The 70,125-nt window shown below is 35.0% G+C and overlaps 1 protein-coding gene across 4 annotated transcripts; it reads left to right on the plus strand.

Annotated features, from left to right (window-relative positions):
* The first annotated feature begins 30,113 nt into the window (after positions 1–30,113).
* LOC105443208 (hyalin-like) lies at positions 30,114–60,640 on the plus strand. Of its 4 annotated transcripts, none has more exons than XM_030977218.1 (12): positions 30,114–30,221; positions 33,593–33,614; positions 35,595–35,659; positions 41,031–41,086; positions 42,741–46,411; positions 47,223–47,330; positions 54,952–55,208; positions 55,798–56,052; positions 57,013–57,264; positions 57,995–58,091; positions 58,520–58,624; positions 59,516–60,640. In XM_030977218.1, exons 5-9 carry the CDS (start codon positions 46,392–46,394, stop codon positions 57,162–57,164), a joined length of 792 nt encoding a protein of 263 aa, XP_030833078.1. In that variant the 5' UTR covers positions 30,114–30,221; positions 33,593–33,614; positions 35,595–35,659; positions 41,031–41,086; positions 42,741–46,391; the 3' UTR covers positions 57,165–57,264; positions 57,995–58,091; positions 58,520–58,624; positions 59,516–60,640. The 4 variants fall into 4 exon arrangements, with proteins under 4 accessions (XP_030833078.1, XP_030833084.1, XP_030833072.1 ...); XM_030977224.1 differs by having other exon boundaries at positions 54,955–55,208; XM_030977212.1 differs by lacking the exons at positions 54,952–55,208; positions 55,798–56,052; positions 57,013–57,264; ... (1 more) ...; positions 58,520–58,624; positions 59,516–60,640 and adding an exon at positions 54,323–54,937.
* Positions 60,641–70,125: the final 9,485 nt, after the last annotated feature.

Raw genomic sequence — 70,125 nt, forward strand, 5'->3', positions numbered from 1 at the left:
ATTGACCCTGTACAGTAACCAGTTACACCCTTGACTCTAATTTACATCATGAAGAACGCATTTGGACGATTTTATCTCATTCAAAGAAATGAAAATGTAATTGATAAGTGAATAGTGTATGATGTCACGATGTCCCGGCGTAAATAAAAAGTCAAAATAAATGTGGGAATACATTAGCAATTATTTTTTAGTTGTCGACGTGACATTAGCTAGTTGCTTTATAATAAAATATTTAAATATCGGATGGATATATACTGTCACTGTATAAGGAATGTAAATTAGACCAGAGTTGAATTAACAGGAAATAATGTAAGAAAGAAAAAAAAATGAGAGGCAGGGAGTGTTGAATTTTTTTTAAAGTAATGCATGGAACTGTAGATAGCTGAAGATATTATTCGGAAAGGAGAGGAGCTTATCAATCATCGAGGCCAGGATGGTAAAAAAAGAGACGAAAATGGAAGTTTGATTTTGACCCATCGTCTTTGACCACAATTTCCTTCATGATTCCGTCATCAAGAAAGAAAATAAGTTGTATTAGGAACTTAGATCATAACCTCAGCTACTACATATTAGAATTTAGGAGAGATTCTAATAAAGATAAATGATATATGGTTAAAAGTGCATTGTCGTTGATTACGAAATCAATTAAAATTGATTGAAATTAAATGATTTAACTTTAACGAGCAATATGATGATGTCGGAAAATCCGATTAGCCAAAAAGATGTAGAAAATAATATCTACAACTCATACTCTATCCACATATCATTTTGAGATATTATGGCTAATTAAACATAGGCATGTTTTTTTTTAATTTCTTGGAAATGTGCGCACGCGCGTGTTGTTATCTTTGACGCACGCATATTACATCAATTTGAGTCAAAACTGACTGAAATTTACAGGGATTGTTAATGAAATTATCGTTAATCCAAAACGAGCAAAAAGAACGGAGAAATTCGATCCGCGTGCGATACAAACGCAAATACGCGCGCGCTGACCGGCACGCGCGGAAATTTTTGAAACGCTCAAAATCGGCTGAAACGTATGCAAAATTACTTGGTTTGGAGTTTTGAGCATTTTTTTCTTAAATTTCTTTTTGACGCACGTGTACGCGCACGTTAGAGGGGGCAGACAAATTTGCGTGAGCTAAATTTCTGACCCATGACCTGAGCATGATTGATACCAAATTTGAATTGAAATCGATATTGCATGGCTGAGATACGACCATTAATGACATTTTATATAATGACGTCATGATGACGTCACAATGCCCTGGCGTCACTGAAAAGTCACGCAGTTCTAAGTTGGACTAAGATCGATCTTCAAAGAAAGTTTCATGACAATGGCTTTTGCTATTCTTGAGATATCCTGCGAACAAAATTGAGGAAGAATAATAATAATTTCCTCTATACAGACACAAAATAAATACTAGACTTTAATTCGTCACTTAGACGAATTAGGTGATACGTATGATAATGGTTTACATAACGAATAATGCATTACACGATATATTATTTTGTAAAATGCTTCTCCCATTCATATGCTTCTCCCATTATGATCTATTCATATGTCAAGATTAAATTGTGTCTCGATCATCATGGATCTAGGGAAGATAGATTGAAACAATATATGACCTTTGAACCTGTGCAGTAACCAGTTACACATTTGACTCTAATTTACATCATGAAGAACACCTTTTGACGATTTTATCTTATTCAAAGAAATGAAAATGTAATTGATAAATGATTATCATCATTATGATAATGATGATCATGATGATAATGATCATGATCATGAGCGCGATCATGACATCTTATTGAAAAAATGAGGGTCGATTTAGATAGCATATAGTCTCAGCTACAACACACTCAAAAATCGACAAAATCCAAGCAGAAATAACGGCGATATTGCTCGCAAAAGACAGGAATGTACAATCCAGATTTGAGAAAAAATTATCTCCCACAGGGATTACACGCAAAAAGTAATGGATTAGGTGAAAATAGGGAAACACTATAGTAAATAGGGTTGTTTATTACATTATTTGCGATTCTACGTGTTTAAATAATCAAAGGAGATGGTACAGTGAAGGTCAAAAGGAAAAAAAAAAAAGTGGAGAATTTTTTTTTGGAGACAACCGGACTCGAACCCGGGATCTCAAGGTCGGAAGTCAAGTGCGTTACCGATATACCAAAACATTTCCCATAGCGATTACACGTAAACGATAATGGAATTCTAAAATCCCACTCTGCAAGTAAAATATGAGCATGATCCCGGCATATGATCGAAAAATGAAGTACACATTGGAGATAGCGCATTGTCTCAGCTACAACATATCCAAAGCTCACGGAAAACAAAGTTAAAAAAACGGAGATGTTGCTCGCGAAAGACGGAAATGTAGAATGCAGTTTTGAGAAATAGTCATGTCCCATAGACAATACACGCAAAATGTAAAAAATTGACATGCCTCCTTTAATCGCAAAAATACGCCATGATTCCTTTGTCAAACTGAACAATTATGTACACTGCATTTGTAGAAAATTGTCTCAGCTAGAACATATCAAAATTTGGAAGAAAAAAAATCAATATTTACAGAGATACAATCAATTTTCCAAAAATATGCATCCGTCATAATATGCAAATTTAAATTTCGAGTTCGGAGGCCATTATGATGACATTATGAGTTAATTGAGAGTCAAATGAGACATGAAATCATATTTCCATTTCATAATCTATCTACATATGAAAGAATATTGGGAGTTTCTATCTATTCTGAAGAGTTAAAAAGATTTTTGTATAGGCATGTTTTTGTTCATGTATTGTGGATAAAGATAACGCAGGTCCGCGCGCGCTGTCAACTTTGACGGACGCTCATTGCGTTATTAAAGGGTTAACAAGTTATCAAAATGCTTGGAAAAATGTGCCAAATATGATGATAGAGAAATTTCGGCGATTCTAGTTTGCAAAACGCTAGTACGCGCAAAAAACGCGCGCGCATGCGCGTGAGCATATTTTTTTGTCAAATGCTCCATATGGCCTGAAACGTATGCAAAACAAATTTGGGATGATTTAGAGTATTTTTAATTTTTGCGCGCGCGTAAACGCGCGGACAAACGTGCACGCGCGCATTTGCGCACGTTAATTGACCTGAAATTGACCCGACGGATATTGATCTTAATCGTGATAATTATGAATGAGAAATACTTTTCCGTTATGAAGATATGATCATTAGTTGATTTTCACAAAATGGCGCCTGGATGACGTCACGATGAGTTTGAGTTTTTGAAAAGTCACGCAGTTCTAAGTTAGGCTAAGATCTATCATCATGGCAAGTTTCATGATAATGGCTTTATCCATTCTTGAGATATCCTGCGAACAAAATTGAGGAAGAATATTAATAATTTCTTCTATACAGACACAAAATAAATACTAGACTTTAATTCGTCACTTAGACGAATTAGGTGATACGTATGATAATGGTTTACATAACAAATAATGCAATACACGATATATTAATTTATAAAATGCTTCTCCCATTTATATGCTTCTCCCATTATGATCTATCCATATGTCAAGATTAAATTGTGTCTCCTTGATTATGATGGATCTAGGGAAGATAGATTGAAACAATAAATGACCTTTGACCCTGTGCAGTAACCAGTTACACATTTGACTCTAATTTACATCATGAAGAACACCTTTTGACGATTTTATCTCATTCAAAGAAATGAAAATGTAATTGATAAATGATTATCATCATTATGATAATGATGATCATGATGATAATGATCATGATCATGATCATGAGCGCGATCCTGACATCTTATTGAAAAAATAAGGATTGCTTTAGATAGCATATAGTCTAAGCTACAACATACTCAAAAATCAACAAAATCCAAGCAGAACTAACGGCGATATTGCTCGCAAAAGACAGGAATGTAGAATCCAGATTTTAGAAAAAGTCATTTCCCATAGGGATTACACGCAAAAAGTAATGGATTAAGTGATAATAGGGTAATAATGAAGTAAAAAGGGTTGTTTATGACATTATTTGCGATTCTATGTGTTTAAATAATCAAAGGAGATGGTACAGTGAAAGGTCAAAAGGAAAAAAAAGTTAAGAAAAAAATTGTTGGAGACACCCGGACTCGAACCAGGGATCTCGAGGTTGGAAGTCAAGTGCGTTACTGATATACCAAAACATCTCCCATAGCGATAACACGTAAACGGGAAATGGAATTCTAAAGTCCTACATTGCAAGTGAAATATGAGCATGATCCCGGCATATGATCGAAAAATAAAGTGAACACTGGAGATAGCCTTTCGTCTCAGCTACAACATACCCGAAGCTCAGCAAAAACAAAGCTAAAACAACGGAGATATTGCTCGCGAAAGAGGGAAATGTAGAATCCAGTTTTGAGAAATAGTCATGTGCCATAGACAATACACGCAAAATGAGAAAAATTGACATGCCTCCTTTAATCGCAAAAATACGACATGATACCTTTGTCAAACTGGAAAATTGTGGACATTGCATTTGTTGAAAATTATCTCAGCTAGAACATATCAAATTTGCAAGAAAAAAAATCAATATTTACAGAGATACAATCAATTGTCCAAAAATATGCAAACGTCATACTATCAAAATTTAAATTTTGAGTTCGGAGGCCATTATGATGACGTCATGAGTTAATTAAGGGTCAAATGACACATGAAATCATATTTCCGACCCATAATCTATCTAAATATGAAAAAAAATTGGGAGTTCCTATCTATTCAGAAGAGTTACAAAGAATTTTGTATAGGCATGTTTTTGCTCATGTATTGTGGATAAAGAAAACGCAGGTCCGCGCGCGCTGTCAACTTTGACGGACGCTTATTGCGTTATAAAAAGGTTAACAAGTTATCAAAATGCTTGGAAAAATGTGCCAAATATGATGATAAAGAAAATTCGGCGATTCTATGTTGCAAAATGCTAGAACGCGCAAAAAACGCGCTCGCATGCGCGTGAGCATAATTTTTTGTCAAATGCTCCATATGGCCTAAAACGTATGCAAAAAAAATTTAGGATGATTTAGAGCATTTTAAATTTTTACGCGCGCGTAAACGCGCGGATGAACGCGCACGCGCGCATTTGCGCACGTTTATTGACCTGGTATTGACCGGTAGGATATTGATCTTAATCATGATAATTATGAATGAGAAATACTTTTCCGTTATGAAGATATGATCATAAGTTGATTTTCACAAAATGGCGCCTGGATGACGTCACGATGACTTTGAGTTTTTGAAAAGTCACGCAGTTCTAAGTTAGACTAAGATCTATCATCATGGCAAGTTTCATGATAATGGCTTTAGCCATTCTTGAGATATCCTGCGAACAAAATTGAGGAAGAATAATAATAATTTCTTCTATACAGACACAAAATAAATACTAGACTTTATTTCGTCACTTAGACGAATTAGGTGATACGTATGATAATGGTCTACATAACGAATAATGCATTACACGATATATTATTTTGTAAAATGCTTCTCCCATTCATATGCTTCTCCCATTATGATCTATTCATATGTCAAGATTAAATTGTGTCTCCTTGATCATCATGGATCTAGGGAAGAATGATTGAAACAATATATGACTTTTGACCCTGCGCAGTAACCAGTTACACATTTGACTCATGAAGAACACCTTTTGACGATTTTTATCTTATTCAAAGAAATGAAAATGTAATTGATAAATGATTATCATCATTATGATAATGATGATCATGATGATCATGATCATGATCATGAGCGCGATCATGACATCTGATTGAAAAAATGAGGGTTGATTTAGATAGCATATAGTCTCAGCTACAACATACTCAATAATCAACAAAATCCAAGCCGAAATAACGGCGATATTGCTCGCAAAAGACAGGAATGTAGACTCCAGATTTTAGAAAAAGTCATCTCCCATAGGGATTACACGCAAAAAGTAATGGATTAAGTGAAAATAGGGTAATAAAAAAGTAAAAAGGGTTATTTATGACATTATTTGCGAATCTACGTGTGTAAATAATCAAAGGAGATGGTACAGTGAAGGTCAAAAGGACAAAAAAGTGGAAAAAAAATTGTTGGAGACACGCGGACTCGAACCAGGGATCTCGAGGTTGGAAGTCAAGTGCGTTACCGATATACCAAAACATCTCCCATAGCGATTACACGTAAACGGAAACTGGGATTCTCAAATCCCAGTTTGCAAGTGCAATATGAGCATGATCCCGGCATCTGATCAAAAAATAAAAGGCACAATTGAGATAGCTTATTGTGTCAGCTACAACATAGTCGAAGCTCAGCGAAAACTAAGCTAAAACAACGGAGATTTTGCTCGCAAAAGACAGGAGTGTAGAATCCAGTTTTTAGAAAAAGTCATGTCCCATAGAGAATACACGCAAAATGTGAAAAATTGACATGCCTCCTTTAATCGCAAAAATACGCCATGATGCCTTTGTCAAAATGATATATTGTGCACACTATATTTGTAGATAATTGTCTCAGCTAGAACATATTAAAATTTAAAAGAAAATCGATCAATATGTACAGAGATACAATCAGTTTTCCAAAAATATGCTGACGTGATAATATGCAAATTCAAATTTTGAGTTTGGAGGCCATTATGATAACGTCATGAGTTAATTGAGGATCAAATGAGACATGAAATCATATTTCCAACTCATAATCTATCAAAATATGACAAAATATTGGGAGTTCCTATCTATTCTGAAGATTTACAAAGAATTTTGTATAGGCATGTTTTTGCTCATGTATTGTGGATACAAATAACGCAGGTCCGCGCGCGCTGTCAACTTTGACGGACGCTCATTGCGTTATTAAAAGATGAACAAGTTATCAAAATGCTTGGAAAAATGTGCCAAATATGATGACAGAGAAAATTCGGCGATTCTATGTTGTAAAATGCTAGTACGCGCAAAAAACGCGCGCGCATGCGCGTGAGCGCGATTTTTTGTCAAATGCTTTATATGGCCTGAAACGTATGCAAAAAAAATTTGGGATGATTTAGAGCTTTTTAATTTTTTGCGCGCGCGTAAACGCGCGGACGAAGGCGCACGCGCGCATTTGCGCACGTTTATTGACCTGAAATTGACCGGACGGATATTGATCTTAATCATGATGAATATGAATGAGAAATACTTTTCCGTTATGAAGATATGATCATAAGTTGATTTTTACAAAATGGCGCCTGGATGACGTCACGATGACCTTGACTCTCTGGAAAGTCACACAGTTCTAAGTTAGACTAAGATCTATCATCATTGAAAGTTTCATGATAATGGCTTCATTCAGTCTTGAGATATCCTGCGAACAAATTCGAGGAAGAATAAAAAGAAATAATAATAATAATAATAATAAAGAAAATCTTGACGAAATCAATAGGTGATACGTAGACTTCGTTACGTATCACCTAACTAGACTTTAATTCGTCACTGAGACGAATTAGGTGATACGTATGATAATGGTTTACATAACGAATAATGCATTACACGATATATTATTCTGTAAAATGCTTCTCCCATTTATATGCTTCTCCCATTATGATCTATTCATATGTCAAGATTAAGTTGTGTCTCCTTGATCATCATGGATCTAGGGAAGATAGATTGAAACAATATATGACCTTTGACCCTGTGCAGTAACCAGTTACACATTTGACTCTAATTTACATCATGAAGAACACCTTTTGACGATTTTATCTTATTCAAAGAAATGAAAATGTAATTGATAAATGATTAGCATCATTATGATAATGATGATCATGATGATAATGATCATGATCATGAGCGCGATCCTGACATCTTATTGAAAATATAAGGATTGATTTAAATAGCATATAGTCTAAGCTACAACATACTCAAAAATCAACAAAATCCAAGCAGAACTAACGGCGATATTGCTTGCAAAAGACAGAAATGTAGAATCCAGATTTGAGAAAAAGTCATCTCCCTTAGGGATTACACCCAAAAAGTAATGGATTAAGTGATAATAGGGTAATAATAAAGTAAAAAGGGTTGTTTATGACATTATTTGCGATTCTACGTGTTTAAAAAAATCAAAGGAGATGGTACAGTGAAAGGTCAAAAGGAAAAAAAAAGTGAAGAAAAAAATTGTTGGAGACACCCGGACTCGAACCAGGGATCTCGAGGTTGGAAGTCAGGTGCGTTACTGATATACCAAAACATCTCCCATAGCGATAACACGTAAACGGGAAATGGAATTCTGAAGTCCTACTTTGCAAGTGAAATATGAGCATGATCCCAGCATATGATCGAAAAATAAAGTGCACACTGGAGATAGCCTTTTGTCTCAGCTACAACATACCCGAAGCTCAGCAAAAACAAAGCTAAAACAACGAAGATATTGCTCGCGAAAGAGGGAAATGTAGAATCCAGTTTTGAGAAATAGTCATGTGCCATAGACAATACACGCAAAATGCGAAAAATTGACATGCCTCCTTTAATCGCAAAAATACACCATGATACTTTTGTCAAAAATAAAAATTGTGAATACTACATTTGTAGAAAATTGTCTCAGCTAGAACATATCAAAATCAAAAAGAAAATTGATCAATATTTACAGAGATACAATCAATTTTCCAAAAATATGCTGACGTCATAATATGCAAATTAAAATTTTGAGTTTGGAGGCCATTATGATGACGTCATGAGTTAATTGAGGATAAAATAAGACATGAAATCATATTTCCGACTCATAATCTATCTAAATATGAAAAAATATTAGGAGTTTCTATCTATTCTAAAGAGTTACAATAAATTTTATATAGGCATGTTTTTGCCCATGTATTGTGGATAAAGATAACGCAAATCTGCGCGTGCTGTCAACTTTGACGGACGCTCATTGCGTTAATAAAAGGTGAACAAATTATCAAAATGCTTGGAAAAATGTACCAAATATGATGACAGAAAAAAATTGGCGATTCTATGTTGCAAAATGCCAGTACGCGCGAAAACGCGCGCGCATGCGCGTGTGCGTAATTTTTTTATCAAATGCTCCATATGGCCTGAAACGTATGCAAAAAAAATTTGGGATGATTTAGAGCATTTTAATTTTTTGCGCGCGCGTAAACGCGCGGACGAGCGCGCACGCGCGCATTTGCGCACGTTTATTGACCTGAAACTGACCGGAAGGATATTGATCTTAATCGTGATAATTATGAATGAGAAATACTTTTCCGTTATAAAGATATGATCATAAGTTGATTTTCACAAAATGGCGCCTGGATGACGTCACGATAATTTTGAGTTTTTGAAAAGTCACGCAGTTCTAAGTTAGGCTAAGATCTATAATCATGGCAAGTTTCATGATAATGGCTTTAGCCATTCTTGAGATATCCTGCGAACAAAATTGAGGAAGAATAATAATAAATGCTAGTATATACAGACACAAAATAAATACTAGACTTTAATTCGTCACTTTGACGAATTAGGTGATACGTAATTATGCTCATGTAACATAATGAAGAACGCATTTTCACGATTTCATCTTTTGTTATAAAATACTTCTCCCATTTATGGTCTATCTTTGAGTCAAGTTTCAACTGTGTAGGGCAGAGGGAGACAGAGCAATAGAATAAGAGGGAGGCAAGGCAAGAGAGAGAGAGAGAGGGAGAGGGTGAAAGAGTAGAGAGAGAGGGGCAGAGGGTGAAAGAGTAGAGAGAGATATAGATAGATGCAGAGACAGACCAAAAAAGGGAGCGGGGCAGAACATGAAACCAAGTAACACATTAATCCATTGCAAATTAAGAAACTGAAAAATCTTTAAATTGTTTTCCACCTCACATCCATATTCTGGACCCTTCAGAACATTCAAAGAAGATAAGACGATAGGTTTTTACCTCTTTTCTACAAAAGGAACATACATTTGACTGTGTTAATCCAAAAAGATACAGTTTATCATTACAAAATATGATATTATGTAAAAGTTTATACTGAAATTCCCTGGTGACCATGATTAAGAGTGGTATAGCACCCCCTTCAGGTATTTGATAGAGATTGTAGAATCAGGATTTCAGAAAATAGTCGCCTAACACGCAAACTAAGAAAATTCTGACATGTCCGCTTCAATTGAATTTTTCACTATAATGATGTTATCAAAATGATAAATGATGTTGAACATTCTTGTAGATAATTTTCTTAGCTACACCGTATCAAAATTTGGGAGAACATAGAGCACAAATAAGCTAGATAGTGCTCAAAGATCAACGTCATGTAGATTCATGATGTGAACGAAATTCACCTTACATAGGCATAACACGCAAATTGAGAAAATTCTGACATGTGGCCTTTAATTGAATTTTGTACTATGATGACATCAATGAAATAAAAAGCAATGTGTATTTATTTTGTAGGCAATTGCCGCAGCTACAAGATACCGCAATTCGGAAGAAAATCAGTCAATATTATGAGAAATACACTAAATTGTCCATAAATATAATGACGTCATAATATGCAATTTTGTTTTTTGACTTCGAAGGCCATTGTGATGACGTCAAGATGCATTTAATGGCCAAATGAGATATGAAATCATATCTCTGACTCATACTCTATCTAAATATGAAAAAAACTTGGCAGTCCTTGTTCATCCCAATGGACTTTTTATAGGCATGTTTTTGCCCATATATGCTATGTAATATATGAGCTCGCGCGCACGGATATTTATATTGAACGGACGCTCATTCCGTTATTAATAGTGATAAAGAGATGAACATGGTGTCAAAATGCTTGGAAAAATGTGTCAAACACGATGACAGGGAAATGCGCCGATAATATGTTGCAAAATGCCAGAACGTGCAAAAAACACGCGCGCATGCGCGTTTGAGTGATTTTTTGTCAAATGCTCCATATGGCTTGAAACGTATGCAAAAAAATTAAGGAATGATTTGGAGCATTTTCAATTTTTGCGCGCACGTAAACGCGCGCACAGACGCGTACGCGCGGATTTGCGCACGTTTTTTAATCTTAAATTGACCGGTAGGATATTGATCTTATTCATGATAAATATGAATGAAAAATTACTTTTCGTTATGAAGATATGATCATAAGTTGATTTTCACAAAATGGCGCCTAGATGACGTCACGAAAACGTTGAGTCTTTGAAATGTCATGCAGTTCTAAGTTAGACTAACATCTATCATCATTGAAAGTTTCATGACAATGGCTTTTGCCATTCTTGAGATATCCTGCGAACAAAATTGAGGAAGAATAATAATAATTTCTTCTATACAGACACAAAATAAATACTAGACTTTAATTCGTCACTTTGACGAATTAGGTGATACGTGTGTAACATAATGAAGAACGCATTTTCACGATTTCATCTTTCTTTATTAAATACTACTTCCATTATGGTATATCCATTAGTCAAGTTTCAACTGTGTAGAACAGAGGGAGACAGAGCAATATAATAAGAAGAAGGCAAGGCAAGAGAAAGAGAGAGAGAGAGAGAGAGAGAGAGGGAGAGGATAAAAGTGTAGAGAGGGAAAGAGAGATAGAGAGTGAGAGAGAGATGCAGAGACAGACCAAGTAAAGGAGAGGGGCAGAACATGAGGGGAGAAGGGAAACACAGCAAGAGAGAGGAGAGAGAGAGAGATGCAATTGAGAACAATGCCTTCCATATTTCTAGCATAAATAAGCTCTTTTGAATACTGGTCATGAAAGTGTTGCCGATAATCAAAAAACGATTATGTTCATGAATACGATGATGACGATATTAAAATGATGACCATGATTGAAAGTGGCACAGCGCCCCCTTCATGTTTTCGATTGAGGATCGTTATATATGATAACTGTTAACTATTACCAGGGAGAGTGCCCTGCTATTACTAAACATTGCAGAGATATACTTATACCAATCATTGAAGTGATATTTCGACGCACTAAATACGCAACAATGACGTCAATAGAGCTGATTATGACTAATAAGGACTATATCTTAATTAAGTTTCATGCTGCTTATTGACCGTTCCGTATTGGAAAGAAAGATCTACCGTTTGAATAACGTTTTAACGCACTAAGGATGTGAATGCTTCCGTGTGCCATCTGTCAAGTCTTGAGATAACATGCAAATAAAGTTTTTAAGCCCTTTTTTAATCAATTAAACATGAACACAGTGATTTATTTAGTCCTGATTCAATATAAAATATGAGTAAGATATTTATATTTTACCCATCCATAAACCAACATCTATAAGATGTTAATTCTAGAAATGATTGTTAGTATGCATGGCAGTGAATGGCTAAACGATTGAAATTGCCTCAAATTTCCTTTGATTTGATTTGTATACATGTAATACACTAATAAATGAGACACTGGGATGATGCAGAGAGAAAGGGGGAGACTATACAGAAATAGAGAGGCAGATCGAGACAAAACAAGAGATAAAGAGGAAGGCAGCAAGGCATCTCACCCATCTCCTTTTTTCTCAATTCTCTTTTCCCTCTTTCTTCTTCTACTTTTACTTCTTCTAATAATTCCCCTTTTTTTACAGTTTGGATAAAACATAACCTTTTTCTTGTAGTAGCTATTACCTAGAGGAAAATATAAATGTGTACAATTTGTCATATAAGTATTCGCATAATAACTTCGTCTCTATCATTTGTAATTTGTATAATGTGTAATGCTTGAATATTGATATCGATACCTTAGGATAGTGTTACTATACCCTCTGTCTATCCTCTTACCATCTTACCATCAACTTTTCTTTTCTTTCTTTGCTTTACATCATCATGATCTTCTTCACTTTGTGTATCTCCTTTTTATATCAAATGATTTCGGAAGATCAAAAATGAAATACAAATTTCGAAGTTGAATATTGTTTTTAACAATTTACTCATTCAGGTTCAATTCTTTAATTTCGATGTTATTTAATATGAATGTTTGAATATATTGTATTTTAAATTTGTAAAACATTTCCTAATTCATCCGTTTATGCCGCAATGCATTGTTGTTCTTTTATTTTTATTCTCAATCAAACCATCATCAATTAAACTCAATACTAGGACACTGCTAACGTTAAATTTTCACAAATAGGACATACGTGACTTCATAATCACTGCAAAGTTCTACGGAATTTGCAAATTCGACTTTCAATTGAAAATTGTGACATGATACCATCATCTGATCAAAAAACAAAGTACACCGTTTTTATAGCCCATGGTCTCAGCTATAACATACCCCAATTTGGGAGAAAACAGAGCACACATAAGATAGATAGTGCTCATAGATGAATGCCATGTAGATTCATGATGTGAACGAAATTCACCTTCCATAGACATAACACGCAAATGACGAAAATTCTGACATGTGGCCTTTAACTGAATTTTGTACTATGATGACCTCATTAAAATGAAACTTAGTGAAAAGCGATCTTGTAGAGAATTGCCTTATCTACAACATATCGACATTTCAAAGAGAATCGATGAATATTGAGAGAAATACACTACATTTTCCATAAATACAATGACGTCATAATATGCAATTTTGTATTTTTGACTTCCAAGGCCATTATGATGACGTTAAGATGTACTTAATGGCCAAATGAGATATGAAATCATACCTCCGACTCATACTCTATCTAAATATGAAAAAAAAAATTGGCAATCCCTATTTATCCCAATGGACTTTTCATAGGCATGTTTTTGCCCATATATGCAATGTATTACAAAAATCGCGCGTACGGACGGTTATCTTGAACGGACGCTCATTCCGTTTTTAATAGTGATAAAGAGCTAAACATGGTATCAAATTTTCCGGAAAAATATGAGGAATATTCGGTCAAAAGCTTTTGCGGAGAAATTATTTTTCGTTCGGCCGTGACGAACGAAAACGTGCAAAAATGCGTGTTTTGCGTGATTTTTTATGAAATGCTTATAATGGCCTGAAACGTATGCAAAAAAAATTTAAGACGATTTTGAGCAATTTAAAATTTTACGCGCGCATTGACGCGCGCGCCTACGCGTACGCGCATTTTTGCGCGCATTTATTGACCTCATATTGATCCGACGGATATTGATCTTAATCTTGATAAATATGAATGTAAAATTACTTTCCGTTATGAAGATATGATCATAAGTTGATTTTTACAAAATGGCGCCTGGATGACGTCACGATGACTTTGAGTCTTTGAAAAGTCACGCAGTTCTAAGTTAGACTAAGATCTATCATCAGTGAAAGATTCATAACAATGGCTTTATTGAGTCTTGAGATATCCTGCGAACAAATTCGAGGAAGAATAATAAATAAAAAAAAAAATAAATAAAAATCTTGACGAAATCAAAAGGTGATACGTTGACTTCGTTACGTATCACCTAATGATACGTATACTTTGTACGCATCACCTAATGATTCCTTCAAAATTTGCAATTTCAACTTTCGATTGAAAATTTCGATATGATCCCAACATCTGATCGAAAAACAAAGTACACCGTTTTTATAGCCCATGGTCTCAGCTATAACATACCCCAATTTGGGAGAAAACAGAGCACACATAAGATAGATAGTGCTCATAGATGAATGCCATGCAGATTCATGATGTGAACGAAATTCACCTTCCATAGACATAACACGCAAATGACGAAAATTCTGACATGTGGCCTTTAACTGAATTTTGTACTATGATGACCTCATTAAAATGAAACTTAGTGAAAAGCGATCTTGTAGAGAATTGCCTTATCTACAACATATCGACATTTCAAAGAGAATCGATGAATATTGAGAGAAATACACTACATTTTCCATAAATACAATGACGTCATAATATGCAATTTTGTATTTTTGACTTCCAAGGCCATTATGATGACGTTAAGATGTACTTAATGGCCAAATGAGATATGAAATCATACCTCCGACTCATACTCTATCTAAATATGAAAAAAAAAATTGGCAATCCCTATTTATCCCAATGGACTTTTCATAGGCATGTTTTTGCCCATATATGCAATGTATTACAAAAATCGCGCGTACGGACGGTTATCTTGAACGGACGCTCATTCCGTTTTTAATAGTGATAAAGAGCTAAACATGGTATCAAATTTTCCGGAAAAATATGAGGAATATTCGGTCAAAAGCTTTTGCGGAGAAATTATTTTTCGTTCGGCCGTGACGAACGAAAACGTGCAAAAATGCGTGTTTTGCGTGATTTTTTATGAAATGCTTATAATGGCCTGAAACGTATGCAAAAAAAATTTAAGACGATTTTGAGCAATTTAAAATTTTACGCGCGCATTGACGCGCGCGCCTACGCGTACGCGCATTTTTGCGCGCATTTATTGACCTCATATTGATCCGACGGATATTGATCTTAATCTTGATAAATATGAATGTAAAATTACTTTCCGTTATGAAGATATGATCATAAGTTGATTTTTACAAAATGGCGCCTGGATGACGTCACGATGACTTTGAGTCTTTGAAAAGTCACGCAGTTCTAAGTTAGACTAAGATCTATCATCAGTGAAAGATTCATAACAATGGCTTTATTGAGTCTTGAGATATCCTGCGAACAAATTCGAGGAAGAATAATAAATAAAAAAAAAAATAAATAAAAATCTTGACGAAATCAAAAGGTGATACGTTGACTTCGTTACGTATCACCTAATGATACGTATACTTTGTACGCATCACCTAATTAGGTGATACGTAACGAAGTCTACGTATCACCTTTTGATTTCGTCAAGATTTTTATTTATTTATTATTTATTTATTTATTATTTATTATTCTTCCTCGAATTTGTTCGCAGGATATCTCAAGACTGAATAAAGCCATAATCATGAATCTTTCAATGATGATAGATCTTAGTCTAACTTAGAACTGCGTGACTTTTCAAAGGCTCAGAGTCATCGTGACGTCATCCAGACGCCATTTTGTGAAAATCAACTTATGATCATATCTTCATAACAGAAAGCCATTTCTCATTCATATTTGTCATGATCAAGGTCAATATCTGTCGGGTCAATTTCAGATCAATAAATGCGCGCAAAAATGCGCGTACGCGTAGGTGCGCGCGTTAATGCGCGTGTAAAATTTAAAATTGCTCAAAATCGTCTTAAATTTTTTTTGCATACGTTTCAGGTCATTATAAGCATTCATAAAAAATCGCGCAAAACACGCATTTTTGCGCGTTTTCGTTCGTCACGGCCGAACGAAAAATAATTCCTCCGCTAAAACTTTTAACAGGATATTCCTCATAATTTTCCGAACAATTTGATACCAAGTTTATCTCTTTATCACTATTAATAACGGAATGAGCGTCCGTTCAAGATAACCGTCCGTACGCGCGATTTTTGTATTACATAGCATATATGGGCAAAAACATTCCCATAAAATGTCCATTGAGATGAATAAGGAGTGCCTATTTTTTGTCCATATTTAGATAGAGTATGAGTCGGAGATATGATTTCATATCTCATTTGGACTTTAAGTCCATCTTGACGTCATCATAATGGCCTTGGAAGTCAAAAATACAAAATTGCATATTATGACGTCATTATATTTATGGAAAATGTAGTGTATTTCTCTCAATATTCATCGATTCTCTTTGAAATGTCGATATGTTGTAGATAAGGCAATTCTCTACAAGATCACTTTTCACTAAGTTTCATTTTAATGAGGTCATCATAGTACAAAATTCAATTAAAGGCCACATGTCAGAATTTTCGTCATTTGCGTGTTATGTCTATGGAAGGTGAATTTCGTTCACATCATGAATCTACATGGCATTCATCTATGAGCACTATCTATCTTATGTGTGCTCTGTTTTCTCCCAAATTGGGGTATGTTATAGCTGAGACCATGGGCTATGAAAACGGTGTACTTTGTTTTTTAATCAGATGTTGGGATCATGTTGAAATTTTCGATCGAAAGTTGAAATTGCAAATTTTGAAGGAATCATTAGGTGATACGTAACGAAGTCTACGTATCACCTTTTGATTTCGTCAAGATTTTTATTTATTTATTATTTATTTATTAGGTGATACGTAACGAAGTCAACGTATCACCTTTTGATTTCGTCAAGATTGTTATTTATTTATTATTATTATTATTTATTATTATTCTTCCTCGAATTTGTTCGCAGGATATCTCAAGACTGAATGAAGCCATTGTTATGAATCTTTCAATGATAATAGATCTTAGTCTAACTTAGAACTGCGTGACTTTTCAAAGACTCAAAGTCATCGTGACGTCATCCAGGCGCCATTTTGTAAAAATCAACTTATGATCATATCTTCATAACGTAAAGTAATTTTTGATTCATATTTATCATGATTAAGATCAATATCCGTCTGGTCAATTTCAGGTAAAAAAATGCGCGCAAAAATGCGCGTACGCTTTTGTCCGCGCGTTTACGCGCGCGAAATTTTTTAAAATGCTCCAAATCATCCCAAATTTTTTTTGCATACGTTTCAAGCCATTATAAGCATTTCATAAAAAATCACGCAAAACACGCATTTTTGCACGTTTTCGTTCGTCACGGCCGAACGAAAAATAATTTCTCCGCAAAAGCTTTTGACCGAATATTCCTCATGTTTTTTCGGAAAATTTGATACCATGTTTAGCTCTTTATCACTATTAAAAACGGAATGAGCGTCCGTTCAAGATAACCGTCCGTACGCGCGATTTTTGTAATACATTGCATATATGGGCAAAAACATGCCTATGAAAAGTCCATTGGGATGAATAGGGATTGCCCATTTTTTTTTTCATATTTAGATAGAGTATGAGTCGGAGGTATGATTTCATATCTCATTTGGCCATTAAGTACATCTTAACGTCATCATAATGGCCTTGGAAGTCAAAAATACAAAATTGCATATTATGACGTCATTGTATTTATCGAAAATGTAGTGTATTTCTCTCAATATTCATCGATTCTCTTTGAAATGTCGATATGTTGTAGATAAGGCAATTCTCTACAAGATCACTTTTCACTAAGTTTCATTTTAATGAGGTCATCATAGTACAAAATTCAATTAAAGGCCACATGTCAGAATTTTCGTCATTTGCGTGTTATGTCTATGGAAGGTGAATTTCGTTCACATCAGGAATCTACATGGCATTCATCTATGAGCACTATCTATCTTATGTGTGCTCTGTTTTATCCCAAATTGGGGTATGTTATAGCTGAGACCATGGGCTATAAAAAAGGGTGACTTTGTTTTTTAATCAGATGTTGGGATCATGTTAAAATTTTCGATCGAAAGTTGAAATTGCAAATTTTGAAGGGATCATTAGGTGATACGTAACGAAGTCAACGTATCACCTTTTGATTTCGTCAAGATTGTTATTTATTTATTATTATTATTATTTATTATTATTCTTCCTCGAATTTGTTCGCAGGATATCTCAAGACTGAATGAAGCCATTGTTATGAATCTTTCAATGATAATAGATCTTAGTCTAACTTAGAACTGCGTGACTTTTCAAAGACTCAAAGTCATCGTGACGTCATCCAGGCGCCATTTTGTAAAAATCAACTTATGATCATATCTTCATAACGTAAAGTAATTTTTGATTCATATTTATCATGATTAAGATCAATATCCGTCTGGTCAATTTCAGGTAAAAAAATGCGCGTACGCTTTTGTCCGCGCGTTTACGCGCGCGAAATTTTTTAAAATGCTCCAAATCATCCCAAATTTTTTTTGCATACGTTTCAAGCCATTATAAGCATTTCATAAAAAATCACGCAAAACACGCATTTTTGCACGTTTTCGTTCGTCACGGCCGAACGAAAAATAATTTCTCCGCAAAAGCTTTTGACCGAATATTCCTCATGTTTTTTCGGAAAATTTGATACCATGTTTAGCTCTTTATCACTATTAAAAACGGAATGAGCGTCCGTTCAAGATAACCGTCCGTACGCGCGATTTTTGTAATACATTGCATATATGGGCAAAAACATGCCTATGAAAAGTCCATTGGGATGAATAGGGATTGCCCATTTTTTTTTTCATATTTAGATAGAGTATGAGTCGGAGGTATGATTTCATATCTCATTTGGCCATTAAGTACATCTTAACGTCATCATAATGGCCTTGGAAGTCAAAAATACAAAATTGCATATTATGACGTCATTGTATTTATCGAAAATGTAGTGTATTTCTCTCAATATTCATCGATTCTCTTTGAAATGTCGATATGTTGTAGATAAGGCAATTCTCTACAAGATCACTTTTCACTAAGTTTCATTTTAATGAGGTCATCATAGTACAAAATTCAATTAAAGGCCACATGTCAGAATTTTCGTCATTTGCGTGTTATGTCTATGGAAGGTGAATTTCGTTCACATCAGGAATCTACATGGCATTCATCTATGAGCACTATCTATCTTATGTGTGCTCTGTTTTATCCCAAATTGGGGTATGTTATAGCTGAGACCATGGGCTATAAAAAAGGGTGACTTTGTTTTTTAATCAGATGTTGGGATCATGTTAAAATTTTCGATCGAAAGTTGAAATTGCAAATTTTGAAGGAATCATTAGGTGATACGTAACGAAGTCAACGTATCACCTTTTGATTTCGTCAAGATTGTTATTTATTAGGTGATACGTAACGAAGTCAACGTATCACCTTTTGATTTCGTCAAGATTGTTATTTATTTATTATTATTATTATTTATTATTATTCTTCCTCGAATTTGTTCGCAGGATATCTCAAGACTGAATGAAGCCATTGTTATGAATCTTTCAATGATAATAGATCTTAGTCTAACTTAGAACTGCGTGACTTTTCAAAGACTCAAAGTCATCGTGACGTCATCCAGGCGCCATTTTGTAAAAATCAACTTATGATCATATCTTCATAACGTAAAGTAATTTTTGATTCATATTTATCATGATTAAGATCAATATCCGTCTGGTCAATTTCAGGTAAAAAAATGCGCGCAAAAATGCGCGTACGCTTTTGTCCGCGCGTTTACGCGCGCGAAATTTTTTAAAATGCTCCAAATCATCCCAAATTTTTTTTGCATACGTTTCAAGCCATTATAAGCATTTCATAAAAAATCACGCAAAACACGCATTTTTGCACGTTTTCGTTCGTCACGGCCGAACGAAAAATAATTTCTCCGCAAAAGCTTTTGACCGAATATTCCTCATGTTTTTTCGGAAAATTTGATACCATGTTTAGCTCTTTATCACTATTAAAAACGGAATGAGCGTCCGTTCAAGATAACCGTCCGTACGCGCGATTTTTGTAATACATTGCATATATGGGCAAAAACATGCCTATGAAAAGTCCATTGGGATGAATAGGGATTGCCCATTTTTTTTTTCATATTTAGATAGAGTATGAGTCGGAGGTATGATTTCATATCTCATTTGGCCATTAAGTACATCTTAACGTCATCATAATGGCCTTGGAAGTCAAAAATACAAAATTGCATATTATGACGTCATTGTATTTATCGAAAATGTAGTGTATTTCTCTCAATATTCATCGATTCTCTTTGAAATGTCGATATGTTGTAGATAAGGCAATTCTCTACAAGATCACTTTTCACTAAGTTTCATTTTAATGAGGTCATCATAGTACAAAATTCAATTAAAGGCCACATGTCAGAATTTTCGTCATTTGCGTGTTATGTCTATGGAAGGTGAATTTCGTTCACATCAGGAATCTACATGGCATTCATCTATGAGCACTATCTATCTTATGTGTGCTCTGTTTTATCCCAAATTGGGGTATGTTATAGCTGAGACCATGGGCTATAAAAAAGGGTGACTTTGTTTTTTAATCAGATGTTGGGATCATGTTAAAATTTTCGATCGAAAGTTGAAATTGCAAATTTTGAAGGAATCATTAGGTGATACGTAACGAAGTCAACGTATCACCTTTTGATTTCGTCAAGATTGTTATTTATTAGGTGATACGTAACGAAGTCAACGTATCACCTTTTGATTTCGTCAAGATTGTTATTTATTTATTATTATTATTATTTATTATTATTCTTCCTCGAATTTGTTCGCAGGATATCTCAAGACTGAATGAAGCCATTGTTATGAATCTTTCAATGATAATAGATCTTAGTCTAACTTAGAACTGCGTGACTTTTCAAAGACTCAAAGTCATCGTGACGTCATCCAGGCGCCATTTTGTAAAAATCAACTTATGATCATATCTTCATAACGTAAAGTAATTTTTGATTCATATTTATCATGATTAAGATCAATATCCGTCTGGTCAATTTCAGGTAAAAAAATGCGCGCAAAAATGCGCGTACGCTTTTGTCCGCGCGTTTACGCGCGCGAAATTTTTTAAAATGCTCCAAATCATCCCAAATTTTTTTTGCATACGTTTCAAGCCATTATAAGCATTTCATAAAAAATCACGCAAAACACGCATTTTTGCACGTTTTCGTTCGTCACGGCCGAACGAAAAATAATTTCTCCGCAAAAGCTTTTGACCGAATATTCCTCATGTTTTTTCGGAAAATTTGATACCATGTTTAGCTCTTTATCACTATTAAAAACGGAATGAGCGTCCGTTCAAGATAACCGTCCGTACGCGCGATTTTTGTAATACATTGCATATATGGGCAAAAACATGCCTATGAAAAGTCCATTGGGATGAATAGGGATTGCCCATTTTTTTTTTCATATTTAGATAGAGTATGAGTCGGAGGTATGATTTCATATCTCATTTGGCCATTAAGTACATCTTAACGTCATCATAATGGCCTTGGAAGTCAAAAATACAAAATTGCATATTATGACGTCATTGTATTTATCGAAAATGTAGTGTATTTCTCTCAATATTCATCGATTCTCTTTGAAATGTCGATATGTTGTAGATACGGCAATTCTCTACAAGATCACTTTTCACTAAGTTTCATTTTAATGAGGTCATCATAGTACAAAATTCAATTAAAGGCCACATGTCAGAATTTTCGTCATTTGCGTGTTATGTCTATGGAAGGTGAATTTCGTTCACATCAGGAATCTACATGGCATTCATCTATGAGCACTATCTATCTTATGTGTGCTCTGTTTTATCCCAAATTGGGGTATGTTATAGCTGAGACCATGGGCTATAAAAAAGGGTGACTTTGTTTTTTAATCAGATGTTGGGATCATGTTAAAATTTTCGATCGAAAGTTGAAATTGCAAATTTTGAAGGGATCATTAGGTGATACGTAACGAAGTCAACGTATCACCTTTTGATTTCGTCAAGATTGTTATTTATTTATTATTATTAGGTGATACGTAACGAAGTCTACGTATCACCTATTGATTTCGTCAAGATTTTTATTATTATTATTCCTATTATTCTTCCTCGATTTTGTTCGCAGGATATATCAAGACTGAATAAAGCCATTGTCATGAAACTTTCAATGATGATAGATCTTAGTCTAACTTAGAACTGCGTGACTTTTCAAAGACTCAAAATTATCGTGACGTCATCTAGACGCCATTTTGTTAAAATCAACTTATGATCATATCTTCATAACGGAAAGCCATTTCTCATTCATATTTGTCATGATCAAGGTCAATATCCGTCCGGTCAATTTGAAGTCAATATATGCGTGTAAAAATGCGCGTACGCGTAGGTGCGCGCGTTTACGCGCGCTCAAAATTTTTAAATGCTCAAAATCATCCCAAATTTTTTTTGCATACGTTTCAGGCCATATAGAGCATTTGACAAAAAATCGTGCTCACGCGCATGCGCGCGCGTTTTTTGCGCGTACTAGCATTTTGCAACATAGAATCGCCGTATTTTCTCCGTCATCGTATTTTGTACATTTTTCCAAGCATTTTGATAATTTGTTCACCTTTTAATAACGCAATGAGCGTCTGTCAAAGTTGACAGCACGCGCGGATTTGCGTGATCTTTATCCACAATACATGGGCAAAAAAATGCCTTTACAAAATTCATTGTAACTCTTCAGAATAGATAGAAACTCCCAATATTCTTTCATATGTGGATAGATTATGAAATGGAAATATGATTTCATGTCTCATTTGACTCTCAATTAACTCATAATGTCATCATAATGGCCTCCGAACTCGAAATTTAAATTTGCATATTATGACGTTTGCATATTTTTGGAAAATTGATTGTATCTCTGTAAATATTGATTTTTTTTCTTCCAAATTTTGATATGTTCTAGCTGAGACAATTTTCTACAAATGCAGTGTACATAATTGTCCAGTTTGACAAAGGTATCATGGCGTATTTTTGCGATTAAAGGAGGCATGTCAATTTTTCACATTTTGCGTGTATTGTCTAGGGGACATGACTTTTTCTCAAAACTGGATTCTACACTCCTGTCTTTCGCGAGCAAAATCTCCGTTGTTTTAGCTTCGTTTTCGCTGAGCTTTGGATATGTTGTAGCTGAGACAATGAGCTATCAAAAGTGTGGCATTTATTTTTCGATTAGATGCCGGGATCATGCTCATATTTCACTTGCAAAGTAGGATTTCTGAATTCCATTTCCCGTTTACGTGTAATCGCTATGGGAGATGTTTTGGTATATCGGTAACGCACTTGACTTCCATCCTCGAGATCCATGGTTCGAGTCCGAGTGTCTGCAATAATATTTGTCTTCATTTTATTGTTTGACCTTTCACTGTACCATCTCCTTTGAGTATTTAAACACGTAGAATCGCAAATAATGTAATAAATAACCCTATTTTCTTTATTATTACCCTATTTTCACTTAATCCATTACTTTTTGCCTGTAATCCCTATTGGAGATGACTTTTTCTCAAATCTGGATACTACATTCCTGTCTTTTGCGAGCAATATCGCCGTTATTTCTGCTTGGATTTTGGTTATTTTTGAGTATATTGTAGCTGAGACTATATGCTTTCTAAATCAACCCTTATTTTAGCAATAAGATGTCAGGATCGCGCTCATGATCATGATCAGGATCATTATCATCATGATCATCATTATCATAATGATGATAATCATTTATCAATTACATTTTCATTTCTTTGAATAAGATAAAATCGTCAAAAGGTGTTCTTCATGATGTAAATTAGAGTCAAATGTGTAACTGGTTACTGCACAGGGTCAAAGGTCATGTATTGTTTCAATCTATCTTCCCTAGATCCATGATGATCAAGGAGACACAATTTAATCTTCACATATTGATAGATCATAATGGGAGAAGCATATAAATGGGAGAAGCATTTTATAAAATAATATATCGTGTAATGCATTATTCGTTATGTAAACCATTATCATACGTATCACCTAATTCGTCTAAGTGACGAATTAAAGTCTAGTGATTCCTTCAAAATTTGCAATTTCAACTTTCGATTGAAAATTTCGATATGATCCCAACATCTGATCGAAAAACAAAGTACACCGTTTTTATAGCCCATGGTCTCAGCTATAACATACCCCAATTTGGGAGAAAACAGAGCACACATAAGATAGATAGTGCTCATAGATGAATGCCATGCAGATTCATGATGTGAACGAAATTCACCTTCCATAGACATAACACGCAAATGACGAAAATTCTGACATGTGGCCTTTAACTGAATTTTGTACTATGATGACCTCATTAAAATGAAACTTAGTGAAAAGCGATCTTGTAGAGAATTGCCTTATCTACAACATATCGACATTTCAAAGAGAATCGATGAATATTGAGAGAAATACACTACATTTTCCATAAATACAATGACGTCATAATATGCAATTTTGTATTTTTGACTTCCAAGGCCATTATGATGACGTTAAGATGTACTTAATGGCCAAATGAGATATGAAATCATACCTCCGACTCATACTCTATCTAAATATGAAAAAAAAAATTGGCAATCCCTATTTATCCCAATGGACTTTTCATAGGCATGTTTTTGCCCATATATGCAATGTATTACAAAAATCGCGCGTACGGACGGTTATCTTGAACGGACGCTCATTCCGTTTTTAATAGTGATAAAGAGCTAAACATGGTATCAAATTTTCCGGAAAAATATGAGGAATATTCGGTCAAAAGCTTTTGCGGAGAAATTATTTTTCGTTCGGCCGTGACGAACGAAAACGTGCAAAAATGCGTGTTTTGCGTGATTTTTTATGAAATGCTTATAATGGCCTGAAACGTATGCAAAAAAAATTTAAGACGATTTTGAGCAATTTAAAATTTTACGCGCGCATTGACGCGCGCGCCTACGCGTACGCGCATTTTTGCGCGCATTTATTGACCTCATATTGATCCGACGGATATTGATCTTAATCTTGATAAATATGAATGTAAAATTACTTTCCGTTATGAAGATATGATCATAAGTTGATTTTTACAAAATGGCGCCTGGATGACGTCACGATGACTTTGAGTCTTTGAAAAGTCACGCAGTTCTAAGTTAGACTAAGATCTATCATCAGTGAAAGATTCATAACAATGGCTTTATTGAGTCTTGAGATATCCTGCGAACAAATTCGAGGAAGAATAATAAATAAAAAAAAAAATAAATAAAAATCTTGACGAAATCAAAAGGTGATACGTTGACTTCGTTACGTATCACCTAATGATACGTATACTTTGTACGCATCACCTAATGATTCCTTCAAAATTTGCAATTTCAACTTTCGATTGAAAATTTCGATATGATCCCAACATCTGATCGAAAAACAAAGTACACCGTTTTTATAGCCCATGGTCTCAGCTATAACATACCCCAATTTGGGAGAAAACAGAGCACACATAAGATAGATAGTGCTCATAGATGAATGCCATGCAGATTCATGATGTGAACGAAATTCACCTTCCATAGACATAACACGCAAATGACGAAAATTCTGACATGTGGCCTTTAACTGAATTTTGTACTATGATGACCTCATTAAAATGAAACTTAGTGAAAAGCGATCTTGTAGAGAATTGCCTTATCTACAACATATCGACATTTCAAAGAGAATCGATGAATATTGAGAGAAATACACTACATTTTCCATAAATACAATGACGTCATAATATGCAATTTTGTATTTTTGACTTCCAAGGCCATTATGATGACGTTAAGATGTACTTAATGGCCAAATGAGATATGAAATCATACCTCCGACTCATACTCTATCTAAATATGAAAAAAAAAATTGGCAATCCCTATTTATCCCAATGGACTTTTCATAGGCATGTTTTTGCCCATATATGCAATGTATTACAAAAATCGCGCGTACGGACGGTTATCTTGAACGGACGCTCATTCCGTTTTTAATAGTGATAAAGAGCTAAACATGGTATCAAATTTTCCGGAAAAATATGAGGAATATTCGGTCAAAAGCTTTTGCGGAGAAATTATTTTTCGTTCGGCCGTGACGAACGAAAACGTGCAAAAATGCGTGTTTTGCGTGATTTTTTATGAAATGCTTATAATGGCCTGAAACGTATGCAAAAAAAATTTAAGACGATTTTGAGCAATTTAAAATTTTACGCGCGCATTGACGCGCGCGCCTACGCGTACGCGCATTTTTGCGCGCATTTATTGACCTCATATTGATCCGACGGATATTGATCTTAATCTTGATAAATATGAATGTAAAATTACTTTCCGTTATGAAGATATGATCATAAGTTGATTTTTACAAAATGGCGCCTGGATGACGTCACGATGACTTTGAGTCTTTGAAAAGTCACGCAGTTCTAAGTTAGACTAAGATCTATCATCAGTGAAAGATTCATAACAATGGCTTTATTGAGTCTTGAGATATCCTGCGAACAAATTCGAGGAAGAATAATAAATAAAAAAAAAAAAAAATAAAAATCTTGACGAAATCAAAAGGTGATACGTTGACTTCGTTACGTATCACCTAATGATACGTATACTTTGTACGCATCACCTAATGATTCCTTCAAAATTTGCAATTTCAACTTTCGATTGAAAATTTCGATATGATCCCAACATCTGATCGAAAAACAAAGTACACCGTTTTTATAGCCCATGGTCTCAGCTATAACATACCCCAATTTGGGAGAAAACAGAGCACACATAAGATAGATAGTGCTCATAGATGAATGCCATGCAGATTCATGATGTGAACGAAATTCACCTTCCATAGACATAACACGCAAATGACGAAAATTCTGACATGTGGCCTTTAACTGAATTTTGTACTATGATGACCTCATTAAAATGAAACTTAGTGAAAAGCGATCTTGTAGAGAATTGCCTTATCTACAACATATCGACATTTCAAAGAGAATCGATGAATATTGAGAGAAATACACTACATTTTCCATAAATACAATGACGTCATAATATGCAATTTTGTATTTTTGACTTCCAAGGCCATTATGATGACGTTAAGATGTACTTAATGGCCAAATGAGATATGAAATCATACCTCCGACTCATACTCTATCTAAATATGAAAAAAAAAATTGGCAATCCCTATTTATCCCAATGGACTTTTCATAGGCATGTTTTTGCCCATATATGCAATGTATTACAAAAATCGCGCGTACGGACGGTTATCTTGAACGGACGCTCATTCCGTTTTTAATAGTGATAAAGAGCTAAACATGGTATCAAATTTTCCGGAAAAATATGAGGAATATTCGGTCAAAAGCTTTTGCGGAGAAATTATTTTTCGTTCGGCCGTGACGAACGAAAACGTGCAAAAATGCGTGTTTTGCGTGATTTTTTATGAAATGCTTATAATGGCCTGAAACGTATGCAAAAAAAATTTAAGACGATTTTGAGCAATTTAAAATTTTACGCGCGCATTGACGCGCGCGCCTACGCGTACGCGCATTTTTGCGCGCATTTATTGACCTCATATTGATCCGACGGATATTGATCTTAATCTTGATAAATATGAATGTAAAATTACTTTCCGTTATGAAGATATGATCATAAGTTGATTTTTACAAAATGGCGCCTGGATGACGTCACGATGACTTTGAGTCTTTGAAAAGTCACGCAGTTCTAAGTTAGACTAAGATCTATCATCAGTGAAAGATTCATAACAATGGCTTTATTGAGTCTTGAGATATCCTGCGAACAAATTCGAGGAAGAATAATAAATAAAAAAAAAAATAAATAAAAATCTTGACGAAATCAAAAGGTGATACGTTGACTTCGTTACGTATCACCTAATGATACGTATACTTTGTACGCATCACCTAATGATTCCTTCAAAATTTGCAATTTCAACTTTCGATTGAAAATTTCGATATGATCCCAACATCTGATCGAAAAACAAAGTACACCGTTTTTATAGCCCATGGTCTCAGCTATAACATACCCCAATTTGGGAGAAAACAGAGCACACATAAGATAGATAGTGCTCATAGATGAATGCCATGCAGATTCATGATGTGAACGAAATTCACCTTCCATAGACATAACACGCAAATGACGAAAATTCTGACATGTGGCCTTTAACTGAATTTTGTACTATGATGACCTCATTAAAATGAAACTTAGTGAAAAGCGATCTTGTAGAGAATTGCCTTATCTACAACATATCGACATTTCAAAGAGAATCGATGAATATTGAGAGAAATACACTACATTTTCCATAAATACAATGACGTCATAATATGCAATTTTGTATTTTTGACTTCCAAGGCCATTATGATGACGTTAAGATGTACTTAATGGCCAAATGAGATATGAAATCATACCTCCGACTCATACTCTATCTAAATATGAAAAAAAAAATTGGCAATCCCTATTTATCCCAATGGACTTTTCATAGGCATGTTTTTGCCCATATATGCAATGTATTACAAAAATCGCGCGTACGGACGGTTATCTTGAACGGACGCTCATTCCGTTTTTAATAGTGATAAAGAGCTAAACATGGTATCAAATTTTCCGGAAAAATATGAGGAATATTCGGTCAAAAGCTTTTGCGGAGAAATTATTTTTCGTTCGGCCGTGACGAACGAAAACGTGCAAAAATGCGTGTTTTGCGTGATTTTTTATGAAATGCTTATAATGGCCTGAAACGTATGCAAAAAAAATTTAAGACGATTTTGAGCAATTTAAAATTTTACGCGCGCATTGACGCGCGCGCCTACGCGTACGCGCATTTTTGCGCGCATTTATTGACCTCATATTGATCCGACGGATATTGATCTTAATCTTGATAAATATGAATGTAAAATTACTTTCCGTTATGAAGATATGATCATAAGTTGATTTTTACAAAATGGCGCCTGGATGACGTCACGATGACTTTGAGTCTTTGAAAAGTCACGCAGTTCTAAGTTAGACTAAGATCTATCATCAGTGAAAGATTCATAACAATGGCTTTATTGAGTCTTGAGATATCCTGCGAACAAATTCGAGGAAGAATAATAAATAAAAAACTAGACTTTAATTCGTCACTTTGACAAATTAGGTGATACGTGCTATTTTTGTATCATAAAAGTGTGCCGATGATGATCTTATGATTATATTCATGAATACGATAATGATGATATTGATGATGATGATTTTTTGGTTTTAAATGACGATGACCATGATTAAAAGTGGTATAGCGCCCCATTCAGGTATTCGATAGAGAATCGTTATATGATTAAACTATTAATTTACTAAACAAGCTCACATTTTAGCCTGATTGCAGAGCCTATAATTCAACTGATATTGCGACGCACTTCATACGCAACATAATGAAAAAGTCTAGACTGGAAGTATCAATCACCTCCCATAGGCATTACACGCATATTAAGCAAAAATCTATTGACGTCATCAAAATGAATAAATATTGGTAATAATCTTGTGAAGAATCGTCTCAGCTACAACCTATCAAAATTTAGAACAAAATTGATAAATATTTGCAGAGATACAATCAGTTTCCGTAAATATGTTGACGTCATAATATGCAAATTCGTATTTGATAATGGTTTATATAAAGAAGAACGCATTATGGTCTATCCATATTCAGGTAGCCTTGATCTTTATGGAACTATGGAAGATAGATTGAGAACAATAACCATTCATTGCCCCTGTTTAATAACCAGTTACACCTTTGACTCAAATTGATTTGTTTTCCTTTTATTATTTGCTCTTTTGAGGATACCGTAACTTGTAGTCGCGAAAGTCTTTAGGCCCAGCGCAGCATGCATGCAATTGGCAACGGCACGCAACAGACGCGTAAGACGCCATTAGAAAATTATCTATGACAGAGCATAGACCTACATTTCATGAGCTGAAGTCACGTCGCTAGACACTAGTACACTGTAAGTTTAACTTTAGTTCTTAACCCTCCTGTTAGTTACATAACGGATTGTGAAAATCTAGCATTCTAGGTTACCTGAAAGTGAAATCTGCCTCTGCAGGCTCTGGATTCGGTGTTTGTTGTGAGTTTTTAAGACGGCAACTTGCCCCAACTTTCTCATCTTACTCTTACCAGCTTACTGTCTTAGACCGAAAATTTCTGTCTCTTTTAGTTTTATTTTGTTCGTTAGCCTCTGCTCGGATTTGGGCACACTGCATAGTACATTAGCTGCATTACTAATAACTATACTAGCTGGCCTGGCTGTTTACTATTATTAAAACATTTCAAAAACCACTGTACAAAACTCAATTGAGTTCACTCGAAATCGATCTAGAGTAGCGGCTCCGGTGTGCGGCCGTCCAGTGGGAATTGCCGATTTTATTTTTTATGCAATTACTCACAGAATGCTTCAATACCGTCAATGGAGAGCTCATATATTTAGTTATTAAATAGAAGGCACAAATAACGTAACTGAACCACAGCGTGGTCAGTAGGCCTACTGTCCACTTTAGAAGACGTAAAAGTTGCCCGGTGGGCGGCCGTGCGTAACCCGGTTTGTGGCACGCGTACGTCACAAAGCTTTATGCGCTACGTCACGATCAAAGCATATACCAAATTACTACGGGTAACCCAAATTCTCATGTTTATCTGTTGCTACGGTAAATTTTTCAAGTTTTAAACAATTTCACCTTTTTACTGAATGGATCATCCCATACGGGGGTACGTACTACTAGAAACTATCGGGTCATAGCGTTACACACATCAGCACACATACCATCATACACGATCCCGCATGTTATGTGTGTATTAACACCCCCCGCCACAAACCAGAAAATCACGTAATTACGTGCCGGTTTGGGGCCACCCCATGCAACTGGCCATGCGGTGGCACAATCAAAATATCTGCGATAGGAGACAGACCACAGCTATCATACTTCCACAAAAACATCAAATTTCACCTCCAATCGGACAAATAGAGCTACAAATACAATATTGATCTAGTCATGCCTCGATCTCTTAACTTAAAAGTAAGCACCTGCTGGAATTTTCATCGCCGACTGGTGCCGTAGATTTCCGACATCGCTGACGGATACTCCGTACCGACAGGAGCATCTGCTACGGCAGCGCAGCGCAGAACTTACCGGGGAATCCATGGTAGATTTTAATGATTATTATCGAGTCATTTTTATTTTATTTTGAAAACTGATACCCCTGGCCGCAAACCGGAGACTCTAGATCTAGATCTAGAGACGAGTCTATTTTAATTTTAAGTGAGATGTGTGTGTGTGTAGATCTAGTTGGGTTTTTACAGATGCGTACCATTTACGTCTGGGGACCACTATGACCATGGGGACCAACCTTTAACGTCACCATCCGAAAGACGTGACTCAGTTTCGAACCTGCGTCCTCGGCTGAATCAGTTTGTAACTTCCATTTTTAGCTGGATTACAGCCTACAGACGCGCACGCCACAAGGCCCTGTTAAGAGAGGAATATCATGATTTTGGTATCAGAGAGAGGGCCCCCACTTATTTGACTTATTTGACTAAGTGCAACTTAGCCCCATCTTCCCCAGGGGGGGGGGGGGGAGGGGGGGCTTTAGAAGTCCCCCCCCCCCCCTCTACATTTTTTAATGCCAAAGAATCTGGCGCTAACATTTTATGACTTTTCTCTTTCGAGTCTTGCACATCTTTTGAAATAAATTTTTCGAAAATTGTACCCACTGTTACAAAAATCATGTGACCTTTTGTCTTTGTATGTCAGCCCGAAAATCGCTCATTTGTTGTGATTTGTGTACAAAACATGGAAATCTCATTTTTCCAAAATAGAGATAAAACATTGGTTATTTGGTCTTGTTTATAGTTTAGGTGTTTATTTTGGAGTTCAAAATAGACTAGTTGAATTATAGTTAGAATTAAAATAAAACAATAAAATACATAAATTAACAAAACTAAGAAATACATTCAAAATTATCAAATCAATATAAAACATGGGCGCCGCCTTTCCGGTGACGGCGTAAACATCGACAGTTTTGATATGATTTTAAAAGTATAAGATCTTATTCAATGAAAATTGGACTATTAGGGTTATCAAGTATCCCCAATCATGTGACAAGAATTTCAGGTCACAACGTCAAGGACAAAGGTCTCTCGATATGCCTCTCGATCAGCACGTAGTACAGTGCTAGAGCCTTGGGTCAATATGCATTAGTATTGACCATCTATGCTTTGCTGGAGTTGATTCGGGTAGGGTTGGATTCTCGGAGCCAAAAGTCCAAATCAGAGGCTAACAAACGAAAGAGACAGAAATTAATTTCGGTCGATAAGTACAACTTTCTGTACTGTTGATAAAAGGTCTGATCAGCTGTATACTGTAGTAGTAGTACAGTACTTTACCCAAGTGCATACAACAAAAATGAGGTTTTATTTGGACTTGTCATCTTTAATCACAAATTTGTATAGACCCAATATCATATTGTCAAAGGTGCTGATGGAGAGACCGTCGGTGTAACAAGGCACTGGCTGTTTTTTTCTCGCACAAATTATATTATTTTTGTATGATTACGGCACCTGTCCAGGACAAGCACCAGCACACAACACATAATCTTCAGGATTGAAGGACACAGATTACTTTGAAGTTTGATTGCCCGATTGGAACAACAAATGTTAAAACCATAATGTTTTTGTTTTTTGATTACCGGTATTCACAAATTGGATACCCATAGAAAACACTTGAATTGTGGTTTACCGGTAATTAATTGAGGGAAAGGTATAAATCTGAACATATGCACTTCAATTACTTACTCCTTGCATGGTGCATGATGGTAAAATACAAAAATTTGCAGTAGTGTGTGCTTCTTAAAAATAACAGCTTGCATGTGAAATGTGCAAGCGGTTGTTTTTAGGGAGTACATGTAGGTGTGCTAAAGTGGGACTTTTCAAAACACAAGTGCTTTGACTTGTATAACATGCAGTCATGCACATATGCAAAATTCAGTGGCATGACCTGGCCCTGGGCGACTGAAAGCTAAGTAAGGAGGCACAATTCATCTTTGAGATCATTATATGAACATTTTGAAGAAAAAAAACAGATACTGGTAATAGAATTCAATGTTTATTTCGGAAATAGTCATTATGATTTGAAAAGGTTTTTGATTAAAAAAATTAAATCAGTTTACTTTAAACTATACATTGGTTTTAATATGTACTGGTGAATAAATTCGATTTGATTCAATAGGGTTTCCTTGCTTTTATGTGTACAGATTGTGTTGTAATTTATAACTTGATGATTGAAAGGTAATCATTGGTCTTTTTCTTTTTTCATTCTTCTGCAGATACAGTATAAAGCCAAGCAAGGTGTGGAGAGCGATTTTGCTTAGTTGAAGCCAGTTGAAGTGAAGATTTGTTTATGTTAAGTTAATTACCAAATGGATTTCATACCTTATCATGATAACCTATTAGTTTGTTAACCCGTTCAAGACATATTGACCATTTAGAGAAGATATTTTGCTTAATTAAAAAAATGCTTTTAACCCTTATAAGTTGGGGTGGGGGGGGGGGCATGAATATCCCCCTCCCCTCAATTAAGTTTGCGAATTCAATGTTTAATTCTGAATTGGTCATTAATGTAATTCTGATTTGAAAAGGTTTTTGATGTAGAAAATTGAAATCAGTTAAAACTTTACATCAGTTTTACTATGCATTGGTGGAATATATTCAATTCAATAGGGTTTCCTTGCTTTTAGTTTTACTGTATGTGTAAAGATTGTGTTGTAATTTATTACTCGATGATTGAAAGAATCATTTGTCTTTTTCTTTTTTCATGGATATCATACCTTATCATGATAACCTATCAGTTTGTTAACCTGTTAAAGACATGTTGACCATTTAGAGAAGATATTTTGCTTAATTAAAAAAGTGCTTTTAACCCTTATAAGTAGGGGTTGGGGGGGGGGGCGGCATGAATATCTCCCTCCTCTCAATTAAGTTCGCGATTATTTTGCATCCGCCTTAACCCTAATAAGGCCGGGGGGGGCATTATGGCCCCCCCCCCCCCTCCAGAATTTTTCTGATTATTCGGGAACGCATATGGATGGCGCCCCGCCACTCGCTGACTTTTTTCTTTCGAGTCTTGCGCATCTTTTGAAATAAAAATTTTGAAAATTTTTGAAAATCGGACTTACCGTTGCAAAGTCACGTGACCTTTTGTCTTTGCATGTCAGCCCGAAAATCGCTCATTTTCGTGATTTGTGTACAAAACATGGAAATCTCATTTTTCCAAAAAATAGATAAAACATTGGTTATTTGGTCTTGTTTATAGTTTGGGTGTTCATTTTGGGGTTCAAAATAGTTGAATTATAGTGAGAATTAAAATAAAACAACAAAAACAATAAAATACATAAATAAAAAAACAAAGAAATACATAAGAAATTATCAAATCAAAATTATAGATAACATTAGGAATATTATTCCAAATGGTCTAAAGAATATATGTAGTGAAAACTAATGTTTAAATATGAATAATATATGATTTATGGGTAAAAATGTGAATTGTATGACCTTATTTGCATAAATTACCATAAATATGGAAATGAATGAATTTTTCAAAAAATTAAATTTACCATAGTAGGCCTATTCTATACACTTCACTTGACATGCGTGCAAATTTTCGCGGCGATCGGCCAAGATCTTGCGGGGGGGCCATAATGGAATAATGGCCCCCCAGCCGTATTAAGACCTCAAATAGCCTGGCCTTATTAGGGTTAAGTTGCGTCATGCCGATCGGTGACTTTTTTCTTTCAAGCGCACCTTTTGACACCATTATTATAAAGAAATCAGATGTACCGTAATTTACATGATGTTAAAAGTTCAAAATAGATATACAAAATAATATTGTTAAAGGTCGATGAAAAAACTCCTAAATTTTCATGTGAAATGCTACTTATTATATTCCTACTACTGTACCAACCCTCTAAAATGCAAAATATTCCTGAACAAATTATCAAACACAACTTTATTTATGGTTTTTTTCAAGGTGCAATGTGTAACCCCCTCTAACAGTAAATTCTCCCAACTGTTCTTGTATATATGACGTAAAACATACTTTTTAAAATCTTCCACCACTCAAATGTTTGGATGGATTAGTTTAAAAGGAAAGTAACAAGAGTTCAAAACCTTGTTTAGTGTTTTTCTTGTTGATGTAAGTGTCAATTGATCGAAATTTTACTACACTTGTGTGTCATATTATCTTTTTAAAGTCATTGTTAGGACATAATGTACATTAGTAGTATTTTATATTTGTTTTATGTATATCTTGTTTCTATTTTGTTTCTGCAGATCGTTGAAGTTGGTTGAAGCAGAGGTGTGAGTGATAGCCAGCAAGAACACAAATAAACAGCAAGGTATTTGTACAGTACATGACCTGGCACTCCAATCTGATTTTTGGTGCAGTACCTTTAAATTAAAGTGTTGGGGCCCCCAAAACTTAATGGCAAATTTCACCTGAAATGTAGGATAATGTTAAAGAGACTGCCATTTAACAGAGAAGTATGTTTGAACATGAAAATTAATGAAAGAATACAATATGTGTGTTCTTAGCATACAACATAAAACCCAATTTTGTATTGTTTCAATAGTATTCACCTTCAAACACATGTTCTTTTTAAATCCTTGCAGAAGTGTGGTTAAATGACATTGTTTCTCACAACCTCATAGAATCTAAGTGAAATTTTGCTATATCAATTTGGGCATATTTTTGGTTCCAAACAATTTAGAGGGGCTTTAACATTTTAGGGACAGAAAATTGTTTTGAGACATTATCTCTAAATGACAGTGAGTACATGACATTTATGTAATATGGGGTTTGAACATTGAACTTATACATGTATATTTTTTGGGGTGCAATTTATAACGTACAAAACTACAAAAGCTACAATACATAGTAGCTGAACGACCAATATGCTCCCCGAAATTGCATCCGGGTGTTTAGTGTCCCTGATTCTCCTCAAGAAAGCACCACTACAACAATCTGCAAGATTGCGCATCACTTTAAAACCGGAAGATATCGACCGATGTCACTGCATTCGATGACGGAAACCACCTCCCCATCCAAGATCACGGCCAAAACCAGCGGCCATCATCGTGAAGCTGACATCATATCAACATCGACAGCGGCTGATCGTCGAATTTGCAAAGGAACGGAATAACCTGCGAGTATCTGACTGATGCCAATCGTACTCTCTTCCATGATGCTTTCATCGCAAGCAAGAAATAGAACAGTGAGATACAGGCAGCATGGTCGATGGACTGACGGATCATCGTCTCTGTGAAGACATCACACGGTAAGAGCGTGAAGAAACAGGTTCATGACAAGAACGAACTAGACAACATATGAACACAAACATTGAAATTGAAGGATCATGATTTCCTTCGGTCCTGCATTTTGTATACTTTTGGTACAGTAATATATTCACTAGACATATTTTTGTATTTTGTATTTATTTGGTTTAAAAACATGAACACGTAAAGTTCAGGAAGTGGAACTCATATTGGTTAAATTAAATAAAATTGAATACTGTAAACAAAATTGAACCAAAATATATACACTTAAGAAAAATTCTGGTTACAATACAATATTCAACGAGTGAAGCCAGGCTGGCTACATGTAACAAGACCAACGTGAGGGATGATGAGGAAATTGAGAAGAAGAGAAATGTTGAGGGAGAGGGTGGACAGAAAAAGGGAGCGGAGAAGGAAAGAAAGAGACGGAAGGGAGAGAGAGAGAAGGAAGAGTGCAAGAGAGCAGGGAGGTGAGACATAGAGGAGTGGGCACTCTGCCCCTAGGGCTTTTCCTACCACTCAGAGTGGGATTATGCGGGATTAGGGGTCCAAGGAAAAACAAAATGACACCTTACGCGACGAGGTCACCCTGATGTTGTGAACTGATAGTCTAGGAATTCAGCTCTCGATGGGTGCAAAGAACAACAACAAGGTGAGTTTAGACATGATTTATTATTGTTGAATTTTTTATTTTTTTCCGTTCCATTTATATTTATATTTCAACGTAATAGTAGTGGTAGACCCAGGTGGAAATCATTTTTTTAGGCAGACAAATTAGATTTTCTTCTTTATTTTGATGTATGACTCCACCGTTTGTTCTCGTTCGTTATATTGCACTGCACGGAAGACTAACAGTATGCTCGCGGTGGTAGAATCCTACTTGACATGTTGGTCCATTACATGAAATGAGATCAATCGTTGATATGCATACAGAAGATAGGCTTTCCTCTTTAGATTCTAGGATCAAACCTTCTTCAATATGTCTGTAAGAAGATCCATATCATCTTCCAAATAATCGTCACGCGAGTATTTAAAAGCTGCCATGTCATGGGATGTAAACATATCCTACAATGCATCGCACATGCAAGCGGCTCCTGTTGATCAACCGACCTTGCACATGCGATATGTGATCTTATTTACGAGGCACCATTAATCCAATTTAGTGGATTGGTCGCTTGGGGAGTGCGGCATCGGGGATGGTTCAAAAGACCCTAAACCAGTTTTCTCTACTCTATGTCTCACCTCCTTGTGGAGAGAAAAGAAGAGCGATGAAAGATAGAAAGGGGGAGAGAGAGAGGGGTACGGATCGAGAGAGAAAGAAAAGATAGGGTCTTTTTACATTTTATCTATTAAAGTTCTTCTATACATTTTGTACATACATGCAGTTGTTTCATTTTTACTACTTTGTTTTAAGTGTAAAATTCATATTCCTTTGATCATTTTTTTTGCATTTTTTTCTTCTTCAAATGTCGTGTCATGCTTGATTTGTATGTCTCACGTCCCTGATTTGTTCAATATCTCAGTGAAAAACATGTATATGCATCAACCTTGACAGAATTTTTGTCACTATCAGGTCCCCAAATTACTAATAACTTCACTCAGTCACATTATACACCAGATAAATTTAATACGTTTGTATCACAGAAATTACCTGATACCGGTAATGATGTCAATAACAAATTATCATTTATTGATATTAATTGTAGAAGACTCCAACATAATGTTGATGCATTGTCTGTACCTATGATGTCATTACGTATGCAAGTTTCAATTATTGGTGTTTTGACAACATGGCTAAGGGATGAAAATTCGCAATATTCTCTGTGTAACTTCGATCATTACGACTTTGTGGGAAATAATAAAAGACGTGGAAGTGGAGGAGGTGTTGGTATTTTTATTCGCAAGGACATTAATTTTAAACGCTGCTCTGAATTGGAAATTAATGAACAATTTTTAGAAAGTATTTTTATTGAAATTGAACATTTTAATTCAAATATTTTAATATGCGTTATGTACAGTATAGGCCACCCAGTCATCCAAAGGATGATTTTTTAATGTTTCGCGTTAATGTTTTAAATGTTGTTAACGTGGAAAAGAAATTATTTTATTTAATGGGCAATTTTAATATTGATTTATTAAATGTGGGAATGTTAAATATTTTTTTAACCACTTTATTGCTACATTCTATGAATCTTTTAATAAACGAATCACCTAATGTTACAGATCTTCATTGTTATTAAATAATATTTTTACAAATGATTCTTGCCATATTTATTCTGGAATATTATTAACTGATCTTTCTGACCATTTCACGGTATATTGTATTTGTGATATTGATATTCACAAAAGTACTGTGAAACTGACTTTTATAGACGTGATTTAAACAAAAATAATATGAGAACGTTTTTGCACTTGAGGTATTCAACTAAATGGTATTTATCTACTGATGTGAATAGTAGTTATGATAGCTTTGTTTTTAAATTCACAAAACTGTATAATTTGTGTTTCCGTGTGAAATTACTTTGTTTGAAATATAAGCGTAAAAATAAACCTTGGATTACAAATAAAATTATGAAGTTGAGTAAGAAAAAATGTACACTACATTGTATATGAATTGTATATTAACAATCCCAATGATTATAGAAATGAAGTATAATGGGAAATTCGTAATAAATTGAATAATAAGACTAAGATTGAAAAATAAGAAATACATCATTCAACGAGTGAAGCCAGGCTGGCTACATGTAGCAAGACCAAAGCGAGAGGTGATGAGGAAATTGAGAAGGAGAGAAATGACGAGGGAGAGAGAGAGAGAAAGAGAGGAACAGAAAAAGGGAGCGGAGAAAGAAAGAGAAGGGAAGATACGGAGGGAGAGGAAGAGAAAAAGAAAGAGATAAGGAAGAGTGAGCGAGAGAGAGGAAGAGCGATGAAGATAGAAAGAAAGAGGAGAGAGATAGGGGAAAGAGAGAAAAGAGAGGGCCCTTTTACATTTTATACATAGTTTTGTTTTTACTACTTTGTTTTGTTTTTAAGTGTAGAATTTATATTCCTCTGATCTTGGAAGGAAACAAAATTATCTTCAAATGTCGATGTGTTCAATGTCTCAATGAAAAACATGTATCTGTATCAACTTTGAGAGAATTTTTGTAACCAACAGATCCTCAAGGTATTAATAACTTCACTCAGTCACATTATACACCAGATGGATTCAATACGTTTGTATCACAGAAATTACTTGATGTCGGTAACAAATTATCATTTATTAATATTGATTGTAGAAGTCTCCAACATAATCTTGATGCATTATCTGTAGTTATGATGTCATTACATATGCAAGTTTCAATTATTGGTGTTTCGGAAACGTGGCTAAGGGATGAAAATTTGCAATATTCTTTGTGCAATTTCGATCATTATGAATTTGTGAGAAATAATAAAAGACTTGGACGTGGATGAGGTGTTTTTTTATTTTTATTGAAATTGTTCATTTAATCCAAATATTTTAATATGTGTAATGTATAGGCCACCCAGTCATCCAAAGAATGATTTGTTAATGTCTCTCGTTAATGTTTTTAATGTTTTAAATGTGGAAAAGAAATTATTCTATTTAATGGGAGATTTTAATATTGATTTATTAAATGTTGGGAATATTAATGATTTTGTAAACATTTTAATGCTACATTCTATGATTCTTTTAATAAATGATCCAACTCTTGTTACTGACAGATCTCCATTGTTATTAGATAATAATTTTACCAATGATTCTTGCCATATTTATTTTGGAATATTAATAACTGACATTTCTGACCACTTCTCTGTATATTGTATTTGTGAAATTGATATTCACAAAAGTACTGTGAAACTGACTTTTATAGACGTGATTTAAACAAAAATATTATATGAGAACGTTTTTGCACTTGAGGTATTCAACTCAATGGTATTTATCTAGGGATGTGAATAGTAGTTATGATAGCTTTGTTTTTAAATTCACAAAACTGTATAATTTGTGTTTCCGTGTGAAATTAGTTTGTTTGAAATATAAGCATAAAAATAAACCTTGGATTACAAATAAATTATAAAGTTCAGTAAGAAAAAATGTAGACTATATAAGTTGTATATTAAAGATCCCAATGATTATAGAAAAGAAGTATATAGGAAAATTTGTACTGAATTGAATAATAAGATTAAGATTGAAAGAGGTATCATTGGTATACGATCTGATTAGATTTCGGAGTATGTAAATCATTGGAAATGAAACATGATAGATTTGATGAGTTTGAGTTGTACATGATCAAGACAGTTATGTGAATAGTGGGTAATTAGTTAACATTATAAACCACAATGTGATCGTGTGGGTATTAATCACTTTTAGTGATAGTTATTTCTTTCTTAATTTTTTGTTTTTGTTTTTTGTTGTTTTTCTTCTTTTCAATGTAGGACGAGTGTTGGATTGTTCTGTGTTGGAGTTACTGGAAGGAGGTAGTGGTGTTTAAGTAAGTATAAGGGGACAGCCTATGGTCATATGGTAGTCACTTTTCAAAAAGGATTAATTATGTTATGCCATGTAGTGGCATTGATTTAATCTGACTTATGTTTTGACTTTAAGGTCAGTTGAGCTGATTCTATAGGAAGGCACAAAATGAACAATTGTCAAAGCAAATACTATGATAATGATTGCACATGCAGCAATTTAAAAAAAAATGAGATTACATTGTGAAATGAGCCTACAATGAGATCAAATAAATCTGTTGGCATATAGGGTGAAAAAGTTTTAAACCATGGGATTGTTTAAGGCCAAAATTTGGATGATAGTCATGCATTGCAAACCTCCATGTTGTGTTGAGATCATGGGTCAATTATGTATTTCAAAGTTTAAATTAGGTCAAATGTTATGGCATACCTGCAAGACTAAAGAATAAAAAAACATTTTACACATTGAAAAACCTTATTTGTCAAACCTGTATTGCACATTCTGTGTATACCTCTGTCCGAATAGGGGAAAGTGGTTAGACTTTTGTGACAATTAATCTTGTATATAGCTTTCATATCCTGTCCAAAATGATTTTTACTATAAGGATTACTTGGTATTCTGCTATTAGCCATAATGGCTGGAATTCACAAAGGGGGTTTAGATTTAGACCACGGTTTATGCTTTTTATGGCTATATTACATTGCGCTGTTTACATTTTTAATGTGCAATAGTACCTGTGTTTTCAAGATCTTCACACTTGGTACAAAAATAAGGAAGAATATTTTTTGGTGTTATTTATCAAGGTTATGTTTACATAGACATTTTCTGCTTGACAAGTCAAATAATTATATTGAGGGCTACGGCAATACTGTGGTTCATGGGAAGAAGGAGGTATACCAGTAGACTGCACACAGTTGAATTAAATGAAACATGTCTCAGCCATCATATTAAGCCCATCAATTGTAGACTCTTCCATTGGGTGTTACCAAAATTTGAATAGAATCCATCAAACATGTAAGGAGTTGGTCAAGATGAAAAAAAAGGGGGGGGGTGGGGGTGTTAAACATATAGTGCAAACATGCACAAATATCTTGATTAAAGGTAAAGACCAGTTATGGTCATGCGATTGCATTGTGAAAGAAACGTGGAATCGATCAGAAAAGGTTGATCATCTAGCATCTGGCATCTGCAAGGTTCTGGAATCATCAAAATGATAAGAAATTTGGCCCATTCTTCGTAAAGTTACAAGCACTATACACAGAAAGATGTATATGGGACTACCCTATATCTCTCACAGTCCATGAGAGAAACAAATTTACCAAATATATGAATTAGTAGGCGGTTTCCCGGCAAATTTTTTATCATTATGTATTAGTCAAAACATATTCTTTCACATGATTGATAATGAGAGCTTCCATTTCATTTTTTTTGAAATTGGGGCGTTTCCAATACTGGTCTTTACCTTTAAAGTCTAATACAATACATATTGTACATGTGACCTTGGATAAGTCAAAACTTGCTAAAGTCGAAGGTCTACACAGAACCCAACCTGTTTTGTCCTATTGTTTTATGACCCACAGTCTCTCAGAAAGCTATTTTATGGATCCCAAGAGATTTGAGTTACTGTATGTAAGGTTGATTATGTATTCAATTTTCTGTCTCTGTTCTTTTGGCAGGTACTGGTTGCTTTGGAAGGCAATTGTGTTTGTGTTGTTATTTGTCAAATCATCTTCATTTTTCAAAACATAACATACCATACCATTCCATCTTCACCCTCGGAACTCGTTATCTTGAGTTTTTGAGAAAAGCAGTACTCATTCAGAAGTTCATTTGAAGTTTCATCCAGAATCCCATTCCCATTCTATCATATTCAAAACATTGCATACCATACCATTCCATCTTCACCCTCGGAACTCGTTATCTTGAGTTTTTGAGAAAAGTAGTACTCATTCAGAAGTTCATTTGAAATTTCATCCAGAATCCCATCCTAAAGTCTGTTTATTGGCAACTCACGACAATAAGCCTCTAGCACTCATAAGCTAGTCGGTGAGTCAAAGAAGAGTTGTGGTAGACAGCAAGAGAAAGTCTGTTTATTGGCAACTCACGACAATAAGCCTCTAGCACTCATACATAAGCTAGTCGGTGAGTCAAAGAAGAGTTGTGATAGATAGCAAGAGAAAGTCTGTTTATTGGCAACTCATGACAATAAGCCACTAGCACTTAAGAAGCTAGTTGGTGAGTTAAAGAAGAGTTGTGATAGATAGCAAGAATCACATTGAACCACAATTATTCTATTGAAACCTGAGAAACCTTGAATCAAGAGCTATTCTTATCACAGAAGTGATTCTTATAACTTTTTTTCTGAATCTATTCTAAGCTGTCTGAACTTTTCTAATTACAGAAGTAATTCCTACAAGACAGAGGTCTTGATCTTTTGCTACAGAAGTAGCCCTACTTTCTTGTGATACTTTATTTCTGAATCTACTCTGTCTTACTGAACTTCACAAATCTTCTCCTATTTTACAAGCTTTCTAAATATATTCTTTATCACAGAAGTGATTCCTACAAGATTTCTGAATCTATTTTATTCTAAGCTGTCTGAACTTTTCTAACCTAGTCCTATTACTGAAAAAAGTGAGCTTGATTGAGTGTAAAGTGACTAAAGCAGAATTGATTGAAGAGAGTTTGGAGCTGAATATATAGAAATAAAAGTAAGATTGATTGATCGTAAAGTGCGTAAGCTGAATTGATTGCAGAGAGAACAGAGTTTGGAGAAATACAGAAATATATGTGAGATTAATTTAATTACAAAGACAAGAGTTGTAAAAATATAAGTGAGCCTAATTGATTGCAGAGAGTATTAAAGACAAAAGCTTTGGTCAGGATATTCCGAGATTGAGACATACAAGTGAGGTTGATTGCAGAGAAAGAAGTTTTGGTCAGGATATTTAGAGATTGAGACATACAAGTGAGGTTGATTGCAGTGAAAGAAATTTTAGTCAGGATATTTAGAGATTGAGACGTACAAGTGAGGTTGATTGCAGAGAAAGAAGTTTTAGTCAGGATATTTAGAGATTGAGACATACAAGTGAGGTCGATCTATTGCAGAGAAAGAAGTTTTGGTCAGGATATTTAGAGATTGAGACATACAAGTGAGATTGATTGCAGAGAAAGAAGTTCCGGTCAGGATATTTAGAGATTGAGACATACAAGTGAGGTTGATTTTTCTTTATTATGGAATTTGAAGGTGATCAATTCAAGGAAGTGATAAAAGAGATTGTAGATATGCTATGGAGTTGTGCATCAGTTCTCGATCCGCAGAATGAAGAATGTTGCGTCTGTAGGAATACAATTGAAGAAAGTGAAAACAAAGCTACTTGTGAGAGCTGCAATGAATATTATCATGTGACGTGTATGGGTTTTTTGTGCCAAGATCGAGTGAATGAGCGGAGATTAATCTGGATTTGTTCATCTTGTGGAAATAACAACATTGCGCATCGACTGTTTGATAAAGTATGTATCCCCTCTCATTTGAATAGATACCAGCCTCTTGAGACAGTAGATGAAGAATTTGATGATCATGTGCCTCTCTTACCCAAGCAAGCTGGCACACAAAAGAAATCCAGATCAAAGAAAAGGTATTTTAAGAAATGCAAGAAAATCAATATAGAGCCAGGAAATCAAAGTGTAAAAGAAATAAAATCAAATGAGTTTGACACACATGAACATGATCCTGGAGTCACTCGAAGAGATTCCCCCAAACAACGTGATAAATTGCATAGTGAAGAAGTAGATAGTAATGAATGGATGAAGGTGAAAACAAAGAAGGCAAGGATGTTGGAAAAGATGCAAGAAAGAATATCGCAATTAACAGCAAAAAGTGACAGTGGAACAGGTCAGAAAAAGAGAACCATAAATGGTGTTGTTCTAGAACCTGGTGTAACGTACATTGGCAAAGCAATGAAATCTTTCTATGAAAGACGGAAAAGTAGAAAATCAAAACGCAAAGTAGACATCAAACTAAACAGAGATGTAGAATGTCAGAAAGTAAAGGATGATAGTGTTCAACTGTACACAGAAACATTGCTAGATGAATATGCAAAGTGTGTGCAATCACCACAGTCGATGATGTACCATGAAACACACCTCTACACACAAAAAAACAAGGAGAAACAATCTTGGGCTGATATAGTAGGCCATGTACAAAATGAAACAACACAGACAAAATCTTTTGTTGGCAGTGTGACATATAGTCATGTTTCTTTGAAACAATCCAAGAGCAAAGAACAGAGCACATTCCGAGTATGTGGTGGTGCAAAACACTCACAAAAAACTGAAGAAGGAAACAAGAAAGTCCGTGTTCTAAAGGGCAACAAAACATCTTGTGGAAAGTCAGTTGATTCTGAAGTATTGAAAATGGAAGTATCGAACGATAAAGGAAAAGCATGTGACGGAAAGACTGAAAGCGTGGGTGAAGTAAAGGTAGATAAATGCAATAGTACTGCTGTAATCAAGGATAAATTGTGTGGCAGTGATAAAGACATGACAGAAATACAGTCCAAAGCAGCAGAAAATGGTCAGGAAATTAATACTTTTGAGGTTGGTAACCAAGTCACTTACAAAACAAGCAGTAAGCATGATGATGAATGTGCAAATGATCAATTTGTCAAGTCACAAAAGTCTATTCTTAAGAAAATGTTTGGAATGGAACATGATAGTAAATTCCATAAACAGTCAGTCAACACCTCTAATGTAAATTTAGAAGAGAAGCAAATCCCAAATGAAAACATATCAAATATGGAACAAAATACACTTGTGAAATGTGTTGCCCTGGGCAATTTTCATCAAGGAAATGCTAGATTTGGATTTTATTCTGGAAAGCAATGTGTGTCTAACAGTTTTGCTGCTATTTTATACAGTAAAATTACAGATGTTACCCAATGGCAAAAACAAGATCTTGACAAGGTATTGAATTATGGTAATGAGTTGTATAAATTTATTCAGCTTAGTTCTGGAATAAATGATAATTTCTTATTGATATCTGAGTTACCTGATCAATTAGAAGCTTTTGATGTCCATTATAAAATGCAATGTTCTCAGAGTGTTATGGGTACAATTTGTGGAAATGAATCTTTTTTGATTAATTTTAATGCAGTAACATTGAAAGATGCTCTCCATCAGGAATTAGATAGACATGATGCATGCTTTTGTACATTTAGTGGCCAAACATTTGCAATCATATCCACACAAAAACAATATTTCATTTTTGATTCACATTCTAGAGACAGGCATGGACTTATGACAGATGATGGAACCAGTGTCGTTCTATGTACATCAAACTGGAAAGGTGTGTACGATCATATCTTGAAATTAGCTGAATCTATGGGTATCAATAAAAACCAGACTGAATTTGAACTTACAGGTATAATTGTGAATCTTATCAATTCAAGCGAGATTACTGTGAGAGAACATGGTGATAATGGTCATGTGGGACAAGATGAACAGGACTATATGAATGTAGTTGAAAGTAATGATGGATTTTTCTTGCCAACAGATAGAACTGACAAAAGTAATAAATGTGTTTCAACAGATATGTCTGATTGTATTGAAATAGATGATGATGAGGATGACTGCATAATAATTGATGCAGAGCATGATACAAATTATTGCAAAGATTTCCCTAGTGGTGCTCCCTCAGATAGGCCTGATTATATCAATATAGATGATGATGATGACTGCATAATAATTGATGCAGAGCATGATACACATTATTGCACCGATTTCCCTAGTGGTGCTCCCTCAGATAGGCCTGATTCTATCAATATAGATGATGTTGATGATGATGACTGCATAATAATTGATGCAGAGCATGATACACATTATTGCAACGATTTCCCTTGTGGTGCTCCCTCAGATAGGCCTGATTCTATCAATATAGATGATGTTGATGATGATGACTGCATGGTAATTGATACAGAGTACATTACAAATAACTACAAATATTTCCCAGTCCATTCAAGTGAAAAGAAAAAAGTGTGTGCTAAATTTAATATTACAGATACTTGTATCAGTTCCAAATCAGATACCGATATGTGCATTAATATTGGTACTCCTGCTATTATTACTAATATTACTGGCGATGGAAATTGTTTTTACAGGTCAATCTCTCTTTGTCTGACGGGGAAGGAAGCTAATCACAACATTCTGAGGCAGACATGTATCCAACATTTGCTGCAAAACTCACATATATTTGCTGGTTGTTTAAGGTATGAATTTTCATCAGTTAAGGACTATGTCAGTAGAAATAAACCACAAATCAATGGTGAATGGGCCACAGAGGTAGAGATTGCTGTGATGGCACATCTGCTTGAAACAGATATATTAATTTACAGTGATACACATCTGAAGTGGAGACTGTATTCATGGGATAACCCTGGACGAATTGTACATGAATCAAATATGAGGGGCATTTATCTATTACATGTTAAAGGTGTACATTTCGATTATGTTGAATCTGTCGAATGTATTGCTCCAAGTATTGACAAAGGAAAAAAAACAAAGGAAAATGAACCATGTTTAATTCATGAAAAGAAAAGAATGGGTGAAACTAAGGGAGTTACATGTACTGAAAAAAGATCTTTTCATAGTGATATGCTTGAAGACAATGAAAGTGAAAGTGATACAATAATAATTGAAGATATTAAATATTCCAATTCATCAGGCTTGAAAAATGGTGTAACTGATGTTATAAATGAAGAAAACATGTTCATTGGAAATGACCATTTAAAGATACTGAATGAAAAAATTGCATTGAAAAAAGTGTCAATTAGACTGATACGATTATCTGAATCTGAATTAAAAAATATTTCATTTGAATACGGATCTTGCGCAACGAAAGATGAAATTGAAGAAACGTTTGTGCCAAGTGTAAGCGAAAAAAGTGAAGACATTTTTATTACCAAAAGAAAGAGAAAAGGTGACACAATTCATGAAAGTGTGAAGTATGCTAAATCAAAAAAGATGTCTTCTCCAAAAATGCATAAATATTGCAAAACAAAACAACCTAAACTGGAAAAAGATGAGAGGGAAAAAAATTCAGCTTCTAGAATTACTAGTTATCCATCAGGAATTGTTTATACTATGAATAGAGGTGTAACTGATGTTTTAAATGATGAAAAAATTGCATTGAAAAAAGTGTCAATTAGACTGATACGATTATCTGAATCTGAATTAAAAAATATTTCATTTGAATACGGATCTTGCGCAACGAAAGATGAAATTGAAGAAACATTTGTGCCAAGTGTAAGCGGAAAAAGTGAAGAAATTTTTATTTCCAAAAGAAAGAGAAAAGGTGACACAATTCATGAAAGTGTGAAGTGTGCTAAATCAAAAAAGATTTCTTCTCCAAAAATGCATAGATATTGCAAAACAAAACAGCCCAAAATGGAAAAAGATGAGAGGGAAAAAAAATCAGCTTCTAGAATTACTAGTTATCCATCAGGAATTGTTCATACTATGAATAGAGGTGTAACTGATGTTTTAAATGATGAACAAATTGTATTGAAAAAAGTGACAATTAGACTTATACGATTATCTGAATCTGAATTAAAGAATCTTTCATTTGATCTTTTGAAAGATATAAAGAAAACACAATCCAGTGCTAACTTACAAGGTACAAATATTCCAGTAAAAGGGTCTACAATTGAATTCCCTAAAAAAAAAATGAAAAATGAAAACAAGAAAAGCAAATGTAAGCAGTCTTTAAGAAAACGACAACAATTAGCTAAAGAAAGGATGAAAGCAAAAAGGAAACAAATTAATGATAATGATGCATACGATAATGTTCAAAATAATGAGAATTACATGGATGGTTGCAAATTCAAAGGAGATTTCAGTGATGTAAAGAAGACAAAAATGAAACAAAAGTATCACTCTAACAAAAGTTTCAGAGATGAAAAGAAGAAAAAGATTGAACAGAAGTATCAGTCTGATGAATCTTTCAGAGATAAACACAAGCAAAAAATAAAGCATAAGTATCAGTCTAATATATTGTTTAGAGATGAACACAAGAAGAAAATAAATTTGAAATATCAGTCTAATACATTGTTTAAAGATGAACACAAGAAAAAAATGAAACAAAAAATAAAACATGACTATCATTCTAATAAATCCTTTAGAGATGAACACAAGAAAAAAATGAAACAAAAAATAAAACATGACTATCAGTCTAATAAATCCTTTAGAGATGAACACAAGAAAAAAATGAAACAAAAAATAAAACATGACTATCAGTCTAATAAATCCTTTAGAGATGAACACAAACAGAAAATAAAATTGAAATATGAGTCTGATACATTATTTAGAGATGAACACAAACAAAAAATAAAACATAAGTATCAGTCTAACCAGCATTATAGGCAGAGACTCGCAGAAAAAAATAAAGAACGTGCTGGACTTAAGAAAATGAGTTTCAAAAAATTAGAAAATGTACTAGGAAATTTCAGAAATGTTATTTCTCATGGACCAGAATATGTCTGTTGTGTATGTCTAAAATTGCTTTTTCAAAGTCAAGTCTTAAAATGCATTAAACAAAATTACCAAAACAAAACGTGTATGAATGAGTCCTATTTACATATTTGCAATTCACACTGTAATGAAAACTGTCAATTGGCATGCTCATCTCGTGGACATTTATGGATATGCTTTACATGCCACAGAAAATTGTTGACGAATAAATTACCAGCTGAGGCTAGTGTTAACAGTTTGCAATTGCATGAGATTCCAGATGAATTGAAGGACTTGAATAATTTAGAGCAACATTTAATTGCACGTAACATAAGTTTTTTCAAATTAATCCGTTTACCTAAGGGAGGTCAAAATGCAGTTCATGGACCAGTTGTTTGTGTGCCTTCGAATACAATGAAAACTGTAAATATGCTACCTCCACCAGAAAGAGAAGATCAATTAATCCGTGTAAAATTGAAAAGGAAAATATCTTATAAGGGCCATCATGAGTATAAATTTGTTAACAAAATAAAGGTGCTAAATGGGTTGCACTATTTGAAGAAAAACAATAAGTGGTATTCTGATATAAGTATCAATGAAAACTGGAGTAATTCGTTGTCAGGAGAAATGTGTAGTGCAGAAACAAATGACAATGACGATTCAATTCAAAACTTTGAAGAACAGGAAAATGATGACCATGAAGCAAGGTTAAATGGAATTCAACTTGATACCTGCTTGCAACCAGTTGATATTGGACAAGAAATCCTTGATCAACATTTTGATGATATTTTCTGTTGTGCTCCATGTGAAGGAAACAATCCCATAGCACTTCTTAGAGATGAAAGCAATGAACCAAAATCGTTTCCTGTATTATTTCCAAAAGGTCAACCAACTTATCATGATGTCAGAAGTGTACGAGTGACCCTTGGAAGATATTTACAAAATAGGCTAATGCACGTAGATAATCGCTTTGCTAAAAATACAGATTTTATTTTTTATGCTCAGTGCATTTATGAAATTCAGCAAGTTTTGTCCGGTGTTTCAATTGCATTGAGAAAAACATCAAGTAAAAGTGATACTGATGCACCAATCACTATCAAAGATTTAAAACAAGTTGACAAAGTTCAGGACATATTAAAATCAGATAGAGGGTTTCGCTTCCTGAAACAGATAAGAGGTTCTCCTCCATATTGGTCTGCCACACAGAAAGATTTATTAGCCATGGTGAGACAGCTTGGTATACCTACATGGTTTGGAAGTTTCTCGGCAGCAGACATGAGATGGCCTGAAGTAATAAATACTTTATTAATGGAAAGAGGTGATAAACGAAAAATCAATGACCTAGATTGGACAGATAAATGTGAACTTTTAAAGTCGAATCCAGTGACTGTTGCAAGAATGTTTGACAAAAGATTTCACACTTTTTTGAAAAATGTTATTTTGTCTGAAGCACATCCCATCGGTCATGTAATAGATTATTTTTATCGTGTTGAATTCCAACAGCGAGGATCTCCACACACACATTGTTTATTCTGGGTAAAGGATGCACCAGAGCATGGATATAGTTCAGATGAGGAAGTGGTTTCCTTTATTGATAAATACATTTCTTGCAAGATACCATCCGAACAAGAAGATCCAGAACTCCATGAAATAATCACTCATGTGCAGCAGCATAGCAAAAAGCATTCAAAATCTTGTAAAAAGAAGGGAAAAACATGTCGGTTCAATTTTCCAAGACCACCATCTGATAGAACATGTGTACTTTATCCCAAAGAGGGTAATCCCGAAGAAATTGATAGTGCAAAACAATTATTAGAATTTATCAAAAACGCTGTAAATCAGGAAAATAATTACACTAATGTCTCAGACCTTTTTAAAGATTGTAACACAACACAGACTGAATTTGAAAATGCAACTAGGTTATTAGCTAAACAAGAAATTTTGATCAAGAAAAGAGACCCCAAAGATATATGGATAAATCAGTACAATCCTTTTCTACTGAGAGCATGGAATGCAAATATGGACTTACAATTTGTTATGGATGTTTATGCATGTGTTAGATATATTGTATCATACATTTCAAAATCAGAGAGAGAAATGGGAATGCTCTTAAGCCATGCTCAATCTGAAATAAATGAGGGAAATCATGATGCAAGAAAAAGTATCAGACAGCTCGGAAATGTCTACATGCAAAATCGAGAAGTATCTGCACAGGAGAGTGTGTATCGTGTATGTTCCCTTCGATTAAAAGAGTGTTCACGAAAAGTAGAATTTATTCCGGTTGGTCCAAATCCTGTTAGAATGAGTTTACCTTTACATGTTATTCAAAGTAGACCTGACGATGATGATGATGATACGAGTCCATGGATGGCAAATAAACTTGATCGATATAAAGCTAGACCTAATGGAAGTGAATTTGACACTATGTGTCTTGCAAAATTTTGCGCATGTTACAGAATACTAACTGCATCGCAAGTGAAAGGCACTAAAACATCACCATATTTATTTGAATTGAAAAATAATTCGGGATACATTCAGAAACGAACAAGGTCTAGTGCTGCTGTCGTAAGATATCCAAGATTTTCTAAAACAGTTTCTCCAGAAAAATATTACCTCAGTATATTGCAACTTTTCCTGCCATTTAGTAATGATGAGCAGTTAAAACCACCACAGTTTCAGACATATCAGGAATTTTATGAAACAGGTAGTGTCAAACTACAGGGAGGCAATTTGGAAAGTGTAAAATCAATAGTAGACAAACATTGTAAAGAGTACGAAAGAAATTCAAGAGCCATTGAACAAGCTGAACTTTTCATGGAAAAATTTGGTCCTCCAGAAGATGCGTGGGCTCTTTTATGTCCTGAAAGTGAAAAAGAAAGACTAGAAAATCCTAAGAACAACGTTGAAATGGATGAACCAGAATGTGAATTGGACATTCCAGATTTCAAACATGAAAAAAAGAATGAAACTTCTAGTGTGGAATTTCGAAGGCATGACATTTCAAAACATGAATCAAATAGTTTGATTCGATGTTTAAACAATGAGCAAAAAGAAATCTTTTACAAAATTAGACAATGGTGCTTAGAGAAAGTGAATGGTACAGAAAGTCAACCTTTTCATGTACTTATTAGTGGTGGTGCAGGAACAGGAAAATCTTATTTAATAAAATGTATATACCACGAAGCTGTACGTATACTTGGTAAAATGATGGTTAATCCTGATGACATTTCAATCTTGAAAGTTGCACCAACTGGCATAGCTGCATTCAATATAGAAGGATCTACAATTCACAGTGCGCTCTCAGTTCCAATCACAGCCAAATTTCCTTATCAACCACTTGGTGAAGAAAAAATTAACACCCTTCGTAATAAGCTTGGACAGTTGCAAATTTTGATCATAGATGAAATTTCCATGGTAGATTCCAAATTGCTGTACTACATACACGGTCGATTAAGACAAATTAAGCAATCACGCACTGATTGTCCATTCGGTAACGTTTCGGTATTGGCAGTTGGAGATTTTTATCAATTACCACCTGTGAAAGGAAAACCCTTGTATAAGGAATCAGTAGAACAATCACTGTGGTCTGAAAATTTCAAAAAGGTAGAACTGGTTGAAATAATGAGACAAAAGGAAGATTTGGCATTTGCTCTACTCTTGAATAGATTGAGAGTTAAGGAAAAGAAAGACACTTTATCAGATGCAGATTTATCAATCCTTACCTCTCGTGAAACTGGTGAAGAATGTGAAGAAGATATGCACATCTATTCAACTAATAAACAAGTAAATGAATGGAATAACAGAATGTTGCACAGTAAATGTGAAGATATTATATGTGTTAAAGCTGAAGACAGAAATAACAGCAAGGATAATGACGAAATATGTACCCAACCATGTAAATCTAGTCAAAGTTCTTTGCCTAGCAATCTGTCAATTGCTTTGAATGCTAGAGTGATGCTTTTAAAAAATATTGATACCAATATAGGTTTGACAAATGGATGTATAGGTACAGTTGCAGAAATAGTAAAACGAAATAACGAATCCAAGCCATACTGCATCGGTGTAAAATTTGATAGCCAGAAAATTGGCATTCAATCAATCAAAATGTATGAAGAATCAATGGGTAAAAATTACACAAGAAAGCAATTTCCTCTCAAACTGGCTTATGCTTGCACGGTTCACAAAGTACAAGGCATGACTTTAAATAAAGTAGTAGTATCACTGAAAAAAATATTTGCATCTGGACATAGCTATGTAGGCCTGAGTCGTGTAACTTCTTTATCTGGACTTACCATTGAAGAGTTTCATCCAAAAGTTATATACTGTGATCCAAAGATTAAAAAACACCTTAGGGATATGAGCAATTTCTTGGAAACTTCTATAGCAGAGGAAACATATGATGATGGTTTATGCATAATGTTGCACAATATTCAAGGATTAAAACAACATTATGTAGACTTACAATGCAATCCAACATTCCTGAATTCTGATATTATTTGTTTGACTGAAACATGGCTATCGGATAAGGATGACGTTTTTGAATTATTCTTAGCTCATTTCAAATTGTATCATCAATCAAGATATAACTCTTATTCTATCACAAGTGATTCAAGGCAACAGTTCAAGGACCAGTCACATGGAGGTGTTGCAGTTTATAGCAAGAATGAATTTTCAAGCAGACTTGATATAAAGATTGATAATCTAGAGTTTATTGCTTTTCTTATAACCTCTCCTGTGTCTGTTGTCATTGCAGTTGTTTATCGCCCTCCGACATACAGAATAAAGGACTTCTGTTTGTGTTTAAATAAGTTATTAGAAGAGCTACATAAAGTGGGTACAAAATGTATTGTAATGGGCGACTTCAATGATAACTTATTGAAACAGTCATCTAGAATACAAGACTTGATGTGTAATCATGGCTATACACAACATGTAAAGCAATCAACCACTGAAGGTGATACTTTGATTGACCATGTATACAGCAAAGGTCTACCGTTGGTTGAAACACAAGTGATTCCTATTTATTATAGTTACCATGAAGCAATTAAAATAAAGCTCTTTCAAATTTGACATTTTTTATTTTTCAATCATTTCGCGAGGTGATCCTTAGCTGTTGATCTTAACTGCTCTAGACTTTATTTTGTTGAAGATTAAGATTAGGGTTGGAATTGGGTTCAAGGTTAGTTCTTTTAACTAAGTGAACATTAGATATAGTATTTGGTCTAAAGCTGTATTCAGGATTTGGTTCATGTAGACAATTTGACCACAGACTTATCATCTTTGGAGCATTTTCACTTTCTCTGATTGAAGCTTTCTCAGACCTAATCTTCATTGCATTAATAAATAAAAATTGAATCTGGATTCGATCTCCACCACAAACAGCAGCGACACTTCCGCCACAGAGATCACGTTCTGTCCCAGTAACATCTTCGTCCAGGCTGCGTTGGGTGCCCGCAGTGCCACGGCCTCCTGGGACGTCCCTACAGCTATGGACGCCTCAGAACCCATCACAACAGTCAGCAACTACTCGCCTGGTGATTCCTTTGATGTTGACACTTATCTGGTCATCTGTTACCTTATCGATAACGCTGGTTTCTACTCAACATGCAGCTTTGAGGTCACTGTCACTTCAAGTGGAGGTTAGTGATTGTCCTTTAATAATTTTAAAGATTTGTTTTGAGGCATTATGGTGAAATCTTACTTTAAAAAAACCTTGCTGGCAAGCGATTTGAAATGACCCATTATGTATAGAGTACCTAATGGTGTGACGTCATTCTAGCTAAGTAGTCAAGGTTGCTGGTTCCAAACTATTTGTGCTAAACCATGATGTGGTGGTCACACCGGCACTAAACACTGACTTTGCCCTGCTCTAGCTTGTTGTTTGAATGATTGTGGAGTGAACCTCATTGACAGGCTCTGTTTAGAACCAGTAACCTGGACGACAAATGAACATGACGTTAACACCTTACTCTATTATAGCAACTGTTTGGTTCAAATTCTTCCTGCATATAAACATGTTGCTATTGTGGCATTCGTCTGTGTTTCGTGAGCAGTTTAGAATTGTAAAAATGTAGGTAGTGAAATGATTCAAATTTGTACAAAATCTGAGGAGATGAATGTACACTGTATCTCTGGATCGAGGAAGCACCTCATATTTCTTGAAAATGGAGGCTGCATGTACATATTCCCTATCTCTGACATCATTTTCATCCGATTTCTTTGTCACAGTGGTCATCGACAGAGAGAACCCTGTCCTGACCAGCTGTCCAACCGACATCATCGCCAATGCCAGCCCTGGTACCTCGAACACGGACGTTTCATGGCTGGCTCCTGTGGCATCAGACAACTCTTACTCCGCTACCCTGACGGTCAACCGACCACCAAGCAGTTCCTTTGCTGTTGGATCTACTGAGGTCACTTACACAGCTACCACTGGGCACTTTGTCACCTGCAGCTTCGACATCATTGTCGTGTTTACCGATGGTACGTCTTATATAGGGACTCCTGTACTTGATTTTTGATGGAGTAATCCCTTTAGCAGCTCACTCAGGAAGCTATACTGGGATGGTAAGTGAGGCCCCCGGCCCCCCCACTCAGTGTTATTTAGGGTACGCATATGCTCGTACCCTTTTTTTGAAAGCACCCCCTATCTGAGGACTGCCAACATTTCCGAACCCCCCTTTCGCAGGCTTTTTGCAGGCTTTTCCTGCCTTGGAGACCCCCCTAAATCAGGAAAAATGCTCAATGTACCCCCCTAAATTCGGAATAATTTCTCAGGATTCCAAAGAGATGAGAGAAAAAAAGAAAAACACCCCCTTTTTAAAGAAATCTTCAAATACACCCCTTTTTTTACAAATCTCGGGCCGGACTTTGTTGCACGAAAAGTACCCCTTTACCGGACATTTTGGCAACACGCATGCGGTCATTCCGACCTCTGAGTGGGGGGGCCGGGGTGAGGCCAGTAGCTGCAAGGAGTGCCATGTAGTGCAGAAATGGTGTGTGGACAAAGCACTTATCAATTTACAGTAAATTGATACCTTAAACTGACTCCACGACACATGCTCCTAGAACAATTCCACCATGTCCAATGTCCTACATTAGTTGGCTTAGCGAAATAGAGAGGCACAAAAAGACGCATCTGCAAGGCAGAAGGCATGATAGGTAACATTAAGCCCAATCAAGATTATTATGCATTTTGCATTCTAGTTGCATCTTTTCTACCTCTACATTTCGCTAAGCTACCTTAACATAATTCTTAACTTCAACTCTGGACCAAAGAAACCTAACACTACACCTAACCAAAATCGCAATCGTCTTTGATTTTCATTTCGTACCTATCGTTTTGTGCAAAATAGCATGTGTGACAAACGAGCGAAGATCGTAACTAAAGTGTTGAAAATAAGCTCTTAATATTATTCTAATAAACTTTTTGATTTTCCTTAGACAGCACAGCCCCAGTCCTGTCGAACTGCCCTTCAAACCACACCATGTTCGCCTCTCAAAACGCCCAAGGCGCTGTAGTTGTTTGGTCAATACTGACTGCTCCTGGTAACTCCGATGACATCGTGTCGATCACAAGTGACTTCAGCTCCTGAACCCTGTTCCCGGTCGGCGTGACCACTGTGACCTTCACTGCTACGGACAGCTCTGGCAACATGGACACTTGCCAGTTCTCTACTAGTATTACAGTCGTAGGTCAGTTAATATTGATTTGTCAGCAAGTTCTGCACTTCCTTAAGTAGCTCTTCGGCATGTCGGAAGTGTTTTTTCTTCTCCCGACAATATGTACATGTACCTTAACCTATGTTCATTCGGGGTTGGTGGCTTTTGGCATCCATCTTCTTCTGAATCTGTGCATAGCATACTATTGTAAAGAATTGGGTAGTAAGGCTTTAATCTTTTCAATGGAGGATGGTTGTTAGCTCACATGGAGCCCATCCACCCTTTGGCAGGTCTCGTTTTCATTCCTACCTCTCTCCCTCCTCACCAGACTGGTGGGGTTGATGGCTTAGTCTCGACTATGGACAGGTTGCACTGGCTAACAGGTTGACCAGTATTCAATTCAATTCAAATGAGGCTTTATTCAAGACTTGTCAAAAAGTCCAAAAAAAGTCCTAAAAATGCAAGTTTACATCAAACATACAATCATATAAAAAAGCATTCAAAAACATATATATATATAAATATAAAGAAAAACATAGCAAATGGGAAAAATATATCAAAATAAATAAATGTTTACATCAAAACATAAAAGCAGTAACAAAAAAAAAAGAAGAAAAAAAAAAATACAAACAAAATATTGCTATCAAGTCAGATTAGCGTACTGAAAATAAAGGAATTCAAATAAAAGACATTTAATGTCTCCCTTGTATTATTGTCATTATTATTGTTCTAATCATTGTCATGTGTTTGTGTGTATTTTCAGTTGGTGCCAACCCGTGTTCCAGTAACCCATGCGCTCCCAGTAAACAGTGCTTCTACATCCCATCCCAGGAGAGAAGCTGATATGCTCGACCTTAGCGGTAAGAATATTCTGTTCTTCTGAATGTGTCCTCTTTCTATCTTTGGTGTCAATCCATCAGACTTGGGCCTTTTTTCATAAAACCTCTTATCAATAATTAATGCTAAAATTCTATGCCAAATTTGCTCTCAGCCAATCAAATGCTTTGATTTCAGTATCTTATAACAGTTATAATGTTACTTGCCATTGAGAATAACTTGGTAAATTTAGATGCTCTTTCATGGAAAGCATTGACAACCTGGTGGGGCATCAGCAAAAATTATCATTCAATAAGTTTGTATGCCATTGAATAAATTATATCAGCTTTGGAATTTTTTTTTTTTACTTGACTTGGCTCTCATACACCTATTTTTCATAAGCAAAAGATTAATAGTTTTTATCTTTTATTTGAATGTTTTATACTGATGTTGCCTTATTTTCTTTATACAGACATCTGCCCTTGCCAGAATGGGGGTATTTGTCTCCTAGACGATGCCACATCCTCGGCCACCTGTGAATGCCCTATTGGATACGCTGGTGTGCTCTGTGAGATGGGTAAGACACCTACTCCTTCCATACTAGCTGTTCTATGAAGATAATCATTGAGATTATAGGGAAACCGTTCTATGAACGAGTTACCAACTATTTTGCAAATCAGGGAATATGAAGAAAAAAAGTTGCTAAAATCTGGGATAAATCAGCTAATTTCATTGGCCTTAAAAGAAAAACGGTCTCTTATTTTTTCGTCTTTTGTCCAAAGATTGTATCCACTGGATTTTGGAATTTTAAAACCATTTATCATTAAACAAAAATTGGGAATTTTTGTTTTGGGAACCCTGATGAAAGACTACTAGAGGAATACACAGTAATGAGACCTTTGAGAGGGTGTTGTAGTACAGTGCTTAAACATTTGACTTAAGATGTAAAGATTGTGCATTTGAGCTGTGGTTCAGTAGTAATGTAATTTGATGAGACATCGATCAGAGTCATTCATTCACATATGCCTCTGTAATACCTCGATCACACCTCTGCACCGAATCTGCACCGACTCCAAACCAAACAATTCTTGGCCATTAGAGTTAATGTAATTTCTTGTTTAGTCTCTTGTTGGTTGATAGGACTGAAGTATTAAAAGGTGAAAGCGACTGTAATATCTGTGATATGTGATCTCATATATAATAATATATAATAATAACAACATTTTATATATTTTATATATGTTATATATTGACCATTCATGATCAAATACAACCATGCTGCACTGTCAAAACGAAGTTCATGTGTTCTAGTAATACAGCCAAACAACACCACATTACACGGTGGCAGCGTTGGGATTCTGACCCACGCCATTGAAATAACTGGTGGCTAGTCTCGTGATGCTAAGTTGTCAACCAAGTTTTCATTCAAAGTTAAAATAACTTATAAATTCCTTTCTGTCTATTTCAGATACAATGCCTGCTGCATGGCGATTATGCTCGTCGTCGTCATCTCTCTATCTGGGTTGCTTTGTTACATCGAAGCAAGATAGATGAAATTCCAATCCTTCAATAAACACAACACTGCTCACAAGCTAATTTAAATCTAATCTAAGCTTATTGCATTCATGCCTTTGCTAGAAAGATCCATTGTGTAATCCCAATGGTAAGTTATGAGAATTGAAATATTGGGATGTACATGCGAGGAGAATATATATATTTCTATGCAAAACATTAATTCAAATGGCTGGTAATTAGATTTCTCAAAAGGGAAAGATCTTGTGGCCATTAGGCAATGTTTGTTAAAGAAAGTCTTTCTAACCATAATGATTAATTGTGCTATAAATGTCTGTAAATACTGTGTACGCTTAACGGTAGATCCTTAGTTGCATAATTTCATATTGATGTAAGACGTAGTGAAAGGCAGACACATGGAGGAGGTGTTGTTTTCAATGTGCTGCTTGGGTGTCAATTTTTTTTTATGTCTCGTGAAACTATTTGTTAATATGTTATGTTACTTCTCTGGGATTACTCTAAGAATATTCTCTCCCTGTGAACACTTACTAGCCTTTCTCTCTGAAATTCATCTAGAAATGCTGTGTTTGTAACGTTTTTGTCACGACAGAACTGATCATTTGTCGATTTTTTTTTTCTTTCTTCAAACTAATTGTCGACGGCTCAGACTTTAATGCCAACTCAAAAATATGGCTATGTTTAGGTTGTTTTGTTGGGAGGGAGTAATGTTTGGAAGTATTTTTGACTTTATTTTGCTTCAGGTATGCTTATAAGCGATTTTGTGGGGTTTAAATCTTGACTATCACATATCGAACCTACTTTATTTCACTCTCAAAGTATTTTAAACACCAAAGCATTTCAGAAATGTCAGTTATATCATGTTTTATATTGTATTCACTATATATTGCAGAATTTTTATTCTGAATTACATCAATTCTGTTTTTTTTTTCTTTCAATTTTATCTTTGTCATGAAGTCGTGGCCATGAATTCATTTAGTGAATTGTGTTTGTGTTTAGAAAGATATGAGTTTTTTAAATATATCAATTTATATAATGAAATAAAAAAAAATTGCCTGATTGCATAAATAATGTTTATACTGATTTTCCTTGTATTATTATGGTGGTAATGGCGATGGTGATAAATTATGGCGGTTGTGATGATTATGATGATGGTGGTGATGGTGCATCAAATTGATGATGATGATAGACTTGGTAAAAATGATGATGCTAATGATGATGATGATGAAGGTGATGATGGTTCAAGTTCAATTTGACATTTATTCCATTCATTTATTTCTTTAAAGGGTACATAGACACAATTTGTAGAGGAGATCATGAAATAACAATGCATGAATGACGAGACGGCTCAATTACAAAAGGCAAGAGCCTTATTGGTGCTGCCATCGAAAAAGGGGTGGCATGATGGTGATACTAGTGATGTTTCTCGTACCGACTAAACTAAACAAATAAAAACAAAATCATGAAAAAGTAATTCACAAACATAAGTGTGATAAAGTCAGTAGATAGCATCAGTCCTTATAGAATAAAAGACCATACACATATGTAACTGTTTACCCACTATTTTAAACATATTTTTATAACTTCAATCAAAAACAGTTACAAATTATAATTGTCTGAAACGTATAGAAAACGAGATTTGAATTCGTCATTTGGCGAATGAGGTGGTCTGCCTGGTTTTTGTTCTAAGGGTCTATGGTGTTAACGGAAAGATAAAGAGAGAGAGAGAGAGAAATGGCAGTCGATATATATATAGAGAGAGAGAGAAGGAGGGAAACGGGATATAGTCCTGTAAAAATAAATGAGCTGGACAGAGAGATACAAGAGGAATCAGAATGCATGCACTTGAAAGGAGGCAGGACGGTGAGGAAACGCGGTAGGTGTGAAATTAGAATACAAAGGGCAAAGGGAAGTGCAAGAGGAAATTAAGAAGCATCCGAAGGCATAATAGAGGGAGAATGAAAGCCAGAAGCGGGAAGGTAGAAAAAAAGAGATACAGAGCAAGAGAAGGAGAGCGGACAGAACAAAAGATCCAGAGGCGGAAAGGGGGGAGAGTAGAGAAAGAGAGATACAGAGACAGAGCAAAAGAAGGAGAGCGGGGAGAACAAGAGAGCCAGAGGCGGGAAAGGGAGAGAATAGAAAGAGAGAGATGCAGAGACAGAGACAGAGCAAGAGAATAAGAGGGAGGCAAGAGAGAGAGAGAGAGAGAGAGAGAGGAAGAGGGTAAAAGAGTAGAGAGAGAGAGAGAGATAGGTAGATGCAGAGACAGACCAAGAAGGAGAGGGGGCAAAATATGAGAGGAGAAGGGAAACGGAGCAAGAAAGAGGAGACAGAGAGAGATGCAATTGAGAACAATGCTTTCCATATTTCTAACATAAATAAGCTCTTGTGAATACTGATCATGAAAGTGTTACCGATAATCATAAAACGATTATCATGAATACGATGATGACGATATTAGAATGATGACGATGAATAAAAGTGGCACAGCGCCCCCTTCAGGTTTTCGATAGAGGATTAACTGTTTACTTATACTAAACAAGCTCAAAGCACTTTTTTTAATAAATATTACATAATGTACATAGTGATTTTTTTAGTCCTGATTTAATATAAAATATGAGTAAGATATTAATATTCTATAACCCAACATCTATGATGTTAAATCTAGAAACGATTGTTAATATGCATGGCAGTGAATGGCCAGACGAATTGCCTCGAATTTCCTTGGATTAAATTGTTATACATATAAATGAGACAAGCTGAAATGATGCAGAGACAACGGGGTGGGGGGGGGGGAGTAGTGAAAGAGAGAGAGAGAGAGGCAGAGACAGAAAAAAAAAAGAGGGAAAAGGAAACAGTGAGAGGGAGAGGGTGAAAGTGTAAAAGAGAGGGAGAGAACAAGCTTAGAGAGATGCAGATGAGAGAGACCAAGAGAAGGAGAGGGGCAAAACAAGACTAGATGAAAGGAGACAGAGCAAGAGAGAAAAGAGGGAGAGGGGAGAGATGCAATTGAGAAAAATGCCTTCAATATTTCTAGCATAAATAGCTAGGCTCTTGAATGACGATCATGACAGTGTGCCGAAACTGCCGATGATGATATATAATGTTCATGAATATGATATTGACGATATTGATGATGATGATGATGACCATGATTAAAAGTGGTATAGCGCCCCTTCAGGTATTCGATTGAGGAATGTTATATATGATAACTGAAATGTCACCAACGATTGAATTTTTGACTATGATAACGTCATGATAATGTTAAATAGTCTACATAAATCTTGTCTCAGCTACAACATACTCAAAAATCAACAAGATCCAAGCAAAAATAACAGCGATATCGCTCACAAAAGACAGAAATGTAGAATCCAGATTTGAGAAAAAGTCATCTCCCATAGAGATTACACGCAAAATAGATTAAGTGTAAATAGGGTAATAAAAAAGTAAATAGGGTTGTTTATTACATTATTTACGATTGTACGTGCTTTGATAATTAAAGGAGATGGTACAGTGAAGATCAAAAAGAAGAAAAAAGTGAATAAAAAAATTGTTGGAGACGCCCCAACTCTAACCAAGGATCCCAAGGTCGGAAGTCAAGTGCGTTACCGATATACCAAAACATTTCCCATAGCGATTACACGTAAACGAAAAATGGAATTCTCAAATCCCACTTTGCAAGTGAAATATGAGCATGATCCCGGCATCTGATCGAAAAATAAATGGTACACTGGAGATAGCTTATTGTCTCAGCTACAACATACCCTAAGCTCAGCGAAAACAAAGCTAAAACAACGGAGATATTGCTCGCGAAAGACGGAAATGTAGAATCCAGTTTTGAGAAAAAGTCGTGTCCCATAGAGAATACACGCAAAATGTGAAAAATAGACATGCCTCCTTTAATCGCAAAAATACGCCATGATGCCTTTGTCAAAATGAAAAATCGTGAAGACTATGTTTGTAGAAAATTGTCACAGCTAGAACATATCAAAATTTGGAAGAAAATCAATCAATATTACGAGAAATACAATAAATTTTCCATGAATATAATTACGTCATAATATGCATTTTTGTATTTTGACTTCCTAGGCCATTATGATGACGTCTAGATGTACTTATTGGCCAAATGAGATATGAAATCATATTTCCGGCTCATACTCTATCTAAATATGAAAACAAATTGGCAGTCCTTATTCATCCCAACGGACTTTTTATAGGCATGTTTTTGCCCATATATGCTATGTAATACATGAGCTCGCGCGCACGGATATTTATCTTGAACGGACGCTCATTCCGTTATTAATAGTGATAAAGAGATGAACATGGTATCAAATTGTTCAGAAAAATATGAGGAATATCCTGTCAAAACAAATATAGGAGGAATTATTTTTTGTTCGGCCGTGATAAACGAAAACGTGCAAAAATGCGTGTTTTGCGCGATTTTTTATGAAATGCTTATAATGGCCTGAAACGTATGCAAAAATTTTTTAAAACGATTTTGAGCAATTTAAAATTTTACGCGCGCGTTAACGCGCGCACGTTCGCGTACGCGCATTTTTGCGCGCATTTATTGACCTGAAATTGACCGGACGGATATTGATCTTAATCCTGATAATTATAAATGAGAAATTCCTTTCCGTTATGAAGATATGATCATAAGTTGATTTTCACAAAATGGCGCCTGGATGACGTCACGATAACTGTGACTCTCTAAAAAGTCACGCAGTTCTAAGTTAGACTAAGATCTATCATCATGGTAAGTTTCATGATAATGGCTTTATTCAGTCTTGAGATATCCTGCGAACAAATTCGAGGAAGAATAATAATAAATAAATAAATAAATAATAAAAATCTTGACGAAATCAAAAGGTGATACGTCTACGTACGTATCACCTAAAAAAATAAATAAAAATCTTGACGAAATCAAAAGGTGATACGTTGACTTCGTTACGTATCACCTAATGATACGTATACTTTGTACGCATCACCTAATGATTCCTTCAAAATTTGCAATTTCAACTTTCGATTGAAAATTTCGATATGATCCCAACATCTGATCGAAAAACAAAGTACACCGTTTTTATAGCCCATGGTCTCAGCTATAACATACCCCAATTTGGGAGAAAACAGAGCACACATAAGATAGATAGTGCTCATAGATGAATGCCATGCAGATTCATGATGTGAACGAAATTCACCTTCCATAGACATAACACGCAAATGACGAAAATTCTGACATGTGGCCTTTAACTGAATTTTGTACTATGATGACCTCATTAAAATGAAACTTAGTGAAAAGCGATCTTGTAGAGAATTGCCTTATCTACAACATATCGACATTTCAAAGAGAATCGATGAATATTGAGAGAAATACACTACATTTTCCATAAATACAATGACGTCATAATATGCAATTTTGTATTTTTGACTTCCAAGGCCATTATGATGACGTTAAGATGTACTTAATGGCCAAATGAGATATGAAATCATACCTCCGACTCATACTCTATCTAAATATGAAAAAAAAAATTGGCAATCCCTATTTATCCCAATGGACTTTTCATAGGCATGTTTTTGCCCATATATGCAATGTATTACAAAAATCGCGCGTACGGACGGTTATCTTGAACGGACGCTCATTCCGTTTTTAATAGTGATAAAGAGCTAAACATGGTATCAAATTTTCCGGAAAAATATGAGGAATATTCGGTCAAAAGCTTTTGCGGAGAAATTATTTTTCGTTCGGCCGTGACGAACGAAAACGTGCAAAAATGCGTGTTTTGCGTGATTTTTTATGAAATGCTTATAATGGCCTGAAACGTATGCAAAAAAAATTTAAGACGATTTTGAGCAATTTAAAATTTTACGCGCGCATTGACGCGCGCGCCTACGCGTACGCGCATTTTTGCGCGCATTTATTGACCTCATATTGATCCGACGGATATTGATCTTAATCTTGATAAATATGAATGTAAAATTACTTTCCGTTATGAAGATATGATCATAAGTTGATTTTTACAAAATGGCGCCTGGATGACGTCACGATGACTTTGAGTCTTTGAAAAGTCACGCAGTTCTAAGTTAGACTAAGATCTATCATCAGTGAAAGATTCATAACAATGGCTTTATTGAGTCTTGAGATATCCTGCGAACAAATTCGAGGAAGAATAATAAATAAAAAAAAAAATAAATAAAAATCTTGACGAAATCAAAAGGTGATACGTTGACTTCGTTACGTATCACCTAATGATACGTATACTTTGTACGCATCACCTAATGATTCCTTCAAAATTTGCAATTTCAACTTTCGATTGAAAATTTCGATATGATCCCAACATCTGATCGAAAAACAAAGTACACCGTTTTTATAGCCCATGGTCTCAGCTATAACATACCCCAATTTGGGAGAAAACAGAGCACACATAAGATAGATAGTGCTCATAGATGAATGCCATGCAGATTCATGATGTGAACGAAATTCACCTTCCATAGACATAACACGCAAATGACGAAAATTCTGACATGTGGCCTTTAACTGAATTTTGTACTATGATGACCTCATTAAAATGAAACTTAGTGAAAAGCGATCTTGTAGAGAATTGCCTTATCTACAACATATCGACATTTCAAAGAGAATCGATGAATATTGAGAGAAATACACTACATTTTCCATAAATACAATGACGTCATAATATGCAATTTTGTATTTTTGACTTCCAAGGCCATTATGATGACGTTAAGATGTACTTAATGGCCAAATGAGATATGAAATCATACCTCCGACTCATACTCTATCTAAATATGAAAAAAAAAATTGGTAATCCCTATTCATCCCAATGGACTTTTCATAGGCATGTTTTTGCCCATATATGCAATGTATTACAAAAATCGCGCGTACGGACGGTTATCTTGAACAGACGCTCATTCCGTTTTTAATAGTGATAAAGAGATAAACTTGGTATCAAATTGTTCGGAAAATTATGAGGAATATCCTGTCAAAAGTTTTTGCGGAGTAATTATTTTTCGTTCGGCCGTGACGAACGAAAACGCGCAAAAATGCGTGTTTTGCGTGATTTTTTATGAAATGCTTATAATGGCCTGAAACGTATGCAAAAAAAATTTAAGACGATTTTGAGCAATTTAAAATTTTACGCGCGCATTAACGCGCGCGCCTACGCGTACGCGCATTTTTGCGCGCATTTATTGACCTCAAATTGACCCGACGGATATTGATCTTATTCATGATAAATATGAATGAAAAATAACTTTCCGTTATGAAGATATGATCACTAGTTGATTTTCACAAAATGGCGCCTGGATGACGTCACGATAACTTTGAGTCTTTGAAAAGTCACGCAGTTCTAAGTTAGACTAAGATCTATCATCATTGAAAGATTCATGACAATGGCTTTATTCAGTCTTGAGATATCCTGCGAACAAATTCGAGGAAGAATAATAAATAAAAAAAAAAATAAATAAAAATCTTGACGAAATCAATAGGTGATACGTAGACTTCGTTACGTATCACCTAATAAAGAAAATCTTGACGAAATCAAAAGGTGATACGTAGACTTCGTTACGTATCACCTAATGATTCCGTCAAAATTTGCAATTTCAACTTTCGATTGAAAATTCCGACATGATCCCAACATCCGATGAAAAAACAAAGTACACCGTTTTTATAGCCCATGGTCTCAGCTATAACATACCCCAATTTGGGAGAAAACAGAGCACACATAAGATAGATAGTGCTCATAGATGAATGCCATGTAGATTCATGATGTGAACGAAATTCACCTTCCATAGACATAACACGCAAATGACGAAAATTCTGACATGTGGCCTTTAATTGAATTTTGTACTATGATGACCTCATTAAAATGAAACTTAGTGAAAAGTGATCTTGTAGAGAATTGCCTTATCTACAACATATCGACATTTCAAAGAGAATCGATGAATATTGAGAGAAATACACTACATTTTCCATAAATACAATGACGTCATAATATGCAATTTTGTATTTTTGACTTCCAAGGCCATTATGATGACGTTAAGATGTACTTAATGGCCAAATGAGATATGAAATCATACCTCCGACTCATACTCTATCTAAATATGACAAAAAAATTGGTAATCCCTATTCATCCCAATGGACTTTTCATAGGCATGTTTTTGCCCATATATGCAATGTATTACAAAAATCGCGCGTACGGACGGTTATCTTGAACAGACGCTCATTCCGTTTTTAATAGTGATAAAGAGATAAACTTGGTATCAAATTGTTCGGAAAATTATGAGGAATATCCTGTCAAAAGTTTTTGCGGAGGAATTATTTTTCGTTCGGCCGTGACGAACGAAAACGCGCAAAAATGCGTGTTTTGCGTGATTTTTTATGAAATGCTTATAATGGCCTGAAACGTATGCAAAAAAAATTTAAGACGATTTTGAGCAATTTAAAATTTTACGCGCGCATTAACGCGCGCGCCTACGCGTACGCGCATTTTTGCGCGCATTTATTGACCTCAAATTGACCCGACGGATATTGATCTTATTCATGATAAATATGAATGAAAAATAACTTTCCGTTATGAAGATATGATCACTAGTTGATTTTCACAAAATGGCGCCTGGATGACGTCACGATAACTTTGAGTCTTTGAAAAGTCACGCAGTTCTAAGTTAGACTAAGATCTATCATCATTGAAAGATTCATGACAATGGCTTTATTCAGTCTTGAGATATCCTGCGAACAAATTCGAGGAAGAATAATAAATAAAAAAAAAAATAAATAAAAATCTTGACGAAATCAATAGGTGATACGTAGACTTCGTTACGTATCACCTAAAAAAAAAGAAAATCTTGACGAAATCAAAAGGTGATACGTTGACTTCGTTACGTATCACCTAATGATTCCTTCAAAATTTGCAATTTCAACTTTCGATCGAAAATTTTAACATGATCCCAACATCTGATTAAAAAACAAAGTACACCGTTTTGATAGCCCATGGTCTCAGCTATAACATACCCCAATTTGGGAGAAAACAGAGCACACATAAGATAGATAGTGCTCATAGATGAATGCCATGTAGATTCATGATGTGAACGAAATTCACCTTCCATAGACATAACACGCAAATGACGAAAATTCTGACATGTGGCCTTTAATTGAATTTTGTACTATGATGACCTCATTAAAATGAAACTTAGTGAAGGTGATCTTGTAGAGAATTGCCTTATCTACAACATATCGACATTTCAAAGAGAATCGATGAATATTGAGAGAAATACACTACATTTTTCATAAATACCATGACGTCATAATATGCAATTTTGTATTTTTGACTTCCAAGGCCATTATGATGACGTTAAGATGTACTTAATGGCCAAATGAGATATGAAATCCTACCTCCGACTCATACTCTATCTAAATATGAAAAAAAAATTGGCAATCCCTATTCATCCCAATGGACTTTTCATAGGCATGTTTTTGCCCATATATGCAATGTATTACAAAAATCGCGCGTACGGACGGTTATCTTGAACGGACGCTCATTCCGTTTTTAATAGTGATAAAGAGCTTAACATGGTATCAAATTTTCCGGAAAAATATGAGGAATATTCGGTCAAAAGCTTTTGCGGAGAAATTATTTTTCGTTCGGCCGTGACGAACGAAAACGTGCAAAAATGCGTGTTTTGCGTGATTTTTTATGAAATGCTTATAATGGCCTGAAACGTATGCAAAAAAAATTTAAGACGATTTTGAGCAATTTAAAATTTTACGCGCGCGTTGACGCGCGCGCCTACGCGTACGCGCATTTTTGCGCGCATTTATTGACCTCATATTGATCCGACGGATATTGATCTTAATCTTGATAAATATGAATGTAAAATTACTTTCCGTTATGAAGATATGATCATAAGTTGATTTTTACAAAATGGCGCCTGGATGACGTCACGATGACTTTGAGTCTTTGAAAAGTCACGCAGTTCTAAGTTAGACTAAGATCTATCATCAGTGAAAGATTCATAACAATGGCTTTATTGAGTCTTGAGATATCCTGCGAACAAATTCGAGGAAGAATAATAATAAAAAACTAGACTTTAATTCGTCACTTAGACGAATTAGGTGATACGTATGATAATGGTTTACATAACGAATAATGCATTACACGATATATTATTTTGTAAAATGCTTCTCCCATTCATATGCTTCTCCCATTATGATCTATTCATATGTCAAGATTAAATTGTGTCTCCTTGATCATCATGGATCTAGGGAAGATAGATTGAAACAATATATGACCTTTGAACCTGTGCAGTAACCAGTTACACATTTGACTCTAATTTACATCATGAAGAACACCTTTTGATGATTTTATCTTATTCAAAGAAATGAAAATGTAATTGATAAATGATTATCATCATTATGATAATGATGATAATGATGATCATGATCATGATCATGAGCGCGATCATGACATCTTATTGAAAAAATGAGGGTTGATTTAGATAGCATATAGTCTAAGCTACAACATACTCAAAAATCAA

This window comes from Strongylocentrotus purpuratus, unplaced genomic scaffold, assembly GCF_000002235.5.
Source record: "Strongylocentrotus purpuratus isolate Spur 01 unplaced genomic scaffold, Spur_5.0 spur5_scaffold_1, whole genome shotgun sequence".
Lineage (NCBI taxonomy): Eukaryota > Metazoa > Echinodermata > Echinoidea > Camarodonta > Strongylocentrotidae > Strongylocentrotus > Strongylocentrotus purpuratus.

Coding starts and splice junctions, on each gene's coding strand:
- LOC105443208 (XM_030977212.1), top strand. CDS start 44,299: ATGGAATTTGAAGGTGATCAATTCAAGGAAGTGATAAAAGAGATTGTA. Junction 46,412..47,222: donor ATGTACATCAAACTGGAAAG/GTGTGTACGATC, acceptor TTGTTTTTACAG/GTCAATCTCTCTTTGTCTGA.